The 70201-nt window shown below is 35.3% G+C and overlaps 7 protein-coding genes across 9 annotated transcripts; 2 read left to right on the top strand and 5 right to left on the bottom strand.

Moving 5' to 3' along the window:
- Positions 1–34035: 34035 nt before the first annotated feature.
- On the bottom strand, positions 34036–34827 carry LOC132293866 (chaperone protein dnaJ 11, chloroplastic-like). Its single transcript, XM_059791512.1, has one exon. It carries the CDS (start codon positions 34728–34730, stop codon positions 34227–34229), a length of 504 nt encoding a protein of 167 aa, XP_059647495.1. The 5' UTR covers positions 34731–34827; the 3' UTR covers positions 34036–34226.
- A 4616-nt stretch (positions 34828–39443) lies between these two features.
- Positions 39444–45306, top strand: LOC132293869 (uncharacterized). Of its 3 annotated transcripts, XM_059791514.1 has the most exons (8): positions 39446–39690; positions 40443–40645; positions 40757–41177; positions 41279–41486; positions 41563–41670; positions 41762–41911; positions 42045–42114; positions 44700–45306. In XM_059791514.1, exons 1-8 carry the CDS (start codon positions 39461–39463, stop codon positions 44768–44770), a joined length of 1461 nt encoding a protein of 486 aa, XP_059647497.1. In that variant the 5' UTR covers positions 39446–39460; the 3' UTR covers positions 44771–45306. The 3 variants fall into 3 exon arrangements, with proteins under 3 accessions (XP_059647498.1, XP_059647499.1, XP_059647497.1); XM_059791515.1 differs by lacking the exons at positions 42045–42114; positions 44700–45306 and having other exon boundaries at positions 39444–39690; positions 41563–41638; positions 41762–41907; XM_059791516.1 differs by lacking the exons at positions 42045–42114; positions 44700–45306 and having other exon boundaries at positions 39444–39690; positions 41563–41629; positions 41762–41907.
- A 736-nt stretch (positions 45307–46042) lies between these two features.
- LOC132293870 (uncharacterized) lies at positions 46043–47450 on the bottom strand. The gene has a single exon (XM_059791518.1). It carries the CDS (start codon positions 47308–47310, stop codon positions 46354–46356), a length of 957 nt encoding a protein of 318 aa, XP_059647501.1. The 5' UTR covers positions 47311–47450; the 3' UTR covers positions 46043–46353.
- Positions 47451–50200: 2750 nt separating this feature from the next.
- On the bottom strand, positions 50201–54358 carry LOC132293868 (pentatricopeptide repeat-containing protein At2g21090). The gene is made up of 2 exons (XM_059791513.1): positions 50692–54358; positions 50201–50583 (listed from the first exon to the last, which is right to left on the bottom strand). Exon 1 carries the CDS (start codon positions 54104–54106, stop codon positions 52265–52267), a length of 1842 nt encoding a protein of 613 aa, XP_059647496.1. The 5' UTR covers positions 54107–54358; the 3' UTR covers positions 50201–50583; positions 50692–52264.
- A 1922-nt stretch (positions 54359–56280) lies between these two features.
- Positions 56281–60726, top strand: LOC132293871 (translocase of chloroplast 120, chloroplastic-like). The gene is made up of 2 exons (XM_059791519.1): positions 56281–56439; positions 56771–60726. The coding sequence occupies exon 2, from the start codon at positions 56810–56812 to the stop codon at positions 60479–60481; it is 3672 nt and encodes a 1223-aa protein (XP_059647502.1). The 5' UTR covers positions 56281–56439; positions 56771–56809; the 3' UTR covers positions 60482–60726.
- Positions 60727–63787: 3061 nt separating this feature from the next.
- LOC132285710 (dirigent protein 21-like) lies at positions 63788–64527 on the bottom strand. The gene has a single exon (XM_059787905.1). The coding sequence runs from the start codon at positions 64524–64526 to the stop codon at positions 63963–63965; it is 564 nt and encodes a 187-aa protein (XP_059643888.1). The 5' UTR covers position 64527; the 3' UTR covers positions 63788–63962.
- Positions 64528–65529: 1002 nt separating this feature from the next.
- On the bottom strand, positions 65530–66343 carry LOC132285718 (dirigent protein 23-like). The gene has a single exon (XM_059787914.1). It carries the CDS (start codon positions 66320–66322, stop codon positions 65717–65719), a length of 606 nt encoding a protein of 201 aa, XP_059643897.1. The 5' UTR covers positions 66323–66343; the 3' UTR covers positions 65530–65716.
- Between the last annotated feature and the right edge of the window lie 3858 nt (positions 66344–70201).

The following is a 70201-nucleotide window of genomic DNA, read 5'->3' on the forward strand; positions in this document are numbered from 1 at the left end:
CCATGATCCAACAATGTATTAAAAATGAGAGGTTACACACATGTGCAGCATTCCAAAGATCCGATGAAATTGCTGGAAAGATATGGAAACATCCGGGAATGAAAACAAGGGTTGAGAAGGTCTAAGAAAACCAACCTGAATTGCGGGAACACAATTTAAAATAGTTCTAGATAAGGTTAAAGTTTTGGCTTTTCTTAACCATTTCCCAGAAAATTTCAAGGCTCAGGCAATTGGAAATGTAGAGAAGCCTGGAAATAGAAAGAATTGCTTCCCTTGCTCTGCTAAATTTAAAGTCAATAGCTAGACGAAGCTAGAGCAGGCATCAATCCTCGTAAATTGGGTCCGTCAAGAGGACTTTCTCAATTTTTCGGGTTGGGACTATGCCGTCAATGCAAGGCTTAAGTCGTTGGCCATTAACTTTAAAGAGTGATCATTTTGCCGGATCTTGGAGTTCGATTGCACCATGAGGGAAGACAGTAGTGACGATGTATGGACCATCCCATCTTGACCGGAGTTTACCGGGAAAGAGTTTCAAGCGGGAATTGAAAAGCCAAACCTTTTGTCCCGGGGCGAAAGACTTGCTAACAATGTGCTTGTCATGAAAAACTTTAGTCTTTGCCTTATAGATTTTGGCATTTTCATATGCATCATTTCGGATTTCCTCAAGTTCATTCAGTTGCAAAGCACGATTAAAGCCGGCCTGTTTGAGATCAAAATTTAGCCTTTTTATGGCCCAAAAAGCACGGTGCTCTAATTCTACTGGAAGATGACACGCTTTGCCAAAGATAAGTCGATATGGTGACATGCCAATGGGTGTCTTATAAGCCGTCCGGTAAGCCAAAAGTGCATCGTTTAGTCTTAGTGACCAATCTTTGCGGTCCGGTCGAACCGTTTTTTCCAAAATGTTCTTTATCTGCCGGTTAGAAACCTCTACTTGACCACTCGTTTGAGGATGGTAAGGTGTAGCAACCTTATGGATGACGGAATACTTAAAAAGGACGGATTTAAGATAGTGATTTCTGAAATGTGATCCGCCATCGCTGATGATTACTCGGGGCATACCAAAACGACTAAAGATGTTAGATTGAATGAACTTGATCACAACTTTATGATCACTGGTTCTGGTGGCCGCGGCTTCCACCCATTTGGAAACGTAGTCCACCGCTACAAGGATGTACTCGTAGCCATAAGAAGGTGGAAATGGTCCCATGAAGTCGATTCCCCATACATCAAAATTTTCAATTATTAATATGGAATTGAGGGGCATCATGTCTCTTTGGGACATGGATCCGAGCCTTTGGCATCTTTCACATAATTTACAGAAATTGTATGCATCTCGAAACAAGGAGGGCCAATAGAATCCGCTTTGAAGAACTTTGTGAGCGGTCTTTTTGGCACTGAAATGGCTCCATAAGCAAGAGTATGAGAGAAATTGAGGATGTTTGTGGTCTCAGTTTCGGGAATACATTGCCGGATGATTTGGTCCGGGCAGTATTTGAATAGCTCCGGATCTTCCCAAAAGAAATGCTTGACTTGGGAAAAGAATCGGTCCTTCTCTTGTTTGGACCAATGAGTTGGAATTTTACCTACCGTAAAGTAGTTAACAATATCCGCAAACCATGGAAGATTTGCATGGGAAATCTGGAAGAGTTGCTCATCCGGAAAAGAATCACGGACAACAGCGAAATCGGAAGATTTTTGAATGAGTAAGCGAGAGAGATGATCGGCGACAACATTGTCTGCCCCTTTTTTATCCCGGATTTCAATGTCGAACTCTTGAAGTAAGAGTATCCATCGAATCAAGCGGGGTTTGGTCTCTTTTTTTGATAGAAAATGCCGAAGGGCGGCATGATCCGAGAAAACTATGACCTTAGAACCTAGAAGATAGGAGCGGAATTTGTCCAAGGCATAAACTACAGCTAGCAACTCTTTTTCAGTAGTTGTGTAATTTAATTGAGCATCAGAAAGAGTTTGACTAGCGTAATAAATGACATGGGAGCTTGTCCACACGTTGGCCCAAAACCGCGCCTAATGCATAGTCGGATGCATCACACATGATCTCAAAAGGAAGAGACCAATTAGGCGGTTTCATTATTGGGACAGATGAGAGGAGAGTGCGAAGTTTAACGAAAGCTTCCATACAAGCTTCATCAAAATTGAATGGAACATCATTGGCTAAGAGATTACACAAGGGCCGTGAGACTTTGCTAAAGTCTTTGATGAAGCGACGATAGAATCCGGCATGGCCAAGAAAAGAACGGATTTGACGGACGGAATTCGGAGGAGGAAGATTAGAAATTAACTCAACTTTGGCCTTGTCTACCTCGATTCCCCGTTTAGAGATGATATGTCCTAGAACAATGCCTTCTTGGACTATGAAATGGCTTTTCTCCCAGCTTAGAATTAGATTTGTCTCCTTACATCTTTGGAATACAAGAGATAAATTGTTGAGACAAGAATCAAATGAGGAGCCAAAGACAGAAAAATCGTCCATGAAAACTTCCAAGAATTTTTCAACCATATCGGAAAATATGGACATCATACACCTTTGAAACATTGCAGGGGCATTGCATAGCCCAAAAGGCATGCGTCGATATGCAAAAGTTCCAAAGGGACATGTGAATGTTGTTTTCTCTTAATCTTAAGGGGTGATTGCCACTTGGTTATAGCCGGAATAACCGTCAAAAAAATAATAGTAACTTTGGCTGGCTAGCCTTTCTAGGATTTGATCAATAAATGGTAACGGAAAATGATCATTCCTAGTTGACGAATTGAGCTTCCGGTAATCAATACACACACGCCACCCGGTGGTGGTTCGTTGTGGCATGAGCTCACCCGCTGAATTTTCAACAACGGTGAGACCGGATTTCTTGGGAACAACTTGTGTAGGGCTTACCCACTTGCTATCAGAGATGGGGTAGATGATTCCCGCATCTAGCAATTTTATTACTTCCTTCATTACCACTTCCTTCATGTTAGGATTTAACCGGCGCTGAACCTCTCTAGTAGGCTTTGCGTCATCCTCCATACGAATGCGGTGCATACAAATGGAGGGGTCAATTCCCTTCAAGTCAGCCACTGCCCAACCAATAGCTTCTTTGTGCTCTTGTAGCACCGCTAAAAGGTTGGTTTCTTGGTCCTTTAGAAGATCCGATGCAATGATGACCGGGAGAGTTTGATTTGAACCAAGGAATACATACTTAAGATGGGCCGGGAGTGGCTTAAGCTCAAGTAGTGGTGGAGATTTTAGAGACGGAACCAGAGGAGTAGTGGAAAGCTGAGGAAGCGATTCTCTTAGAATTTTTCAAGGGGGAATATCCATGATAGCGTCGACATCAAGCAGAGAATTAACTTCTTGGATGGATTGGTCAATATCAAAGTTTAAGAAGTCGAAATGAGACATGCAAGTTTCAAGGGGGTCCTTGCTTAGAATGAAGGGGAGAGATTTTTCAACCATTTCATCAATGACATCAACAAGAAAACAATCATCCTCATTGGAAGGATGTTGAGTTGCATGAAAGATATGGAGTTTGACTTACATGTTTCCAAAAATAATGTCCATCACCCCGGTTCGGCAATTAATTGATGCATTAGCCGTAGCTAAGAATGGCCTACCAAGGATCACTGGAATATGCTTTTTTGGATCGTGGACTGGTTCCGTGTCAAGAACCACAAAGTCTACCGGGAAGTAGAATTTGTCCACTTGGATGATAACATCCTCAAGAATGCCTCGTGGATGCTTGACCGATCTATCGGCAAGTTGCAAAACCACGGAAGTCGGCTTCAAATCTCCCAGGCCAAGCTGTAAGTAAACTGAGTATGGAATTAAATTCACACTAGCTCCTAAGTCAAGGAGGGCCCTCTCGATTTTGTTGTCACCAATGACACAAGAGATTATGGGGGCACCCGGATCCTTATACTTTGGAGGAGTGCTGTGCTGAATAATAGCACTAACATTTTCAGTTAACCTCACTTTTTTTGGCAAATGACTTTTAGAAGTGCGCTTTTGAATGCACAAGTCTTTGAGAAATTTCGCATAGGGAGGGATTTGCTTGATAGCATCTAAGAGGGGCAAGTTGATCTCCACTTGCTTGAAAACTTCCCACATGTCTTGAATTTTACAATTCTTATTCCCAATATGTGTTGACTCTTGGAGACGTTGCGGAAACGGAGCTTTTAGCTCATAAGTAGTTTCTACATTTGGGTTAACATGTGTGGGATTTTCGTGAATGGTATTTGGATGAGAAGAGCTTGGAATTTGATTGGAAGAGCTTGAATTTGGATTTCTCAAAGGAGGTTCTTTTCCATTTTTGTCTCCATCAACCTTGTTGTCAACCACTCCGAAGGGTGGTGATTGCTTAAACATGCTCATGACTCGGCCCACTCGATGGAAGGGTTTCATCAATCGCATGCATCCCACTAGGATTTTCAAATGGTTGAGCGGGAAGCTTACCCTTGTCCTTTTGAAGCAATTGGTTCACAGAGTTAGCTATTTGGCCCACTTGATTTTCGAGCTTAGCTATGGATTGAGTATGAGAGTGAACCATTTGAAGAGTAGGCTACAAAGATGTCAAGAGTTGCTTGTTGGAGTCCATGATTTGCTTGTTTAATGACTCCATCATTTGCTTGTTTGCAGCCACAATTTCATCAGTTGGGTACACCAGAGGTTGATTAGAGACATTTGGATTATACGGAGGACGGTAGCTTGAGGAGGCTGGAAATTGCCTATTTTGAAATTGAGGAGGGGGCTGATTTTGATGCCCTTGATTTTGGAATTGGGAATTTTGTGGGGCTTGTTGCCGCCAAGAAAAATTAGGGTGATCTCGCCATCCCGGATTGTAGGTATTGGAATAGGGATTATTCCCGGATCTTGAGAACATGGCATTAGCTTGCTCTTCATTTGGATTGGAATATTGCTCCGGTGTGGGGCAATCTTCCGTGAGATGGAATGGACTAGTACATGATGAGTATACCGAACTTGCCGAATTTTGAGATAATGAAGGAGAGAGATATGGTGCCATCAATTGATAGAATTTATAAGCTATGGCATCCACTTGGGATGATTCCTCCCTTATTGATTTTGGTTGACACGGGTTGGTGTTCTTTGCATTGGTTGAGGTCGGAGCCCTACGAGAATTATGTTGAAGTGAATTTTTGCTTAAATTCTCTAGTAGGGTCCAAGCCTTATCTGCATTCTTGGACATGAACATCCCACCACAAGAAGAGTCAACCATGAATCTATGGGGTTCGGTTAAGCCGGCATAGAAAGCTTGCATTAATTGCCATTTTGGAATCAAATGATGCGGACATTTTCTAAGAAGGTCTTGTAGCCTTTCCCAAGTCGCGTAGAGTTGTTCTCCATCCGTTTGAGAAAAGCTAAGAATGGAACTCCTCATTTGGTTAGTTTTACTCACCGGATAATACTTCTTAAGGAATTCTTGTTGTAATTGAGCCCAAGAAGTGATGGAATTTGGAATGAGTGAGTTTAACCAATATTTTGCCATATCTTTTAAAGAAAATGGGAAAAGATGCAAATGGAGTGCATTCTCAGGAAAACCTCTCAACCGGATGGTCGAACAGATTTTAAGGAATTCATCAAGATGCTTATACAGATCTTCATTATCAAGGCCATGGAAAGATGGAAGCATTTGAATGGTACTTATTTGATCTCATATTGAGCCGCATCAATGTTTGGCATCACTATGCATGAAGGTGAAGCATATATAGTAGGGATGAAATGGTCCCTGAGAGTCATTGGCTCTTCATTTAGAATTTTGGCCCTAATTCCCTCATTTCTAACATCTCCTACATTTTCAGCCATTGTGTTAAATTCAGTTTCAAGCTCTCTTATGCTAGAAGATTCCCTAAGGTTTCGTCTAAGAGTTCTTTCAAGTGAATTTATGTCAACTGGCGAGTCAAGAGTTGGTAGGGAGAGCGATCTACGGCCAAACTTCAACAATACATAATGCTATCAATGCTACTATTCATCATTCACAACTCCACATACGATGTTCCAATTCTCCTCAATTATCAAGACAGAATTTAAATGGCCACGACAAGGACCGATGCTTGTACACGAAATTTAAACAAGATAATAGCCTCAACCAGGGCTTTAAAACTAAATTATCACTAAGGTTAACACATGCACAATATATTACAAATTCGAAACTAGAAGGTCAAGAAATTTACCTGGAGTCCCCTAGACTTACAAATTTGCTAGCGTTCCCTCAGTGAGCCCCGAGTTCCTAGAATCTCACACAACTTACAACAATAAAATTGTCAAAACCACACAAGAAATATTCACAAATCATAATATTAACAATCAAACCAAAGTTAACCCTAGAACTTTGATTGTTAAACCGTTTGTAGTCCCCGGCAACGGCGCCAAAAATTGATCGGTTGAGAATTCGATCTATAATAAATCAACCTTCGCAATAGCACGAATCATTGTAAAATAGGGCTATTGGTCGGGTAAGTCGAACCACTGGGACTGTGCTAATTTATGACAACCTAAGTGTCTAGAGTCTTATTAGAATGATAGGGGTGTTCATAGAGGATTTGTTGGTTGTCACTTAAGCTATGAAATTAAGGTGCATAAATTAAAAGTTTGCAAGAGTTTAAGGGAGATGAAATATAAGTAAAGAGGACTAGGGAAGTGAATCAGCCTCCATCCCTATACACATGCTAGATTAGAGCCAAATTGGGGGAAAACAATATATACTATGGTCATGATACATAGCAACACTTGGTTGCTATAATATCCTCAAGAAGTTCATTAAATCTGAAGCAAGCATAATCCATCAAAGGATAACATGTTTAGACTACCTAACTAAGGTGTAGCTTAACCACATCTACTTGAATGAAAGACTATCAAGCCCTGGATAAAATGATGAAGCACATAAAGGTAAGAAATAAGCATAAATCATCAAAGGTTTCACCTAAGCAATGATCTATCAAAGTCCTTATCAACATGCCATTAAAACTATTCCATGATCTCACTACCATTGTTACCATGAGAGTGCAAGTAACATGATTAAAAGAATAAACCATCAAAGATAGATAATTGACTCAACATTAATCATTTAAATACATGAAAATCCATTACAAAAGGCAAAATGCTCTAGACCATGAAAAGACCAAAGATTATACATTGTAATCCCCAAAATATAGCCTAAATTAGAACATGCTTACAAGGGAGGGGCCTCATCACCTCCCTAGATGGAGGTTTAGTTACCCATGGGAGCCTTAGAAGAAGGAAAAATCTTGGTTGCAACCTCCATTTTCGAGCTCCCTTTCCTTGGCTTCAAGAACTCTATCTTTTTCCTCCTCTTTCTCTCTCCACAAATCTTGCTAAGATCAGATATGATGTTATGTGTGGTCCTCTTCCTTTTGTAGACATTCCTCTCCACCAAACAAGGCTCAAAACCCCACCAAAAGACATCTCTAACCAACCCATAAAGATGGAAATCAGAGATGAGGGAAACAAGGTGCAAGTGGGCTGAAGTGATGGTTCCCAGAGAGTAGTCTACCCATAGTTCGAGCACTCGAACTAAGCACTTCGAGCGCTCGAAGTTAGACCAGTATACTTCTTCCTCTTGACCTGCTTTGCACTACTTTGGTAGAACAGCCATAACTTTCTGTACCAAACTTCAAATGACAAACCGTTTGAAGATTTGGAAATTTAATTCAAAGCTCTAAAAATGTCATGTTTTAATAGAAGTCCAATTCTCGAGTTTGATCGGTCAAAAATGGCGAGCAAAGTTAGATTCCACTGTTGCCAGAACTTAGCCTTGAGCACATTGTTATTCAAAGATTGAATAAAACACCATTTTTGCTCCTTTTTGGCCAATGAACCTGAAAATATATAAAAACGTGCAAATAAAGATAATTTATAAAGAATAATCAAATAATGGATTTAACTAATGCAGCTAAAGGCGCTTGAATATGCAATATTCCCGCTTATCACACCACAACTCTAAACTCAATATGTGTTTATGTGTATGTGTTCTAGAAAGATGACAGAAAAATCAACTCTGATTTTCTATAAAAAAAAATAATCTTCCTAAGGCTTTTAAGAATAATGAATTTGTAGAACAAAAGCCGTTATTAAACCAATGTATATGACATGGTTTATATAAAGGTTTACAAAGTCCTATTTCTTCTGAAAATAAAGGGAATTTCGTGCATAGGACTTGGAAGGAAAGTTGGATAAAAAAAGTATTAAATAGAATAAGGAAACTGTAAACCTTTTGCAATCAGGATTTCTGGAACCAGTTCCCAATCTTGGTACCGGTTCCCAAATGACAGAATAGAGTTTCTCGAATTGTAACTTCTGAAACCGGTTCCCAAATTTAGGTACCGGTTCCCACTTGACAGAATCCAACTGGAACTTGGATTTTCTGTATTTTGGTAACTCTGAACATATACCATGTAGGTAATTGTGTCCTAAGTGGGAAATGATGTCCTAATGTTGTTTTTTCCTTTTCGATGATCAACATTATTTTCTTCTTCTGAACAACCTTCTAATTCCGCAGTCGATGTCGAGTCTGATATGGAAACTAAAATTACAACTCGACTAGGACTTGTTTTGTTACCAAAATATGTCAATTACAAAAATATATCTCATATGTAGAACCTTGGAATACCATTTTATCATAGACAATGCCTAGTGCCTTCAATTTTTAGGTGCTTCATTGATTTTGAACTCTATGATACATTCTTACATCCGCTACATAATGGTGATTTTTCCTTGCTTCCAACTGTCAGTCATTCAGTATAGGAAAATCATGCTGGAGATCTACGTGCCTAGAGATAATGCATGTTCTAATTTACCGAAAACTCTGAATTAGAACAATCAGTTTGATTTGCTTAGATTCTCTGATTCTGTAAGAATAATTTTCTATACTCTCCCTTTCTTCTCAGTTCTTTTTTATTCAATGGTTAGGTGTACTAAGAGATCTTGCCTTGTAGTTTGATTGACTTCTGTTTTCCTATAAGAGTGTGTGTGGTGGAAAACGAATTCACATCTCGATGTGATACAGCCTTTTTTATTTTAGTTGGGAAAGAACTGTGAAGTCTATCTGAACTGTCCAATGAAGAATAAGAGGAGAGCAATGCACTAATGGCACGCAAAAGCGCATGTAGAACGGACCGCACAAGGAGAAAAATTAGTGTGGAGGAGAAACGACCAAGCTCATTCCCTTCACTTCCTGACTGTTGAGATTTATATGCCCTGGCATAGCAAATTCCCATTTGGATTATAATGACATATGTTCCTGACGTTTCTGAAATATTTATGCTTTATACAATTGGTGAATTCAATGTATTATGTTTCGATTCATTATAGAATTGATAGCGTCCACTTGATTATAAGAGATATTTATATATGTGTTTGATGGCGATCAATATATGAATATAAATAGTAATCATAAATTGTTCATAGTCGGTAATTATGGATGGACTCATAATTAATTAAGACTGGAACTGAATCCACGTTAGGTTGAGATATATTGCGAGAGCTGTCGTATGCAATTGCTCCCTATCACCGTCATGTTATTTGACTCTTAAGCATGAGAGAAGTATAGACTCTTTTATTAATTAGTAATTACTTTGATTTGTTGCGGAATCTTTAGACCGGCACTTTAGGTAATTATGTAATTAATAGTTAGAGTGTTATATTTTTAATATTTGCATCATTGCTACTTCTATTTATTTTGTATTGATTATGGTTGATCACAAAGTAAATTCGAAAGCCTTTGTGTGTTTTTAGACAAAATGATTTATTATATATTTATTTATTTAAATTATTATTTTTGTCAAACAAATATTTTATTGTGATCAAGGCAGAAATAATTACAAGTATCAAAATAAATATATTAATTAAGTAGTCGGATTGATGGCTTTATTTATCCGATAACTAATTATGCATAGAGGAGTCAAAGTGCAACATTGACTTAGAGGTTATTTATTATTTAATTGGAGTTCAGTTAATTTCTTTTAGTGGAGTAGAAATTAATTTATGAAATAATTGAATTGGGTCCATAGACCGGACTAATTATTAATTCATTATATCCAATAAAATAATAAGCCCAAAGGATTCTCACTCATAGCCCAACTTGATATTGAATCCTATTAGATTTGAGACATGTGAATTAGAGATTGAGAAGGATTTATTATTTTCTTTTCCTTATCTTTATGTTGCCTATATATATATATTGTCTATGTATATTTTGTGGGTGATTTTTGGAAGAAGGAAAAAGAAATATATTTTCTCTCTTTAGAAAATTAGGGTTAATGTTCTCATCTAATGGAGGCTCCTACAAGCCTAATTTTCCAAGGTCATTCATGGAGGCTTATGAGTGATTCATAAAGGCAAAACAATTACTAAGAAGATGGAGATTCAAAAGAGAAAGCATCTTGCTAAGGAATCTACAAAAAGTGAGAACATTCACTTTAGAGGAAAATTTTAAAGGTTTACTCAAACCTTTGATGTAAGTATTCAATCTGTTGATACATCATATTTTATTTTTACATAAAACTTGTCTCTATATGATGAATCAAGATCTGTGAATGAAAATCCCTCGAAAAGTTTTTAAAACTAGCATGTTTTCCAACAGTGATATCAGAGCATGGTTTAATTTATTACTAGAGATCATGTTTTTATCAAAATTCATCATTCATGGATCCAATTTTGATATGCATATATTTATTTATTAATGTATGTTGATGTATGAATTAATATATTGATATATATTGATGCATGATGATGTATGTATAATTGTGAATGGATGATGATGTGTGTTTGGGTCATGGATGAAGCTTATAGGTTTATTGAATGTAATTTTATCTTTGGATGAATGTAATTATGACTTTGATTTAGTCGTTCGAAAGTTCAATGATGTAATTTTTTTTTTTTCATTGTATTTCAAATTGTAAATATTTTTAAAGCCATATAATCTTTATCAAAGGATGCTATGAAGCTTCAAGAAGGGTCCGAAAGTTAAATTAGGCTTCAGGAATTTTCTGAAATTTTTTGGGCTTAATTTATATTTTCTGCAAGGCAATGCCGAAAGGTGGACATCTGATCAAGTGCATCGCAGTGCACCATAATATGGTGCAACCGGATCATAAGCCACTGGATCAATAAAGGTGGCTGGAAAATAATCCAGTGTGGCGCAGCATTGGTGCAACTGGCGCCATTAAAGCCAGTTGGTGCGTGGTCCACACGCGCCAGCATGTTTGACCTTTGACCGGCACGTGGAGCGCGTGAAGGCGCGTGCCACGCGCCACTTGATCACCCCAGCGCATGCAAGCACGTGGGGACGCGCTGCACGCTCCCTTAGCGCGTGCCAGTGCGTAGGGATGTGTTGCATCTCCTCCAGGAGTGTGCCAGTGCGAGCAGGGTCCTCCAGGTGCATCCCAAACGGTGTTTTGCTTCTCCTAGCGCGTATCAGCTTCCTATAGGTGTTTACAGACCGTTGGTGGATGCCTATACAACAAGAATAGTATTTAAATGTTAAAAGTTGATTCTATGGGCCATTTAAAGTGCTTCTGTCTGTGGTTTAATTATTTATGTGATGCATGGAACAATTTAATACTGATTATTATTCTTCATGCATTGGATCCATGATTTTTTTTTTTTATCTAAATGGCTTGATTTATATTAATTAAATTATGAAGATAAATTAGATTTGATTGCTAATTAATTTAAGGGCATTTTTTGGGAAACGAAAAATTATTTTTGTAAATTATTTTAAAAGAATGCCTCAAATTAAATATTAGTGAATCATTTAAAATCCATATATTTTCTAAATTTAATTGGATTAAAATTAAGGTGTTTTGCATGCATTAAATCATGAATAAATTGAAAACTCCAATTATGAATGATTAAAAATTGAGTGGGAACGGGGATTTTTATACATTACCACATGACCTTCGTTATTAAAATCATTGTAATTAGATCTTCAAAAATAAGGCCCCACGCATGATTTAAAGAGTCTTAATATTACAAGAATGGTTGTCTGATAAAAATAAAAATATTAAATGTTTATTGTAATTAGATTTTTAAAAATAAGGCCCTACGCATGATTTAAAGAATCTAGATTATAATGACAAGATATTTAATGTTTTATTTTTCATTCGAGCTTTAATAACGTTATACACTCAATCTAAAATCAATAGTGTTAACTCCTCAACGAAGTGGTCTACACTAAGTGATTTTAGAAAGGCTAAATAAAATCGGGAATCATTTCATATAATAGACAATGCATTGTTTTAAGATATATGGAAATGATGGGATTTGTCCGCCAATAGCAATAATAAATTTCACCAACCGAATAAGTTATTGGCATATTGGTTATCCGATTTTTCATGCAGTGGTTAAGGGACCCACATATTATTATTTTAATGGAAATGCTCACCTAATAGTAAATGAATCCCAACAATAGTAATAATGAATTCCTCCATTATGATAAGTTATTGACGTATTAATTGTATGATTTATTATGCTACGAATTGAGGGACCCGCATTAATTAAAAGGAATTGTTCACCAATAATGATAATGCTCTCTTATTCTATTTGAGATTTATTATATTATGTGGTTAACAAACTCATTTTAATTTTAAATATGCATGATAGTATTAATAATTCACCTTGCATATTGTATGAATGCATTTATATTCAGATTTATTATGTCTAATCCATTTTATCTGCTTGCTAACATTTTTAATGTATTTGGACCTCATTTATATTGACCGGAGAATGAACTTAGATATTTTATTCACAATGTAAGGGTACAAAATGTATTTTCTACTCCTAAACCTAATCCTTTTACTTTAAGATACCCAAGAGAACATTAATACTTTTAATAAGTGAAATATGACAAATGATATGAATTGGTGCAATATTCTAGAGTTTAACTTGAATACGTTCCAAAGCTAATATTTACATTATTTTATTTTCTTTAAGCATCATGTTAAATGTCATTGAGATGTTTTGGTGAGATTAGATAGAGTATATGCCTGAGTACTATGTCAAATTTAAATACCATCAAGATAGTCTAAGGATCTCTAGTAAAAGATCGAATTTTGGAAAATGATTGTTTATTATTTAAAAATTGAACTGGAGGTTAATAGGGCTAACTTGGGTGGTAAGTTTGAAAGTGACATGATTATTGCCTTGTTACCAAACTCGTTCGGCTTTTTCAGAGTGAACTAAATAAGGAATCAGTTGAGTTCACACTCGCTGATATTCTTATAGAATTGGTAACTTATGAAAGGATAATCAAAAGTATGGGCGTTCCTATCAATCTAATTTAGTCTATACCATCATCTTCTAGGCCCAAGTGGAAGGGCAAAGGAAAGAAGAAGGATGATAATAGGACTAGGCTAACACAAAGCATGGGTATCCAAAAGGTTAAAGGGAATAAGGCAGTGTATGTTAAGGGCGAAGGAAACTGTTTCTTTTGCCGCTAACTAAGACACTAAAGGACGAACTGTCTAAGTAATGATGTAGCATAGGAAAATGTATATTTAATCATTGAGCATTGTTATGTGGTTGTATCTATTTATTCCTGATGGATAGATTCTGGAGCCACTAATCATGTTTGCAATTCGTTGCAAGGATTTCAGGAATCCAGAAGCCTCGATGACATGGATATATATTTGTCTTTTAACCTGATGCCAAGGTTGTAGTTAAGTTAGTGGGAGTATTACATCTGAAATTAGAGAGTATGAGGATATTAGTATTAGAAAACTATCTTTATGCACAGATGTTAGACGCAATCTAATTCTTGTTTCATTTTTTGTTTATAAAAACTGTGTAATTGTTTTCTAAAACTGGTTTTATAAAATTGATTAGATGTGCGATTGCTTCTGGTACATTAAAAGATGGTCAATATACTATAATCACAAGCTTTTAATATTTGCAGAATGTAGAAACTAATGTTGCATCTTCTAGATTGAATGTTAAGAGAAAATTTGTTATTCCTGACTCATTGATTTTTAGTGTCTATTATTGGGTTATAATCATTCAAAATGAGATTCAAATATTGGTCACAGAAGGTCTATAACCTAGTGAGGCAGGGGAGCCTAAACCAACTTGTGAATCTTGTATTAAAGGATAGATAACCCTGAGGGCTTAATCAGCCAAATAAAATAGACATAAAGAATAATTAGAGTCGGTACACGCTGACACGTGTAGTCTTATGAACATCCAAGGAAGATTACTCACGTTTTAGATAAATTTACCTGTTGCGATACAAGTCTTAAAATTTTGGTATATTCCAAGAGTGTCAAGACTGATGTGGAACACAGATTACGTAAACTTATCAAAACACTTCAATCTGATCGTGGATATGAGTATTTCTTGGGATAGTGCAAAGACTATATGGTTAATGAGGGTGTTGTGTACCAGTTTTCCGCAATTGACGCTAAATAGATTTAGGTGTCAAATAGGAATAACAGAATTCCGCTAAACATAGTTAGATTTATGATCAGTTATATTACATTATCTCTTTCATTTAAGAGTTCAGCGTTAATAATATCGATGCACATTATGAACTGCATTCCATCTTAGTATGTTTCAAGGATATCTTTTGAGCTGTGTTTTTGACTAAATCTTAGTTTGAATCACATGCACATATAGGGTAATCTTGCACATGTGCGCTTGATATGGATAAGTAAGTTGGAAGCAGATCATATGCATGATTGATTTTATAGCTACTCTAAAGGCACTAGGATGGATTATTTTATAATCTCAATGATAAAAGTTGATTGTTTACACTCACTGTTTATCTATAGGTGGATCATATTATGAATCACATACCTGGTAGCATAATGTTAGAGAATATGGTATGAGTACCAGATATACCACATGTGAACACACTTATTATAGAGATTAAGAATAATATATGAATTCCTTATTGATGTGTCAGCATCATCTAGTACATAGATTCCTGCATCGGTACATTATTGTAGTGGGAGGATTATCATTCAATCTGACAGAATCATGTTTTTAGGTGAGACCTTTACGGATATCCCTGTTAAACATGAGTTGGACCTAGTAAGCTACACGAAAGCCTGAACCGATATGGAAATAGATCGTTTTGGCAAGTTGCTATAAAATCAGAGTTGGAATCTATGTATTCTAATAATATCTGGGATCTTGTAGGACTTTCTAATAGGGTGATACCTATGGAAGGCAAGTTAATCTACAAAAGGATACCAGAAGATTTCTTAGTAAATGAACCATATGTGTACATGGTAATGTCATTATTTTTCCTAATTCTATATATATTGATGACATCCTACTCATTTAGAATGATGTGGAAGTTTTGTCATCAGTAAAGAGGTAGTTGTTCAATTATTTTGAAATAGTGGATTTTCAAGGTGTAAGCTATATTCCTATGATCAAGCTTTTGTAAGATCAAGTTAAAAGGAAAATAGGTTTCTCTTAATAATCTTACATTGATAAAGTTTTGACTAGGTTTGGTATGCAAAACTCAAAGAATGAGTTCTTGCGTTATTGACATGGATTACTCTATCTAGTAAGTAGTTATCCAAGACTAGCTGAGGAGATTGAGCAAATGAGACTGGAACAATATGCTTCAGTATATGGGAGTCTCATATATGCCATGGTCTATACCAAACAGGGCATTCACTACATAGTAGGGATAATCAGTAAATATCAGTCCAATCCCAGACTTAATAACTGGTTTGTTGTGAAAAATATCATTAAATACCTTAGGAGAACCAATGATCTCATACTCATTTATGGATATGATGATATGGCCCTAGTCAGGTATGTTAGTTCTGATTTTTAATCAGAACTAGATACTATGAGGTTCATGACTAATTGTATGTTCACTCAATGGAAGGGAAATCAGTTAGTAGATTGTTAAGCAGATTTCAACTGCTGACTCAAAACTGAAGATGGAGTACATTGCAGCCTTAAAGGCGGCAAATGAAGCTTTTTGGTTTGATCTCACTGATTTAGAGGTTTTGGAGCATACTAGCCTGCCTATCGAGCTATATTGCGACAATAGTACAGAAGTAGTCCAAACCAATGACCCAAGGTTTTATAGAGGAACAAGGTACATTGAAAGGAAGTATCATACTTTACATGATATTGTCCGGCAATAAAATGTACTCGTGGCTAAAATATTGTATTGGAACACAACTTTGTTGATCCATTAACAAAGGTGTTATCGATCAATAGTTTTGATCGTCAACTGGATAACATTGGAGTTAGATGCAATTTGAATTGGCTATGAGGGCAAGTGGAAGCTGTTGGGATTTATATGCCCTGGCATAGCAAATTCCCATTTGGATTATAGTGACATATGTTCCTAACGTTTCTGAAATATTTATGCTTTATACAATTGGTGAATTCAATGTATTATGTTTTGATTCATTATAGAATTGATAGCGTTCACTTGATTACAAGAGATATTTATATATGTATTTGATGACGATCAATACATGAATATAAATAGTAATCATAAATTGTTCATAGTCGGTAATTATGGATGGACTCATAATTAATTAAGACTTGAACTGGATCCGCATTAAGTTAAGATATATTACGAGAGCCGTCGTATGCAATTGCTCCCTATCACCATCATGGCATTTGATTCTTAAGCATGAGAGAAGTATAGACTCTTTTATTAATTAGTAATTACTTTGATTTGTTCGGCGGAATCTTCGGAATCCTTAGACCGGCACTTTGGGTAATTATGTAATTAATAGTTAGAGGGTTATATTTTCAATATTTGTATCATTACTACTTGTATTTATTTTATATTGATTATGGTTGATCACAAAGTATATTCGAAGGCCTTCATGTGTTTTTAGACAAAATGATTTATTATATATTTATTTATTTAAATTATTATTTTTGTCAAACAAATGTTTTATTGTGATCAAGCCGGAAAAAATCAAAAGTACCAAAATAAATATATTAATTAAGTAGTCGGATTGATTGCTTTATTTATTCGATAACTAATTATGCATTAAAGGGTCAAAGTACAACATTGACTTAGAGGTTATTTATTATTTAATTGGAGTTCAGTTAATTTCTTTTAGTGGAGTAGAAATTAATTTATGAATTAATTGAATTGGGTCCATGGACCAGGCCAATTATTAATTCATTGTAGCCAATAAAATAATAAGCCTAAAGGATTCTCACTCATAGCCCAACTTGATATTGGAATCCTATTAGATTTGAGACATGTGAATTAGAGATTGAGAATGATTTATTGTTTCCTTTTCCTTATCTTTATGTTGCCTGTATATATAGATGGTTTATGTATATTTTGTTGGTGATTTTTAGAAGAAGGAAAAAGGAATATATTTTCTCTCCCTAGAAAATTAGGGTTAATGTTCTCATCTAATAGAGGCTCTTACAAGCCTAGTTTTCCAAGATCATTCATGGAGGCATATGAGTGATTCCTAAAGGCAAAACAATTACCAAGGAAATGGAGATCCAATGAGAAGGCATCCTGCTAAGGGATCTACAATTAGTGAGAACATTCACTTTAGAGGAAAAATTTAAAGGTTTACTCAGACCTTTGATGTAAGTATTCAATCTGTTGATTGAATGATACATCATATTTTATTTTTGCATAAAACTTATCTCTATGTGATGAATCAAGATCTGTGAATGAAAATCCCTTGAAATTTTTTTAAAACTAGCACGTTTCCCAACACCTGTACCCAAAGCAGTGCAATTTTTCCTAGCCAAATCAAGGGTTTGGGGCTTCTTGCTAAGATATTTAGCTACATAAATCCATTTTTTTAATACTCTGATGGAGATTTTGCAGGTTCTTGTCTGCAGGATGAACAAGAAAAGACACACCTATTGTTATGGCTTTGTCAAAACTGGCTGGTATCAGATCACATGGTGACGTGATGGATCGACTTGCCTGTTTTCCTGTCATTATGAGATCTGCCTATTTTTAAGATAACGGAATTCAGTTAAGCACAAACTAGGTTTTAGTTTTTGATATAGTGTTGTTCATAGGATTTTTTTTTTCCCTTCCCTTTCCAGGCTTCTTTTGCAGGATCTTTTAACACTACCACTTACAGCTAGCTGGGAACTCTGTTCTACCCTGTTTTAGGCAATTTGCTGTTCCTTCCGGTTTCTTAATTGCTTTCTGTGCGGACTACATAACAAATAAGATTATTCTTACCCACCGATAACGCTCCGTATCTATGCCCCTTTTTTAGGCTTGGTGAAGAATGAGCAGGAAGATACCATTTAAGCTAGACAAGCAGGTAGATATTTGTTTGAGAGTGTTATTTCTTTTTTATCTCTTTATGTTAAGAAAAACCAAGATTTAGTGCAACAGCAATATACTTAAATTAGAAATGAGAGATAAAGATAGCTTCTTGAGAAATGAGAGAGACATGAGACTTAGTGCAAGAGCTCCTTTTATTATAACAATTCTTTTTAAAGTTATGAGTCGTACGCAGCGGACAGGGACGGAGCCAGGATCTTGAGGTTGGGGGAGCCAAAATTATAAACAACATTACCTAACTAGAACTTTTGAAAAAAATATATATATATATTACGTAAGCAAAAATATTTTACTATTTATTATATTCATACAAAAATATATCTATCTAAACTTTTTTCAATTTATTTAAATAAAAAAACTAGTTATTTAAAAAAAAAATTATAAAACTTTCTGAACAAACACAAATAAGATTTATGCCAAAATTATAAAAAAAAAAAATTCAATTAAATAACTCTTTATTTACCGAAAAGAAGAAAAAAACAAAAATAACTTAAAAAAAAAAGTAACAATTGAAAATTTAACAAAACAATAATGATGATAAAAAATAAAAATAAAAAAACACAAACAAATTAATAAAATAAGAATTTAGATTCTTAAATTATCGATTTTTGTTGATATTCAAAAATTCAAATGAAATTTTTGTTCTTGATTTTGTAAAAATTAATTTCTTATAGAATTCCTATAAAAGCATTTCAATAAAAATGAATAAAAAAAAAAAAAGAAAAAAGAAAGTGATGGAAAGAATCATGTATGAGATGGAATTTTAGAATAATAAGGTTATGAAAAGAATCGTACCTGTAGTCACATTATGGAAAGAACGATGTTTGACTTGAAATTTTAAAATAGCCACATTAAATTTTTTTGTAAATCAATTTTTATCGAGATTCTATAGTAATTAATTAAATCACTTTCTTTTAGATTATATATAAACTATCTTTTGTTAAATTCTAATTAAAGAAATAATTTTTTTTTTTGTTAGGGGGGCCAAGTGTAGATTTTATACCATAGATGCTATACTATTTTATTTTTTTCTATACTAAAAAAAATTTCCAAAAAATTAGGGGGGCATAGCCCCTGCCAGCCCCCCTTCCCTCTGCCCCTGGCAGCGGAATGTATTTAAAGAAAGTTTTTCGGTTTTGTAAAGCAGATCTGTGTCATTACTAACTTTACTTATTTTAGCAGTTAAACAGTTAATCACATGCAGTAAAATAAAGCAAAGTATAAAGTTTCAGATGACACCAAGATTTTAGCGAGGAAACCCCAGTTGATAAAATATGTCAACTGTTATGGGAAAAATCTCGTGGACTTGTGCAGTCCAAAGTAAACCAACCATTATGCTTGAAACAAAGTATACCGAACTTTGACTTTGGCTCACACCCTATCATTCTACCCAACACCAACTGCTAATGATCCTTTGGCTTTGCGACTCCCCACCTAACAGCAATTTGATCTCAGGCTTACACTTGATATTCGTAGAAGAGTAGTAAGTAGATTAAACAGCACTCCACGAATGTTCCAACCCTTCCAAAGTGTGACTACGTTTACTTCTGTTCTTCAATCGTTTGAATGATGTAGAAGAAAATCTGCTTCGTCTGATCGATGTTAATACGACTGTATGATCATGATCAGGATTCGAATACCACAACTCTAAAGTATGTGTTTATATGTATGTGTTCTAGAAAGATATTAAAAAAATCAACTCTGATTTTCTGCAAAAATAATCTTTCTAAGGCTTTGAATAATGTCTGAATAATAATGTAAAAGCCGTGAATAAACTAATGTATATGACATGGTTTATATAGAGTTTAGAATGACCTAATCCTTCTGAAAATAAGGTAAAATTCGTGCATAGGATTTGGTACAATTCTAAACCGACTGGGAAACAATTCAAAATAAGGAAACTAAAGTTGTATAGCAAATAGGACATCTTGAACCGGTTCAGAGGGGCTGAATCGGTTCAAGTTTGGCAGAAAGGATTTCAAAGCCAAACATGAGCTCTTGAATCGGTTTAGAGAGGCTGAACCGGTTCAAGGTGTTTAGAACTTGATTTTGGTAAGTTTTCAGCCTAAGCACATTCTAGGGCACTTCTGACAAACACGGAGAGTATAGAATGTGTCCTCACCTGTTAAGAATCCTTCCTAAAGTGGTGTTCTTACCTATTTCTTCATAAATCTTCAAGTATGGTAAGTTCTAGCGCCTTCCCAGTTCTGTAGTCCCTGTTGAACTAGATAACTTGTAAAACAAGTAATTCAAATTACAACTAACTTGGACTTGTTATGTCTACGATTATTGCCAAAAAATAAATTAATATCTCACAAAAGTTTGTAATGAATTTTGTGGTTTGAACTTAATAGTGCTTTTCTTTTAAGTAAATTCATTATATTTGACTAAGTTATTTTAAGCTACGTTGAGTCTTGATTTTCAAAAACATTCTTTCTATTATTAGTTTGGCCATTGGAAAAGTGATATATGAAAGAGAGGAATCATGAAATTGTTTCTTAAGGGAATGGTTTATTTTTGGTTCAAATGTGTATCTCAATTGATGTATCTGATTTCGTTTGCCTAATTATTATTGTCATTTTCTTTTCCATACAGTGTTTTCAACTTTTTCTCAATGGGTATCGAGTGTATTCAATGTATCTCTGATTATCAAAGTCACTAGGTGAAATATTCAACACAACCTAAATATGTTTAGTATTGCAAGGTTCAGTGGATAGAAGGAAACAATGAATCGTGAGGAGATTGCTTGTATGGTTATGAAGTTAGATGTACAATATATTTTTTATCAACTTCCTCATTATATTACACAAAGTGTTAGCATCTAAAGCAATTTTTTAAAAAAATAAAAAAAATTGAACAATTATTTCTCATCACGTGCATTGATTTTACTATATTCAATCTGGATAATAACTATGATTAAAAAACTTATCATGGTATAAATTCTGGCCGTAGGCATATACTGTACCAGTTGTTGAGTTAGCTATTTGGCAAGCACGTTTATTTGGATTTTCATGGTTTTGGATCGGTATGTGGTTTATGTCTTGATCATGGGCGTTATTTTAGTATATAGAGTTTCATCAAGTGGCTGATGGTTCAGCTGCAGTAGTAGGTGACATTATCCATTTTTCTCACCTTACTTCCTCCTCCTTTTTCATTTGGTGAACTGATGGGTTGGATTTATTGTTAGAGCAATATTGAATAAAGGAAGCAGTGAGATTACCTTTCTTCTCCAACTTATTGATGTATATTCATTTGGTACATGTTCCAGCAATTATGTCCTCTTCTTGTGCTTCGATTTCTTGTTTGTGCAATGACTAAGTTTTTGATTGAGCTGTGTTTGGATTATTTTACATGTTTTTATGGCGGAGAAGTTGCTAGGCTAGCTGAAGGGGAGAGGGGAAGGGGGTAGAGGAATTCTTGAGGCATCTTTGTCGAGTTGTTATCCTTTAATTGGCTTTAAGATTCTTAGGTAAGCATTTGGCAAATTTTCTTATGTGGAAGTAGAAGCATTATTTTTATATATTTATTTAACAATACTAACCTCATTACCAGTGAGAAAGGAACTTCCTCCTTTACAGCTTATTAGATGCATGAGGAGGGAAGTATTTTTGAATAAGCTAGTTTGCTTAGATGATGATCGTGTGGATGATGATAAACAATTTGGGGTTGTCTTTAAAAAGGATTCGTGGTGGATTATGGTCTACTAACTCTTTGTTCGAATTATTAGGTTGGCACCTGATTAGATAATTAAAACGGACTTGTTATTTTTGTTGGCCACTTAGCACAACTCGCAAGAGATATGTTGCCGGTTCTTCAAAATTCTCAATTAGTTTTGGATTGTGAGTGAGTGACTACTTCAGAATTTTGGTACTAGGGTGATTGTGGTGACATAATCTGTGTTTGAAGGATGTTATGAAGGTTTTTAAGAAAATATTGTGCCAAATATGGAGCTAGTTTTAGTAAATAGCTGAAAGAGGGTTTGTTGTTAGTTTCACATGTTTTTGCATGATGTGCGCCAAATCTTTCCTCCATTTCCATCTTTTCTGTATATTTGATTTAACATGGTGTGATCTTTAATAAATTTTGACTTTTATTAAGCAACTAACTTGGAACTTCCAATGTAAGTAGCATTCTCTTTTATAAATTTTGACTTTTATTAGGCAACTAAGTTGGAACTTCCAATATGTAAGTAGCATTCTTTTAGATTCGGCATGTGGGAGTTGAAACGAGCCTTCTTTTGTATCAAGTTTGTCTTATAAAAGAACCGTTCATATAGCCTCTTCTCTTATATTTGAGAAATTTTAGGGCTTGTTTGGTTTGTAACTGTAATGACTCGAACCCGTGGATCCGAATCACTAACCGGGTCTTTACCGGAACCCGGAAACAACCGAGGGCAAAACGGTCAACTAGGGTGCGTAAATTAATTTTATAACTCTAAATGAGTCTAAATAGCTTAACATAAGTCATAAGGGTTATTTGAACCCATGACGCAAAGTCCTGGACCTAAGAATGAGGATTTCACACAATTGCACCCTTCGTTTTCAAGGAATTCCAAAGCAGTCCACACTAAAAAGATCATAACTCTCTCTACGATTTGAATTATTGAGTAAAATTAATTTCATTGGAAAGCTGACTGAAAATACTTGAAATTTGACTCAAGAATGAACCCATTTGGATTTGAAACGAGAAAGTTATACCTGTTCAAAGTCAGAATGAAGAAAAAGAGACAAGCAGCAAGGGCGTCGGCTCCCATTTTAATAGAGCCACCTCTTTTTTGCAAAAGGAACCGGCTCCACTCGAAAGGAGCAGGCTCCACTCACCTCAAAGGAGCATGCTCCACCTCAAAGGAGCAGGCTCCACTCCAAATTTTTGACAAAAAAAAGTTACTGGACTAAAAAAAGTCGACTCCCAAATGGGGAGAGCCGGCTCTCCACCTGGGAGGTCTGAAATTTGGTCACTACAAGTGCATAGGACCTTGGGGACCTCATTGGCATCTACCATGGCCAAAAATTAAGCTTTAAACTCATCCCAAAACATCCTATAAACCTGATATAAGGCTTGAACATGAAAAATCCCAATAATGCTTGTAAAGAAAAAGTATGAGCAATAATCAATTTGATTCAAAATGGCCTCATGACCTCTTTATTAATTCATCAATTACAATTTACACCATGAATCCTACATGGACAAATATACATTGATTTACATGTTTTGAGTACAAGTAAAATGTTACACATAGAATGTCCCAAAGCTTCTTTAGAAGTCGTCAAACACCCGTTAGAAACTTCAAGATAACCTCCATTTCCTGAAAAATGTTAATAATAATAAGATAAACTCAACAGCTCAGTAGAAAAAGCCTAAAGTACATTCCTAAAAATCCCGTGAGCCACAACCAAAGAAAAAGAGATCAAAGAAAGGGGATCATGGGAATATAAGCCATATCTTCATACATGAATTTCACAAATTCACAAATCATTCCATCACACATGAAATGCAAATGCCCCCTTCTTCCTTTCCAATCCAACCTCACAAAAACCTCCATAACCTTTACCATGACTTACAACACAACCCCTCATCTCACTTCCTAACCTATTCTCCCACATCAAACCTTCATCTTTTCAACTCACCCCATGCCAAGAATATGCATATCATACAACCATTTACCAATGTAGAAATCATGATATACATCATAATCATCTTATTAAAACATCCAAAACATGAAGTCAATCATACAAATCATATTTTCACATTTCATCATAGAAAAATAGCATGATTGGCACAAATAAAAGAAATCATCACATTCTCAACCCGAGTAATTAGATCAATACTATCTCATGCTTAATATCACAACCAAAAATTTACAAATTAAGCATGCTTCACAATATCAAGATTTTCATATAAGAAAGTACATAGAAACTCACTAAAACCATAAGATTCGTAATTTAGACTTTTCCTACCTCAATAGAGCAAGCTAAACAAGCCCTAAGCTTCCCAAGATTCGAAATCCTTCTAAACCCTAACAATATTGGCCTCAATTTGAAGCTCATGCCAAGCTCTCCAACTTCCCTTCTTGCTCATGCTCAAAATCCCACCTTAAACTCTCCAAATCAAAGTTTTAATCTATGGAGATATATATGTGTTTATAGATAGATATATAGAGAGATGGAGAATGGTTAAAGAGAAGGGTTATTTCGTGAATGAAGAGGAAAATGAGGGGGGCTTGGTCTTCAACTTGGATGAAAGGCTCTCATTGAGCCAAATGTCACTCACCCATGGATAACTAATTTTTGTAAAGTTACCAACATGCCCTCATTCATCCACCACAATGCCAATCTTGTCCCCAAAATATCTCTTCTAATATAAAGATACACATATATGTATATGCATGTGAAATGCCAATAATGCCCCTCACTTAAAATGAGAAAATCGAGAGAAGTTCCCGAACCCGGAAATCGTCCCGACTCCCAAAAATTCTAAAAATGATACCGTCACTTCTAATTGACTTAGAATGATTAAAAATAAATTTCCAAAACCCTTGGCCCAAGGAATTAACTAAAACGACCCTCGGGACTCGTGTGGCATGCAAAACGAGGCAATGATTAAAATAATCCAGAAAAATCAAATAAATTCCAGAAAAAAGAAAATAGGAAAAATCAGTAATATTACAATAACTATGGAAATAGTTTTCTATTCTCGAAAAACTAAAAACAATAGCAGCACTATAAATTCGTAGATACGACGAACCTCTTCTGTGTAATACTCTTTCTGACTCAAAAAAATGTATCTATATTATATAAATGTTGAATTTAGTGAAATCCGAACCAAATGGTTCAGACCAATTTTAATATGGCTCGGTGAAATTAGATTATGGTCTAAGTGGCTCGGACCATTTGACCTATGACTTGAACCCACTTGGGTTGGGTTGGGTTGGGTTGGGTTCGAGTCTAAAGAGGGATAAAGAGGAAAATGAATGAACCATTTTATAAATGACATCTTAGGGGTATTTATAAAGTTGCATGTGTCTTTTCATTACCAGACATGTTATCTCCAATGATTTGAATGAAGATGATTCATCCTCACGTCTTTTGAATGTACGCCTTTTGATTCTTCCAACAGTCATGACCTTAGTCGCACAATTCGTCCAAAGTGGGCCCGCAAGCGGATTTGCGATTTAGGAGCGAATTCAAACAAAATTCGCGAATTTAATTTTTTCAATTTGAGAATTTTTTTCCTAATTCGTGATTTCCATACAAACTCAGCTAAATTTGTTATAGTTCCATTGATTTGGAACAACTATATTACCATATATGTATTTATTACTTACATTATTACTCAATATATAGATTAATTAATTTAACGGCACGTGTGCCCAACTGTATAGCATTGTTATACTATATATATATATATAATACACGTTTGAAAATATACCACTAAAAAACTTTCCAATTAGAGAATATTACAAATAAATCACGCATCTATTAGTGAGAAGATTAGCTTATTTATTACATGTGATACCCCTCGGATCCGAGACACGGGTTGATCAGGCCCAGGCCCAAACCCGAGGGATATCAAACAATTAATATGTAACCGAACACAGAATACAAAACGGAATAAAAAATAAAATAATAAATTAAAGAAATGCTAATTGAAAACCCTTAAAATAAAATTATTCAAATCTGATACTCCAAAGCCCCAAAAGTTTAATAACTCGGGAATCCACCTAGTGGACCCCTAATAAAAATCCCAACTGTAAATGAAAAATACTGAAAATACGATCCACAGCTAATAAGGAAGCAGTCCTACGTAGTCGGTAGAATGGAAGTCTATATCTGCTCTGCACTATCGAACTCTAACCCTGAAACTGACGTGTACCTGAAAAATAAAAGAGTGGGTCAGGCCCACATGCAAGTCCTAATCTACTACAATCCAAACAGGAATTCGATATGTAGATACATCTTAGATAGACTCAACAATATCTAGAGTAGTCCATATATGGATATATTACACACTATAGGACGCTCACTAGTCCAATAGGTCTGTCTCAGCCTGAGTAGAGATACCATGCAAATCGCATATTACGTGGTCATGTGTACCTAGACCTACCAGGGAGCAACACCTCTGTCCAGCTATCCATCCTAGGCGATATACGCACCCTAACCGTGGTCATAAGAATCAAGCTCATACCATGGCATCATAACATAAATATATAAAATCCGTGTCCTCCTGAAACAGGATATCATCCATCTGATATAGTGGCTCAATATCTGTATAACAATTCATCCCAGAAATCCAAGTATGTCATTCAGTTATTTACTAACCTAACACTAACAGAAGTCGGACTTACTTTTATTGTTAATCCAAACCTCAATCCAGTTTAGGTAGGCTTAGTGTCTGAACCAAGTCCATACCTGGTATGCCACCGTCCCATACCGGTGCATGCTATCCTCCAGTTAACATAGTTGACAAAAATAGTAGAATTAACTATCAACCGCATTCCAAAACAAGCATAAGTATAGTTTAACATGTGTATAACTAAACCATACCTCCAATGAAAGATTCAGACTCCAGATTTCAGTTCATTAAATTGATAAAACAGGTTTATACATTTTGTCTCTCCAAACAGAACTTTAACTGGTGCATCTATGTACAGGTTTAAGCATCAATTTATTCCAACTAAGCATACACATTATTGAATAACAACATGCTTATAACAGAGCTGCAGAGCATGATTTAAATACCTAAGAACATGCAAAGAAACCAAGTTGCAAAACAATTTGCAATTATAAGTCAGTTGCTTAAAAATCCATATACAAACCCTTGTTCAGACTTATGTTAATTCTGCCCTTAATTCCTGAATGTAAGCATGCTTCTCAGTTATTTTATAAGTCTAACACAATATATTAACTCACCCAGTAGCCTTTAAAAAAATTATAGAACCCTCAGTCTCAGCCAAACAGACCCCTAAAACTCAATATACGCAGTATTTAGAGAAAGAGAAAGCTCTGAGTTTAACAGAGCCTTCTCCAAACTAGGAGAGCCTGCTCCCCTTCCTTGGGAGCCGGCTCTAGATGGGTGGGAGCCGGCTCTTACCCCTAGAGAGCCGGCTCTAGTGTTTTGGGAGCAGGCTCCCTCCATTTTTGGAGCCTGCTCTCACCCCTAAGAGCCCTGGCTTGATCTGCATCTGTTATCTTTAACTCTAGCGGTTTCAGTCTTTAAAAACAGTTTTATTACAGACTTTAAAGTCCTATCCTCATCCCAGATTAATCACAAGACAGAGTCATACCTCTTTTAGTTGATTAACAGATCAAAGTTTGAAACAACAGCAACCATATAAAAGACTGAACTTGTAATCGACTGAAAACCAGATTTAATTCAATGATGCTAAAAACTATTTAACATGTTTAATTTCAGGTTTTAAGACCCCCAGAGTAACCACAAGATAGAGTTATACAAACAAGAACGGAATTTAAACCTCAATTTGTAAAGCATCGACAATCAGATTTTAAGTTGAACATGTAAAACTATGAAAACAAATTATATTCAATGATGTTTAAAAACTGTTCCAACATGTAAAACGATGTCATTAAGTCTTACTTTAATTCCTGGAGTATAACTAAGCATGCACAGAACACAAACTCCTGGGAAAGAGAAAATTAGAAACTTGTCTTTTCATTTATTCCACGTCTCTAAATTTTCCCGTGCTCTGCTTTGCTACGCCCCCTCTCTCACTCTCTGTTTCTTAGCAGGCCCTGGTGATACAGATGTAACTTGTGTCTTGTTTTTCTAAAACCCTAACCCCAGTAAGCTTATGTATATATAGGCTTCAATTTACCAAACCCTACTCCAACTCTAACTATTAGTCAATCAACGTTAAATCCTAAAATCCTAAATTTAGATAAATAAAATAATTACACTGTGAATTAATTAAACATTTAAATTAAACCAATTAAGTTAAGTAAATTAAATTAAGTCAATTTAAAACAACCCATTAAAATAAAAATGAAAATACTCAATTAATCAATTTAAACAAAACCAAAACCAATTAAAATAACAATTAAATAAAATCACAATTAATTCAAACAATTTTACAAACAAATAATCAATTAAATAAAATAAAATGCAATTAAACAAATAAATAAATATCAGGACTATCCTTTAAAAATTAGGAGTATTACATTACATATATCATTAATGGAATAAAAAATAATAAACATATTTGCATATGGATTTAAATAAATAAAAAAATACAAAATATATATGTCATGATCTTATTTTATTTAAACCTAATATACAGACACTCCCGTTTTAAAAAAATTTAAATTTATATGCTTTCGCTCCCGCTTTATGTGACTTAGGTCATGACCCAATGTTAAATTCCAATCACTAAATACAATTTACATTAATTATATATATTGCAAGTCTCCGCATGAAACAACATACAACAAATATTCACATTGTAACCGTTGACATTCACGTTATAGTCTAATGTAATATACATAGATATCCAAATTTACACGTTGTTTTGAAATTGCCTGAAACATGGTGTATGTTCGTCACAAAGACACGACCCAGTACAATGATTTAAAGGGTTTTGATTGTGGTTGACAATGATTGCGCGACTGTTCCAACCATTCAACCGTGCAAATCATTCTAGTATTATACCAAAACGTAATTCACACTACTACACCATAACATGTACACCACGCGTGAATAATGTAATCTTTTATTATTATGGTGATGTGATACTTGTTCTTTAGCAATGCATTTGTATGAAAGGCAAAGTAATTTGTTACGATTTTCATTCAAAATACTAACAAAAATCAACAGAATATTTGGAAGTGGAACATAGAAGCAGCCAAATATGGGAATAAAAACCCACACTTCAAATATCAATTCTAATGGACTATTTTGTTCCTACCTCCCCATGAGTAGAAATGTGATTTCGAATTTATCCAAAATTTTGCCAAAAACTCTTTTTTAAATGGAAATTTTCTCTCTCTCTTTAAAGATAGAAATATATAGGAAATATTCTGGATGTTTTTCGAATTGATGAATGGATAGTTGTAAAGGAGGAGTAGTAGAAGAAATAATTTTTCTGGAGTATTTGCTTCAATTACAAGGCTTAAGTTGCTTTCCATAGGCAAACTTTTTATAACTCACTTTCACCTCATAGTTTTTTTACATTATTCTAGAATTATAATTTTTTAATATTTTCTTCTTTCTAGATATTTGTTTAACATGTCATTCATTCATCGAGTCCTTAGCTAAATATGTTAAAAGAATGTAAGAAAAAAAATGTAAGAATTTGTAGCATAGTGTATCAATTCTTAACACAATATATATACATTTATTACGGCTAGAGAGTTGGGAGTTAGTGGGGGTTAGGAAGAAGGGGATTTGACGGTGATCATAGAATGGAGCCACTTAAGGTACCTTTAAAATACAAGGAATCTTACCCAATAACCTTAAATACAAGAAAAGTATATAAATTTTATATTTTTAATGTTATACGTTGCTTATATTAAAAAAATAATTTAATATTTATGGTATGATATTCAACGGCACACTTATTTTTAAAATTTTAAGTAAAAACATTATAGTAATTGAATTTTAGTTAAGGAAACAAAATAATAAAAATTATAAGATTTCAATTATTTCCATATTAAAAAAAATTTTAAAAAAATAAATTGAATTTCATTTTGTTCCAGAAGTTTCCAAATTCTAATACCATAGTTTTGTTGATTTTTTGATTTTTTTTTTCATGGTTTTTGTATGTGTACCTAGTTATCTACTTTTTTTTATATATATACAAAAAAAAAAAAAAAAGGAGTAAAATTAATAGGATATTACAATTTGGTATAACATGTGTTAAAAATGTGATGTTCCTGAGGTGTTAAAATTTTGAATTTGGCTTGGGCTACGGCCCGCTTTTCTCGCACAAGTTCAAAAGTTCAAACTATGAATGTAAGACTCGTCAGGCACTATTGTAGTCCATCTAGATTGAGACCCAGTACAAACTTAATCACTTAGGGCATTCGAAAAAATTATTATACGATCTCGGATGAATTACAAGTTGACAAGAATGAGTTGACTTTGTGTTAATTTTATTTCACCTTTTACTGGATTGGTCCAGACCATTAATCTCGAATCATACAATAAATTTTAAGGCATCGGGTTATTGGAAATGCAGACCAAGTAGATTAATTCTTTCTTGTGATAGATCATGATTAGCAAGTACTCACATTTATGATATATAAAATGTATTTATCTAAAATGAGAAAATTATCGGATGTCATGCACCTAATAAACTACACGTTTCGATTACGCTTAAATTAACTTGAGTCACTTCATTTCGGATTTTGCATTACGATGTGTTTAAACATATTAATATGTTTCATGTGATTAAACATGTATATTTGTTTGTTAGTAGTATTTATTTGTTATGAGTTAGTTATTTTCATTAGTAAAAAATACTTTTAAAGTTTTAATTTGATGCAAATAGATCCATTTAATAAATTTAAACTCTAAGTTAACTAAAAACTATTTTATAAAGTATATAAAAATAAATAATTTTATAAAATGATCGAAAAGGACACTATTGTAGGACGCAGACAATCAAAAAGTAAAGAAAAAATAGAAAATAAAAATAAAAGTAAAGATAAAAATAGAAAATAAAAACAAAACTAAAGAAAATAAATTTGCTTCAAACTCCGAAAACCAGTGCACATTGATATTGGAATTTTTTTTTTTTTTTGCTTAACAATGTTGGTATATGAAAATAAAGAAAAAAAATATTTAGTAGAAAACAGTAAATTGAAATCTCAAAAAATGCAAATTCTTGTTCTACAAATTCTCAAAGTTTCAAAAAAAAAAAAAAAAAAGTTTAGAGATATATATAGAGAGAGAGAGAAAAAAGTTTTTTTAAAAAAAAATATTAGGTAATGTGCACATTGCATGTGTTTATTTATTTGTGATAGGGAAAAATATAAACCTGCCATACCCTCGATAAGATTGATTAGATTTCATTGTCAATGATAATGAAATCTGACGTGGTTCAACAGGTAAGAGTAATCCTATTATAACTGAAGGATGTCAAAAGAATTAAATCATATCCCCGACAAATTTGGTAACAAATCTCCTATGATCTTACACAAACGAAAGATGAGATCAACCATCGATATCGGTGGAACGATTTTAATTCCAATCGATAGCTATAAATAGGGCACCAAGCCATTAAAGAAGATACGACAAAAAAAACTATTATTAATCCCTGCCTTCTTTTTAGACCTCCGTGATTAATTTGATCGTCGGAGAGCTCTTGGCAGGCACCACACCGGTGCCCCTTAACAATTTGTATGTGCAATGGAAAATAATATCGGGACCCACACGGCATGTTAATAAATAAATAAAAATAAATACCGAAAATTTAGAAAAATTTGGGACATTACATTACTAGCTAGTTATTTTTTGGGTCTAAGTGCAAAAAAAAATCCATAAAGTATGCTTATAGTGCATATCACGCCTTTCACATGCAAAAAATACCCTTAAAGTTTCAATTTGATGCAAATATGTCACTATGATAAATTTAAACCCTAAATTGACTAAATTACCCTTACTGAACCATTTTATAAAATATATAAAATTAAATAATTTTTTAAAGTGATCGAAAAGGACACTATTTGAGGACGCCCTCACATGCAAAAAATACCTCTAAAATTTCAATTTGGTGCAAATAGATCCCTCTCACAAATTTAAACCCTAAGTTGACTAAATTATTTTTACTCAACAATTTTATTAAATATATAAAAATAAATAATTTTGTAAAATGACCAAAAAGAACACTATTAGAGGGTGCCGGCAATGGACAAGTAAAGATAAAAATAAAAATAAAAATAAAAATAAAAGTATAAAAGAAAAGTAAAGATAAAAAATGAAAATAAAGTGCAAACTAAAGAAAATAGATCTGTTACAAACTCCGAAAACCAGTGCACACTAATATTGGGATTTTTTTTTCTTTTTTTTATTTTTTTTTTAACAGTATTGGTACGAAAAAAAAAAAAAAAAAAAAACATTTAGTAGAAGACAATAAACTGAAATATAAAAAAAAAATGCAAATCTTTGTTATACAAATTCTCAAAGTTTCAAAAAAAAAAAATTTAGCTGATATATGTAAGGAAAAAAGTTTTTTTTTTAATATATATATATATATATATATATATATATATATATATATATATATATAAAAAGTAATGTACACATAACACTTCTATATTACGAGATTAATAGCATATATACCCCCTTGAAAATTTTCGGAAGAGTAAAAGGACAAAACGGATATTACAGTACTAATTTATGTCAGATTTCTGATTAAGGAGTATTTTTACACAATGTAAAAAGATTAGTGATATTTTTTACACACTTTTTTAAATAAAGAGTAAAAATGGTGGTTTCTACGCTTATCTTTTATTTTCATAATACTGTGTTTACCTTCAGTAAATAAAAGTTTATAAATCCACCACGTTCTTGAATAAGCGGATATTAATAAACATTGGTACCTAAACTGACTATTTTAGAAGCTCTAACATGTTATAAGGTAGATTATATGCAGATCTAACGCAATATAAATTGTAAAAGTACAAAAGCCTCTTCATTTTTTTTTTTTTTCTTTTTTTTTTTTTTGGTAATGAAAAAGGTACAAAAGTTCTATTTAGTTATGGACGAAATATACTGTGGATTGTCATTGTACAATATTGCAACAATCACAACTGCTCGTCGCATAGTTAACAAAAGACAATTTTTATTACCTGATGGACCCAAATGTTTACGAAGGCAGATAAAGTTTTTATTTTTTATTTTTTAAGATAAGGTTGAATATATGGTCATTTAATTTTTAAATAAAAAAATAATGTATTTAAAAACCAAAGCCACAAGTGGAAGTTAAGATAGCTATCAAAATGTTCCCTTGTGAGCTGTACATTCTGAGGAGCCACGCTAGGCACAACTATCAATTTCCTTTCTTTGTTTTTTTTCTTCTTTCAAGTGGATTTTTGGATGAGCCGTTTGTTGAACTCCAACTGCCACTAACTTTGTCTCACTATTAGACATTCGGAGTTTGAACAATCAAATTATTATTCGTTTTTGGATGGTGAAAATAAATAATATCAGTTATTCAAAATATAATGACGCCCGCATTTTTTGTGTTTAGATATTCAAAGTTTGACTATCAAATCATTATTTTTTTTTATAGTAAAAATATAAGATATTGACTATTCAAGATTGGTGAACTTACTAGTATTAAACACGAGACACACATGATATATATGAATATCAAATTTAAAAGAAATATTATGTAATATCAACACCGGACACATGCAACCTAATAATTGTTACATTTGAAACTTCTAATTTTGTACAAAGTGTAAAAAATATATATAAAATAAAACCAAAACATGTTTAGTACTATGGACAGACCAATGTTTTTTTTTTTTTTTTTTTTTTTTTTTGTTTCGAAAGATTATGGACCGACCAATGTTGGTAGCAAAGAACTAAGATATAGTACTAAACATGCGTCGGTTTTGTTTTATATATTTTTTGTGGTCCTAAACTCCCTAAACTCACATTTGATCTCAGTGATTGGATATGCGATTTGAAGTTTGACTATCAAATCATTATTGCTTTTTTTTTATTTTTTATAATAAGAATATAAGACATGGAACATTCAAGATATGTGAAGTTATGATTGTTGATAATGTCAAAACGCAATATATGAATGTCCTCAAATTTAAAAGAAATACAATGTAGTACCAAAATCAGGCACCTGCAACCGAATAATTATTACATTCAAAACTTCTAATTTTGTAAAAAGTGTAAAAAATATATGCTACATAAAACAAAACCAAAACATGGTTAGTACAATGTCTTAATTCTCTGCTACCAACATTGGTCAGTCTCCCAATTCCGGCGCGTGAAGCCTGAATATGCCGACTCCGACGACTTCCATGAAGCCGCCGGCATGGCTGAAAACGAGCCTAACCCCCGTCCCACCCTAAACAGATCCCGGTCATAATGAGCCCTTTTCTCAGGGTCCGACAGGGTGGAATAAGCAGCATGAATCTTCATAAATTCATTGGCCGACCATTCTTTCTGATTCATGCTCGCAACGTCTGGATGGCACGTTCGTGCCAGTCTCCGGTAGGCCGCCTTGATCTCGTGACCGGAAGCACTCACCGGAATTCCCAAAACATCATACAAAGATGAACATGAAGCCATATCAAAACAAACAGAGGTGGTAGCAGTTGCAGCTACAATTTTCACTGGGCGGAATCTGACACTAGACGGATTTGAAGACCGTCGGTCCAGGCTTATTTTAGTACCCCCTAGAGGAAGTGATGATACAAATAATGAATTTGAGGAGGACACAAACATTGAATTCATATGTGGAGATTGAGAGTGTGAGATGATGTCTAACGTGGCAGAGGAGGTGATATATATATGTATATGAATTGTGGATTGATGATGTTTGGAAATGCTTATCCAATTTGTACAGAATACTGAGTCAGCAACCTGTTCATATGGATAGGCTTACTTGATGATATTCATCTTGTTTAGGTCCCACCTCTTCTCAATCCATCAATTTGGGAATCTATGACTGTTAGGTATCCTATATTTGGACAAAGGTAGTTCTGACCGTTAATTTTGGATCTTATCTGACTGTTGGTTATATTATGTCTAGACAAAACTTGTTCCAAATCTGAGGTTACAGTAACCTTTTTTAAGATTGAAATGGAGTGGTGAGTCAGAAACACATCAGATTTTAAATCAAACGACAGAGTCTATGAAGAGATCTGCACAGGCCATTTAACTGCTTCCCTTTGTCATTCACTGCAAATTACTAAATTAACCTCTTTTTGTAATAAAACTATTTTCTAATTTTATTTTTATTTTTAGGGTTTAGGGTAAATGGTAATCGGGGAACGTTGACAATATTGTCCTGTTTACATGATAGTGATAAGTAAACGAATCTTTTGGTTTTCATAAAAACAACCAAGAATTTTTCTTGCTCTTCCTTGCAACATTTTTCCTAAAAGATAAAAGTAACCCTCTCTGGTCATTTGTTTTGTGACACTATGATGAGATTTATAGAAGTGGTGGGGTAGTCCAATTGCTTAGAGTTTCACCTGAAGAAAATAAAAAGGGGCAATGTGATCAAGTGGTTATATCAAGGTGGGAGAAAATAGATCGGGACAGTTATGTATAATATTTATATGAAGATGCCATATGAATTGATAAAGTGATGCTGTTGAAGGATCAAAGGCTAATTTTAGTCGATAAAGCAAAGAAAATAGATTAGATTCTTCAATTTTCTATTATACCATTAGAGTAGTACGGTTTGTCAAGTTTTCTATCAGATCTCGAATCTTGTCCAAAGAGTTTTTTTTTTTTTTTTTTAAAAAAAAAAAAAGGACAATAAGTGTTAAAAGTTAGATTAGTAGATACAGATAATCGAAACCTGCCACTCCAAAGTTTGTCAGAGGCAAACACAAATTCACTAGATTATTGAAACATCTGCAAAGAGCTAAAGTTGAGCAAAATGGTTGAAGGACAAAATTTTGGTCCTGCTTCCATTGGTCTGTAGAAAGATCAAGAAATAAAATTAGAGAAAATTTTGGCAATAAAATAAGTGAAGGGAAGGGAAGGGAAAATAGAAGAAAATCATAGGATAGATAAGGGAAGGAGGGGTAAAAATGGAAGGAGGGGGTAAAAGGAAGGATAAGAAAAAATAATGTATGTGACAAACAGGCTTATAAAATCAGTTCAAGTTCGGTCATTGAGTTAGGAGTTCATTCTTTTATTGTTAGGGCCCTAACCTTATCCATATGAAAGTTGGGCCACTAAAGTAGGAGTCCTACGTTAAGCCTTATCTTATCCATATTTAGTTGTACTTGTCCTGGGACGATGCTTAACTACTCACCGGTAAATAATCACACCATATTCACTTCTTATATGTTTTAATAAAAAAATAATACATCAACTTTAATAACAAAATCAGCAAATTAATAAAAAAAGAGAAGAAAGTCTGATCGACCCGTTTTAATTGGGTAAAACCTCTTTCTCTTCTCTCTTTCTTTCATCGATTTCCAAACCGACGCGCTCCTCTTTCCACTGTTCTTCTTCTTTTTCACCATTTCTCTTTTATTTCTCTTTTCATGGCTTCCCAAGCCCCTCAAAAATTTTGACTTTTAAAATTCATTGTTAGAATAAAGAAAGAAATTTGAGAACAATGAATTAAACAAAATTAACAAATTCTAGTTTGCAATCCTGGAAGAAAAAAAACTTTAAAACAAAATTCATTATGCAGGTCCCATGTAATCCTACCATCTATTGCTCCGCAGGAATTTATGGTAGGGGTGCAACTTGGATTGGGAAACCCGAACCCAACTCGATTTTTTGTAAGTTTAGGCAATTGTTTTTACAATTAAGGTTGGGCTTGAGTTAAAAAATCTCAATCCGAATTTAATTAGGGTTGGGCTTGGGTTGAAGTGCAAACAACCCGAGCTAACCCAAACCCGAATTATAATATTATTTTCATATATATTTTTACTTTACAATACATTATATATAATCAATCCGAATTTATGGTAGGGGTGCAACTTGGATTGGGAAACCCGAACCCAACTCGATTTTTTGTAAGTTTAGGCAATTGTTTTTACAATTAAGGTTGGGCTTGAGTTAAAAAATCTCAATCCGAATTTAATTAGGGTTGGGCTTGGGTTTAAGTGCAAACAACCCGAGCTAACCCAAACCCGAATTATAATATTATTTTCATATATATTTTTACTTTACAATACATTATATATAATATTTAAACTATGATTACCTTTTTTTTTCTTTTCAACTTCCTTATTAAATCTTAACTTATTGTATATTAACATTAAGGAAACTTAATTTTCTAAGAATTTGTTTGTAATTTATCAAAAATCTACAAAAATCTTTGAACTTTTTCTTATCTTAGAGTAATTTAATCTAAAACTAATTGAAAATCATATTAAATTTTCGGTGTGAAAATTAGCCATATGAGTAACCTGAATTAACCTGAAGTTTTAACACAAAATCTAAGCCCAAGTTGTAAGCCCTAATTTAAAAGTAGAAGGATGGGTTGGGCTTGAGTTAAGTAATTAGGGTTGAGGATAGGGTTAGGGTTGGGTTTGAGTTTAAATTTAGCATTTCATATAGTGGGTTGGGTTCAAGTTAAACCTCAAACTCGTCCAATCCGCCCGAATTACAGTCCTAATTTATGGGGGTAGATTGGGCTTTTGGGCGTGGCAGATTGCACCTAAGAAAGAATTTTAATCTTTTATAATGAGTGAGGAATAAGGCCTGTCACATGTCTAACAAATCAACACTTGCCCCAAATTTAGTTTGGTGGGAACGGGTAACATCTAAAATTTATTTTATTTTTGGGATTAAACAAAAACAAAATCTTTCCATTTTTTTATTTTTATTTATTTATTTATTTGTTGGTTTGTTTTGAAGTAACCACTAACTAGAACTAAAGAGCAAACATTCGTTTGAATTATTTTGGGAGGAAACTCAGTGTCATTCTTGCTGATTCAGTGAATAAAGCACAAGCTTTGTCCTAAAATTGTTTGCTGAGTTTATTATATATTTACTTTTAACACTTTTTGTTTTAAAGTTTTATTTCTTCTAGGATTACAGAGTAGAATTTGTTAATTTTGTTTAATTCATTATTCTCAAATTTCTTTCTTTATTCTAACAATGAATTTTAAAAGTCAAAATTTACTCTAAAATTTTAAAATTTAGGGCATTGGTTTGGGAAGTGATGAAAAGATAAATAAAAGAGAAAGGGTGAAACAGAAGAATAGTGGAGAGAGGAGGGCGTGGGTTTAGGAATTGATAAAAGAGACAGAGAAAAGAGAAATAGGTTTTACCAAATTAAAACGGGTCAATCCGACTTTTTATTTTTATTTTATTATTTTGCTGATTTTGTTATTAAAACTGATGTGTTATTTTTTTTATTGAAATACACAAGGGCGGAGTAGGGTAAAACTACCGATAAATAGCTAAGCAATGTCACTTGTCTTGCACCAATAATCACATGGCCCAAGAAAGTGATGCGTTTTGGGCGCACACTTCTCTTTGATGACCTTGACATGTAAGATTGGTTCCTCTCGAGCAACTTGATGGGAGTTTGAATGAATATATTGATAATAGTGGTTCGTTTTTTTTTAAAACAGTAGCAATTTTACAAAATTATTAAAATCTTTTTTCAGGGGATTTAAATTATTATTTTTATTATTTTTACCTTCAAATTATATTCTAATTGTTTGATATACGAGAACACTGTGAATTAATCCTAACATTGATAACGAGTTGCTTTACCTCTATGTTGCTTTACTTAAAGATCATCTGGCCTCGTGGAAACATTTTCTTTCTTTAGTGTAATTATTTGCTAAAACTTTAATACAAATGAACAATTATTCCTTTTTTTTTTTTTTTTTCTAGTTATAAGAGATTTTTACCCAACTGACCTTGAATATGGACAAGGTTAGGGCCCTTGAATATGGATAAGGTTAAGGACGAGTAATATTTTGCTAGCTAGAGCACCATAAATGATTATTTCTCTGTTGGACTCCTAAACCCTCTAACAAGGTTCTAGTAAATGAGGTGTTCATAAAGAAATCACTGATCTTCAGTAAAATGTATGACTCTCTTGGTTATAAAGTCATGGAGGATGATGTTTGTTTTCTTAGCTTTCTGTTTTCTTCAACCAAAAAAAAAAAAAAATGGCACTTGGCAGTATTTATATAATTGATAATAAAACAATATTAATAAACATGTTTTTCTTCAAAATTTATTTTTATAAATAATAAATTGTAAACATAAATATTTACTAAAAGGGCCTTACTATTGTGTCTTTTCATGAGATATCAATAGGTTACATCAACACCTAGCCCAGTAGGACTTGGTCTTAGATTCAGGACCAGAACCAACACCTGGCCCATCCTAAAAAGAATTTGGGCCCAATTAACCTAGACCGGAACCATCACCAGGCCCAACCTAAAAATTTGGGCTGAATAACCTATCTACGAGTGAGCATTGCTTTATATAAAGCCCGATTGGCTAAAGAAATTGCAGAATCAAGAATGGGGAGCAAGAAGAAGAGGAAGAGAGGGGAGGAGAGAGCAACAATTCACCCCCGAAACAAGTACGCCAATAATCCGCCGGACTTCAAACTCTTGGCCTCTCTTTACCCATCTTTCGAACCTTTCGTATTCTACTCTTCCAATGGTCGTCCCAAAATCGATTGGACCGACTTCAATGCCACCAGAGAGCTTACTAGGGTTTTACTTCTCCATGATCATAGCCTCAATTGGTAACAACCTATTTCTTACAATCTATATATATATATATATGTAAGGATTTTTGGGTTGGTTTGTTTCTTGTTCTTGATTTTCCAATTGGTGTCGTGAAAATGTAAGAAAAGAAAGCAAATTAGCAACAAATATGGGCCCATGTTTTGTGTTTCTCTGCTGTATGGATATTTTTTGGATAAAGCATTATCTTAAAGGCACGCAGTTGAATTGAGTAAAGGAAAATGGAGATTTTGGTTTGTTCGATCAGAAAGAAAATTCAAATATTCAGTCCTTTTTATTTTCTTGCACTTTCTCTGGAACTGAAAGCAGACTTATAGTGTTTAAAGTTTCGATTATGAGTGCATGCTTAGAACTAGGGCTCTGTCTTGACTGAGGTTTCAGGTTTAGGGATTAATTGTGTATTCAGCTCATAGAATTGAACAGTCTTGATTTAATTCTCTGTCTTTTGTTCTCTTTTGAACATTGGTTTGACTCATACATGAATTGCGTGACTTATGTCTTTCATTTCTTTGTTGCTTTAATTCTACCGATAGTTAAAACTTCCCTAAAAACATTCATGTTTTTATTTTGGTGGTGAAGATTCGTTTTCTTTTCCATACTTCTTCTAAGCAACCAAAACCGGGTTTATGGAATTCATTTGTGATTTTATGATGGTGGGTGTTGCATAATGTTTCCAAGCTTGGAAATTGCTGTTTCGCATCATGATGAGTTTTGGATCTGTGGTTTATAGAGAGTGAACTCAATATTGTAGGTGGATTCCTGATGGACAGCTCTGCCCAACAGTGCCCAACAGATCTAATTACATTCATTGGATTGAAGATCTTTTATCATCCAATTTCATTGCAGAAACTTGCGCTGGTGGTGTTGTGAGGGGTTTTGATATTGGAACTGGAGCCAACTGCATTTACCCACTTCTTGGTGCATCTCTTCTGGGTTGGAGCTTTGTTGGCTCAGGTAGTTGCAATGCCTTCAATTTTCATTTCTCAAATTTTTGTGGTCACAAAAAAACTTAAAATGCTAAATTAAAATGTAATGAGATTTCAATTTTCTCAATCTTTGTTGCAGATGTGACAAATGTAGCACTAGAGTGGGCAGAGAGAAATGTTAAAAATAATCCACACATATCTGAACTGATTGAAATTAGAAAGGTTGGAAATGCTGAGGAGAAACACGATTGCCAGTCAGTCAACGGGGAAAGTAGTATTGATGCTGACCCTGGGCCTTCCTCCTCATCTTCACTTGAATTGCTTTCAGGTGTGAATATGAGTTATAATGGACCACCAGTACTTCTTGGTGTTGTCAAGGACGGTGAGAAATTTGACTTCTGTATGTGTAATCCGCCATTCTTTGAGACAATGGAGGAAGCAGGATTGAATCCAAATACTTCTTGTGGTGGAACCCCTGAGGAGATGGTTTGTTTTGGTGGAGAACAGGCTTTTATCAGTCATATTATTGAAGATAGTGTTCAATTGAACCAATCTTTCCGGTATTATCATCCTTTAGATCCATTTAAATTCATCTTTGATACCTCGAGGTACTTTTCTGTGAAATTGTTCATATATGAATTATCATTTGTTTATGTTGTAGGTGGTACACTTCGATGGTTGGAAGGAAATCAAATCTGAAGCTTCTGGTGTCTAAACTTTGGAAGGTCGGAGTGACAGTAGTAAAGACAACTGAATTTGTCCAAGGCCAAACATGTCGATGGGGACTTGCTTGGTCTTTTGTGCCTCCCGCCAGGAGGATAATATCATCTCATGTGGCTGAGAAGAATGTCCTGTCTTTCATGCTTGAGGTTTGGATATCTTTTTCTTAGTTTGCATCGATCACCAAAATATATCATTTTTGTTATAATTTCTCTGGCTTTTCAGGGTCTTCATCGCCAATACAGTCCCATGCTGGTGTTGCAATCAGTGGAGTCTTTTTTCTGTACTAGTGGTGCCTCCTGTAAACTAAATGCCTCCTTATTTACAGTTGATGTAATCTATATCACTTTTGATATGAAGTTTTGATCTTTTGCGAATGCAATATTACTATGTGCTTATGTGTAGCACAATCTCATGTCAATAGGTTACTGCATCAAATAATCAGTGTGATGCTATCCTGAAGAACTTGGTTCAAAATACTGATGAAGCTGCAAGTTGTCAATCTGAATCGAAAACATCCGGTGGTTCAAATTGTCCACAAACTCCAACCAATGACCTTTGCTTCCGCATTTCGGTAATTTTTCCTCAATGATTGGCTTGCTTGTATGTAATGTCTTGTGTCGTTAGATATTATATCTGAGCGTTCTTTTACTTAAATGTATGTCTGTTCTTTTTATAATTGTGTACTTGTTTCTTCTTCTTTATAGGTCTTTCAGCAAATGCCTGGTACACTTTTGGTTAGAGGATCATTGTGCCTCAAAGAAAGGGCAGTTGCAGGTTCTCATCCACTTATCCTTTGTTTCTATATATATATATATTATGCTTTCTGTGGCATAATAGTTATAAAGCTGTTATAGCAGTGTTCCGTGACCTGCTATTGTTGTTGACTCTAATGCTCTGTTTGGTTGGGGGATGGAAAAATGGATGGGGAAGGGGGAGGGGGATGGGGAGGGACGGATGAGGCATCCCTAAGGAAGGGGAGATGTCTCCCTCGCTTTTTGTTTTGTACCTTATATTTGGTTGATGGGGGAAGTTTTGAGGAAAATATATGATACTAAGTATACTAAGTTCTGTATTTTATTTTATTTTATTTTTGTCTTGGTTTTTCCAGGAAAAATGGAAAACCTCGCTGAACTTGGCCAAATAGTTGTGTTGGGTTCAGTTGGATTCATGTCCTTTTTTTTTTTTTTTTTTTTCTGGTTCTAAATATTTAAAATTTTGCTATTGAAACCTTCACATCTTAACCGGTATGTCCAACCCACCCCCAAACAACCACCTCTTTTCTGTCCATCATTTCATTTTTTATTTTTAAAATTTGGGAATGCATGGGTGGCGTTTTTTGTGTGCTATAGAAAATGTTTCTTCGATTATGCAATTTCTCATTGGTTATTAGAAGTACTATTTTTTGGAGCCAAGCCATCAGATATTTCAGTAAAACTTCTGAAATCCATCCTCTCTGCTCTAACTCTATGGGTAAATACCGTAAATTCCCTTTGCAATTTCCCTTTATATGTGATTCATTCAAGATGATAAATTTGTGTGTTTGGGAATTGTGGCCTCCTGTCATTTTACAAGTTTATTAATATGTACTCTTTTTGTTCATTTGGATTTCTTTTTCCTTTTTTCTTTTTTGTTACTCAAGTCCTAGAGCTTGGCTTATGTTTTGACATCACTTTCTGTTATAGAAATTAAATAGAGATCAAGCCCATTTGCCTATTAAATGAAAATATGGGTTTGCTAGTAAATGGATAAAAGAACTTGAAAGAGATCCATTTGCCTATGTATATGGACTGATCTCTAATTATTTTAAAAACAAATTAGGGCCTGTTTGGTAACACTGCTGTTTTATTTATTTATTTTGCTGTGCTGTGATTTCTGTCTAAAGCAGAACACCTTGGGCATTTGCCGATGAAGCACCACCATCGCCACCAGAAGAAGAGAGAACTTTTTTTATCTCTCTCTCTATATATATTACTGTAGTTTTTGTCTCTTCATGTGTGCGGCCTCCGTCGTTTAAGACAGAGGCCCATTAAAATTTTTAAGTGGACACTGTAGCGGTGTCACTGTAGCCACTACAGTGCCCAAAACAGTCAACACAAAGCCACAACATCATTTAAATGCTTTCAAAATTGTAAAGAAAGTGGCTGCTTTTGGTAGCAGTGTTTAGGTTTTTTTTTTTTTTTTTTTTTTTTTAAGAATGCCTAAAGCAAAACATTGTTACCAAATAAGTTTTTGCTTCCGTTTTTCATTTTTGAAAATGGCATCGTTACCAAACAGGGCCTTAATTTCTGGGTTTTTATTTGATCTTTAATTTTTTGATTTGGAAAACCTCCATTTTCTGAAGTAGCTTTTCATCCTCAATTTTTTTGTTGGCTTACTATGAGAGCTTGATCTAAATTATTATTATTGTTATTTGTACATAGGAAAACAATTGTTTGTTATTTTGATCAATACTTTGTAGGGGTGCAACTTGGATGGGCAAACCCAAACCCAACTCAAAGCTCAATCTGATTTTTCGTGGGTTTAGACATCCATTTTTCTGATTGGGATTGGGATTGGGATTGGGATTGGGATTGGGCTTGGGCTTGGGCTTGGGCTCAGGCTTGAGGTGTTGGTAACCTGGACTCAATTTTCTAACTTTTTATATATTTATAAATTTAAATATATTAAACATATTTATAATTATGATCAATATTTTTTTCCCCAGTTTCTTTTCCCTTTAAATCTTGATTTAATGTACATTAATGCTTTGGAGAATTAATTTCTTGATAATTTGTTTTTAACTTTGTTAATATTTTACATTCAGTTTTTATAATTTTTTAAGCATACTAGTGACCCAACTTAAGGCTAACTCGAGTGCCACTCGAGTTCTAAGGTTTGAATGTGTATTGGGTTGGAGTTGAGCATATTCCCTGGGCAAACATAATAGTCTATTCTCATTGCAGTAGCTCTTGGCTGTATCATTCACATACGAGTATAGCAGATGATGTCTGAAAAGACAATCAGAAAAATGAAACGGAATTACAGATTCTTCTCTTTATTTTGGCATGAATTAGGGATCGGTCCCAGAGCATGGGCAGGGCAAGTTTGTCTTTTTGCTAGTGAAGCATCCTTCAGTTAAAAGAAGTCTTAACAAACCATTTATGTTAAAATTTGACTGATCTGTAGTTAATATTTAGTAAGGCACGGACATTAAAAAGCATGTGAAATTGTGGTTCTGAAGTGAATAACACTCTTTATGTTTACTCTTTATCAGATGATTGTCGAATTAATTACAGTACCTAGACACCATTCTGAAGTTCTTGCATAATCTTGAATTTCTTTTGATATTTTTGTATAATTACAATAAATTTTCTTTGCAGGGGCATTTTCACCGATTTTCCAACAATTAGAGGAATTTTTGAAAAATAAATTCTGTCAGAGAAAGCATTGATAGGTTGTTCCTCCTCAAACCCAGGAAGATATAAAATATTCATTAACACCTAGTTATAAACCAGGCACAGAAACAGCAGCGGAAGATGTTAGATTGCAACTTGTGGTATTAGAGCAAAAACTGTATATCATGCATCATTTGGCACGAGGCTCGTGCACTGGCTTTGCCCTTCTTATAGAAAACTCTTATTAAAATACTTTTTGGTTGTCTACTTGATTTCTTCCTTTTCGGGCCTGATCTTAAGTTTGATCGGTTTCTCTCACCAAGTGTGCAGTTGTTGAATGCTTCTAAAGTAAGGGATATGCTTGTAAAGGTTATGGCAAGAGAAATGTAATGCTCAAAACTTCCTTGTCATTTATTGCTGGTGTATGGGCTGAGGAAGGAAGTTACTCAAATAGAACTTCTGAATTTCTCGATTTGTTAGGATGAAGGGAATTTTTTATGTGCACCTGGTAATTGTTTTCTACGAGCAACTATACTTGTTTCTGTTGTATGATCATATGCAATTTTTGGTTAATACACCATGATTTTATATTTTCTCCGCTTCAAACTGCATTGGTTTTAGAAAGTCTTCCAGTTTTCAGATGTAACTTCTAGGGAACTAGTGGGTGATTGTGAATTTTTCTATTGTTCTTTTCGGGGTGTACAATTTTATTGATCTCCTCTTGTTCATAGACGGAACTTTATAGTGAAAGCAGGATTTGATCCTCCTAGCCTATGATTTCACTACCAGCAACGCTAGTTATTTCGTTTAGCAGCGTTTATGCGTTTGAACTTGTGCATAAAAATTCTATCTTCATGACAGGTTTTTAGATGACAATGTTATAGACTGAGATAATACAGGAAACAGTATAGGTAACTGGCCTTTCTGGAAAATTATGGAACAGACTGTCCCACCAAATTTTCATTTGGGAGATATATTGGGACTAATAGAAAGAGAATGGAAAAGGCCAAAAGGGAGAGAGAGTAAAGCAGGTAGAAAAGGCCAAAAAGGTGAAGAGAGAGTGAAGCAGTTTAATAATTTGTTTGTTTAGACGTTTTTGCTTAAAAAAATTTAAAAAAAAAAAAATACAAGAGAACACTGTTTTCTGAAAAAAAATTCCAGTTCTCACCATTTTTCAAATTATTTATAGATGAAGAAACAGCGATGGCATAATCTCCCTAACTTTAGAGCATGTTTTCTCAATTTAAAGATGGTATAGTGTTTTTCAAGCTTCCATTCAGCACATGCTCTTGCTCTTTCTGAGTTTGAAAGGCATGGAGACTCACAAATTAGAAATGCAAAATGGCAAATATAACTCCATTACATACCCACAAACATTATTCACACTCCAAATCATGATAAATATACAATGACAACTCTCTATACACAAGACAACTCTGTATACATCACTACATTACATTCTAATTGAAGCACAACAATAGCACACAAATCAACAAATCACAAGTAGTACTTTAAGAACTCTCAACAATAACGAAGAATATGATACAGATCGAACTCTCAACAATAACAAAGAATATGATACAGATCGAGATTGAGGATATCTATAATAGGAGAATAAGAAGCAGACATATAAAATAGATTAGGACTTTCCTTCAATCCTTCCCTGTGTAAGACCAACGCAGGCATCAACAAAGTCCCCATCTATAAAATCCGTCGAGAATATCTGCAACCGATCAGCACAACCACGAGAGCAGCATTGAGTTATGAAAGTCCTAGCATATCCATGGATCCGCCCGGTGACCGGTCTAACACATAAAACTGGATTATCAGCTTGAGGGGTAACTGTGTTCTCAACCCTGTAAAAGAATTTCCTGGAGGTAACCGGTGGCTGCTCGCTCAGATGCTTCATATTGCTCTCAAACTTGGTCGAGGGCAAGTCCGTGTCAATCCAATTATCCTTCAGATACCCAGCACTCCACAAGGAGCCTCCTTTCTTGGGCTGAGGAGTCTTCCTTGGCTTCCATACACAAATGACTCTCCTTGGCAACAATTCTGCAATTGTCTTCTCAAAGACATGATCATCCTGGTGGATCAGAAACTCGCCAAGCTGTTCCTCCAGGTACTTGTCAAAATCAGGAGGATCCTCGTGCCCGAACTCGGTACGGATTTCGAGTATTATGATCTCTGATTGGGTCTCAGACAAGAACTTCTTGATGTCTTTGATGACAACATCAATGCTATATGTAAGCAGAACTCCATGACAGACCCGGCGGTTCTCCTGAACTCGGACATCAAGAACGCGGGTGCCTATTACCAGCTGATCGTAAATAGACAAAGATTGGCATTGTGCAAAAGGCCGAGTAATGCATGGAATTCCAATCTTGTTGGTTGCAGAATCATGGGTCCCAGGCCATACAATCTTGTTTATGTGAATCTTCTCAGGGTTGAGATCAGACATCCAGTTTTTCCTATCAGGAGGATGGTAGTCACAACAAGGGAACTCATGACCACAGCTCTCGCGAAGATCACAGAGAGTTTTCTTCTCGGTTGAGATCGCTTTTCGCCGCGTTACCTGTTTGGAGACCTGGGCACCCATTATGAGACTCAGAGAACCAGAAGAAGAAGAACCTCTTCTTCTTTGCTCGGTCTTCTTTTTTCTCTTCTCCTCCTAACTGAACTGTGCAAAACAGACATTAGGTTACTGGGTCTTGATATATGCATTATAATATTAGTTTTACTCTGGGATTAGAATGCAATTATTGACAAAAAGATAATTTCTATCCCTCTTTATTTTTCTTTAGATTTTATTTTGGATTAGAACTTCCTATCTGTCTTTTTGAATGTGGGCCGGCTTGATTGAATTATTGGTGGAGAGATATAATCGATGGTGCCATCGGTTGGTCCACTTGGTTGGCTGTTTAAAGTAAAATGCATTTGTCGGTTTTGGTAACATATCTTCTCCTTCTGTCTTTGGTGATGAGAAAATCTAAAGTCACCAGCCTATAAATGATTTTAGATATGTAAGGACCCCAATCAGCTACCACATGGCAGCATAGACATGATGCTACCCTACCTGTTACCTGTAATACTCTATATCCACATCTTCAAGTGTGGCCAACACTTGGGGAAAAAAAAAAAAACGTGTGGCCAACACCCATTATGTCATTTTCATGGTGGTTCAACCACTCGTGTCAAAGCTCAAATCATGCTCACAATTGAAGGATATTCCATCCACTACAGCTTTGAAAAGTCAAGACCTACCAGATCAAATAGACTAATTGTATCAAACGATGAGCTAAGTTGATTAAACCATAGCAATCGCTAAACATCCAGAAAGTATTTCTTTTGGAGAGTGGTAACAGGTGGGACTCGCCTCAATGCATCCAAAGGCAATTAGATCACTCGAACCACCTTTTGGTTGCAACCCTTTCCATTCAGAAAATATTATTCTTTTCTAAATTGATAGCTACCCACATACAACTCTTAATCCGCCAGACAAAGCGCGTTACGTGACATTCAGATTATTCAATGAATGAGAATGAGAAGTTGTGGTCACTAAAGCCATGATTACGGTGTCATTTTTCTTTTTTCAATTGCAAGAAACTTACCAATGATGCTTCAGTGTATAACATTTCCGCAGTTGTAGAGGACTTTTCAATTTATGATAACAGCTTCCATAGTCAATATTTTCTACCCAACCTGGTAAATAATCAAATCGTTAGATGAAAAAACTATTTTTAATAATATGGTTTCAAAAGGTCCATCATGATAATAAATCCTCATTCAGCACTATCTTATGCTAGAAGATTTTGGGACAGCTGCGTAATGAAAGTGGAATGGAGCCTACCATGTGATCGACTATTGTAGAATAAGGCCCAATGATTCTCAAAGATGATAGCTTACCATTCCATCTGCAAAACAGTGTGTAGAACTAAAAGAATAGTAAGCTGAAACAAACCGGCTAAAACCCAAAATGGAACTGCTGGTCGGATATATGAACTATTAATATGAAGCATATGAAACACACTATTAGAAACCATAAATTTCCAGCAGAAGCTGATGTGTGGGCGGTGCTTGAGGGAGAGAGGCACCCCACAATATTGTTGAAACTGTAATATAATGAAAAATTAAGTTCCTTGTCGCCTACACATGAAATTTGAATAATAAAAAACTGACATAAGACATGAAAGAGCTAGGTATTCAAAACTCAAAAGCACTGAAACAATGAGACTACCAATCCTCTGAGAAGCCAAGACAGATTATTGGCCACCATTTGAAGCTCCTTTTACTGATAGCAACAATGAATTGGTAGCTATTGAAACTAGGAAACAAAAAAAAATGGTATCTATTGAAGGATTTAAATATTATAGTTACACCCTCTCTAAAAGCTTAAGCAGTAGATGGTAGTTAATATGGTATCAAAACAGATTTATCATAACCTTCATACTCTACTTGTCTCGGATCTTCGGATCAACTCGTCTCGGACTCTCGACAACTTTGTATTTAGTTTCAAGTTGGACACTTGAGTTAAAATTTTTGTGTACCAACTTGAGAGAGGGTGTTAGAGAATATCACTATAGGAGTTATTAAAGCTCTTAATTTACTCCTTAAATATATTGATATGAGCGAATCATGGGAATAATTTTAAGAATCTTTCCTATATCATATTTATCACATGTTTGTATTCTTTCACCTATAAATAAAGGCAATCATTATATTCAAAAATTAAGAGAGAGAATATAATGAAAGTGATATAGCCCTTTGGGCTTTGTGTACCATGAATGTAGGCCCGTAGTGACCGAACCACTTGTATCCTTGTGTTCTTCATGTTCTATTTCTCTTTTCAATTTTAACTTGGTATAAGAGAAAACAAGATCATGTATTCAAACCTCACCGTTACCCTGATAATTAAAAATTGAAACACATGTTGGACCAAAAGAGGGTCACACATGAGGAGGCATGATGAAGGATTTAAATATTAAAGTTACACCCTCTCTTAAAGCTTAAGCTTTTAGAGTAGATAGTAGTTAAAAGTAGCGCTTGTACTCAAAATTTTTAAACTTTGTAATTTGTTGAATATCTCTTATCCTTTGTCTTATGCTTCTTTAGCTCATTTCTTTGCATAGATATGCCTAAAAAATTTCACAAATTATTATATATCCTCCTGAATCCATTCAATACAATTTTTTCTTTTATTTATTTATTTTTTGCTTTGATTGGGAAACAAAAAGAAACTCATGAAAGGAGAAAAAACACCACCAAGTAATAGAAAGCTAAGCATACTACACCCACCTAGATGAATTACAATAATGCAAATGCCTAGAAATAGCAGATGCAACAACTCAAACTCCATCAAACTTCACAAAGTTGTAAAATAAAATAAAACTCTTGAATAACACGTCCAAACTTAATTGATAAGAACAAGTATCCGCATTCTGCATATGGAAGTCGGTTGTACACCTATCACCAAAGAAGTGTTCAATGGGTTTTTAATTTTTTTTTTTTTTTTTGTTTATTTCCCCAATAAGTGTTATGGTCTTTTCATGTTGGCTCAACCACCTCAGTGTCAAAGCTCAGAGCATGCCCACAATTGGAAGGATATTCCATCAATCATAGCCTTACAACTTTTATAAGCCAATAACAGATATGGGGATAGTCTAATGGTTTGGTAGCATGGATCAAGGCCTACCAGATCAAATCAATTGTTGAAGGAATAGACAAGCTAAATTGATTATAGCACAACTTAAAGTAATTATTTTCCAACTGTAAGAACCTTACCAGTGATGCCTTAGTTTAAAACATTTCCCTAGTTGTAGAGGACTTCGCAATTGATGAAGACAACATCCATCATCCGCAAGTACTACCCTTCCTGGTAAGTAATTGAGCAGTTAGACGATTAGAACTAAATTTCTATCAGATGCTTTCAAACAGATGAAGGCATTAACAATTAGCCAAGTGTGTGGAAGGGACCACGAACCAGAAGGTAAATACCCAAGCTGTAGCCCAGGTAAGTACAGTGGAAGGCCACATGAACAGCAAAAGGCCCCAGCAAAGATAATGAGAAATTCTCATTAAATGACCATTTATGCTAGAAAAAATTGAGCACCCTTTTACCATGTTGTTGATGACCTGTCGAATTAAGTTCAGCAATTCTCAAAGATGCTACTTTAGCTGCTCCATCTGAAAAAGACTATAGAACTAGAGAATAGTAAGGTTAAACAGAAACATTGTTACAGGTTGTCAATTCATATTTTTGCCCAGGTTTAACAAAAGAATAAATAGATATGAACAATGAAATTGAGGCACATGACACATGATATTAGCTGTAAATTTTCCAGCATAAAAATTATGAGCGGTGGAGAGAGAGAGAGAGAGAGAGAGATTCCATCTTTTTGTTCAAATTGTAATTCACTGAATAAATGAGCTCTCTATTTCTTATCATGAAAACTGAACATTGAAATACAGACACTGAATCTGCTACACATGACAGCTGAAAAACTGGCGTATAATCTGCTAGACATGACTGCTCCAAGTATTCGAAACCACTGAGAAAAATAAGAATACCAAGCCTCTGAGAAACCATGACAGAACCCTCATGTTGGCAGTGCTTGTACTGTAAATTTTAAACAATATAATTTGCTCAATATTCTTCTCATTCGACTTGTTTTTCTTAGCCCATTTCATTGCATAGATATCCCTACAAGTTTCACAAATGATCATATTGGCTTCAAAATCCAATGAATGAATATTAAAAAATTTACTACTGTTGTAGGAAACATAAGGTATAACCAATCTTATGTAAAGTGCAAAAGCAGCACTAACTTATAGGGAGGCCCAGTTTACTACATTTATCTAGATGAATTATGATAATACAAACACCTAAAAGAACCAGATGCAACTGTTCACACTCAACAAAATATCAGCAATTTGTAAAATAAAAATAAAGCACTTTAATAAGGTTTTCAGAATTCAGACTTCATCAATTAGAATAATTAACAGAACAAGTAAGTCAACTGCATACATATTATCAAGTAATTGTGCATTGTGCTAAGGAGATGACAATTTCTTCCTCTAGGAGTTTTGTGTTTGATATTATTATTGTTCTTTAACAACTTGCGGATTATTTGCAAATCCATTTCAAAGAGAGAACTATTCCTATATCTACAAACAGATGCATTTCATAAGATGATATTCAAATGTAATCGATTTGATGACAAAGTGAAATAGATAACCTCTTTTCCAATTTTATTGAAAAAAAGAAGAAGAAGAAAGAAACAGAACTATGACACAGAAGGAACAAAACATTCTCAGGGGCCTCCTTCCTAGATATTTCGCCCGCTCAACTGGAGGGTGGGGGGGTGTGACTCAAGTATATCGTTGTGAAGATTCAATTCTATTCTATAGAATCAACACACAACGATCTTTAGCGTCCAAAGGCCTGCCCTCTTTGACAACTAAAGGTACATGTTACAAGTTATGGAAAATAATAGAGGTTTGACTATTTCAGGTCCTTTTTAACACCCACCATGCAAAGATAAAACGGCAAAGTCTTACCCACCAGCATCAAGTAATGAGGAATCATCTTCCATCTGGCCAGCTAACTGTTCCAAAACTGAGAAAATTTCTTCTTTTAAAGGGTGCAACCTATCTGATACAGTAAAAGCATGCAACTTATTTTCAATTTCTACCCAACTAATTGCTCGTTCTTTTCTCACATTTCTCTCGTTCATAAGTTGTCTCACCTTCTCTACGGACTCCCACCTCCCAAGCACGGCATATATAGTTGAAAGTAATACATAGGCTGCAGAGGATTGAGGCTCCAATTCAATAAGGTGTTCAGCTGCTTTTCTTCCCAACTCCATTTTCCCGTGAATCCTACAAACACCAAGCAAGGCATTCCAAACCTGACCATTGGGTTTACAAGGCATCTTCTCGAGCTGGTTCATCACTTCGTCAAAACGTCCAGCTCGACCCAAAAGATCAATCAAGCATGCATAATGTTCTTGGTCAGGAAGAATGCCATGATCAGAAGTCATGGACTCAAAAGAATGAATCCCCTCCTGTACAAGGCCTGAATGACTACATGCACTGAGAATGACAACAAAGGTGATCCTATCTGGCTTCACACCTAATCTCACCATGTCTTCAAACAACCGTACTGCCTCTTCACCACAACCATGCTGTGCTAAGGCAGACAACATTGTGTTCCACAACACATAATCTTGCTTATTACCCATTATTTCAAAAACCTGCCGCCCAACTCCCAGACATCCACACTTTGAGTACATGTCAATAAGAGAGCTAACAACTATTGTATTTGGTTTGGAACCAGTTCGAATGAGACAGGCATGAATTTGCTTGCCATGTTTGAGTGATGCCATACTAGCACAAGCACAAAGGCAGCTACTAAATGTGAATTGATCTGGTCTTATGCGACAAAACATCATCTCCATGAACAATTCAAGTGCCTTGTGTCCCATGCCATTTTGAGCATACCCCGCAATCAAAGCAGTCCACGAGACGGAATTCTTCTCTGGCATCACATCAAACAATTCACTGGCAGATTTCATATCCCCCCACTTGGCATACCCTGAAACCAAGGTGGTCCAAGCAAGGACATCCCTTGTGGGCATCTCATTGAACAATCTCCTTGCATCACCCATCTCCCCGCATTTAGCATAAGCATCAATGACAGAACTTGAAAGAACCACATTCGACAAAAACCCAGCAACCAAAACCTGACAATGCACCTGCCTGTTAAGTCCCAATTCCCTCAATTTCACACAAACTGTCAAAATCCCAGCAAAACTGAACTCGTTAAACACAATTGAAGATTTCCGAAGGTCAGTAAAAAATCTCAAAGCCTCGTCACAGTGCCCACTCCGCGCATATGCAATTATCATGGTATTCCATGACACAACGTCCTTTTCAAGCATTTCATCAAACAACCTCCGAGCTGGTTTTAGCATTCCTAACTTAGCATACCCAGAAAGCATATTGTTCCAAGAATACAAATTTCTTACAGACATATTATCGAACACTCTACGTGCTTCTACGTGATCACCACATTTGCCATACATATTTATCAAGTAGTTCGACAACAAGGTGTTGGGGTGTTTGCGACCCGTGAGCTTCAAATGAAGGTGAACCCATTTGCCTTCTTTAAGCGACTTAGAGTCTGCACACTGTTGCAATAGGAATGCGAGAGTTTGAGAGTCTAAGCGTATGCCTTTGCGTGCTAACAAGTCAAGAGATTCTATGGCTTGAGCAAGATGGCCTTGGGAGCAGAGATTGAAGAATGATTGAACAACACAGGGACGATTGGACTTGTTAATGGGTTTGGTCCGGAATGGTCTCGTGAGGATGCGAGTTGGTGAAGAGATAGAGGGCATTGCATAAGGACAGCATGTGAGGATGTCTATTCATTTACATTGCTTTTGTGTAGCCAAGTGTTGGGCGGTTCGCTCCGGCGAGCCTCGGCAGCTGCGGTGGAAGGCGATGTGAATCTACCGTTAGTTTGGTAGACCGGTTCATATCCTAAAACAGGATCACAACATATTGTTTATGCTCCACCAAAATGAAGGAAAAAAAAAAAATTCGTTCTAAACACCTTTCTTGCGTTTGGGAACCGGAATACGCAGAAAGAAGGGTAAATAATGGAACATCAGAATGTTTTCGCAAGTACCAGTAAAAAGGATACCAGCAGTGAGAGTTACTGTAAAATTGTATAAAGTTGACCATATTATCATGTCAATATATTAATCACACACGTCACATAAAATCAGTTTTTTTTTTACCCGATCACATAAATTAATTGCACTTGTCAAATTATTATTCAATTTAAAGTAGGCACTTTTAATTTTATACGTTACAACACTAGGGTGAAATGTGGTGAAAGGAGAAGCCAAACAAATACTTTCTAGTTCATTTTAGGATTGTTGGCACCCTAAGTACACTTGGAATTGAGGAGGGCAAGAATGACTTCGTCTAAATTCATTCTTACAAAATGACTATTAATCATGAGTTGGATGAGAGTTATGGATACAAATCACAAACAAAGAGCAATACAACTTGTTAAGAAGAATGCAGCATCCTCTTTATTAACTCGAAGCACTACAATGAGAACCTGTTACAAACTCTTGGATAGTACAATGTATGGAAACCTAGTTACAAGCTTTAAAGTATAAACATGAGTGAATAAGTTACACTTTGAAAACATGTAAAAGCTGAGAAATATAATTCCAAGGTTACAAGTTACACTATGAAAACAAGCATATGAGTGCATTGAAGTGCAAGCCTATATTTCACTCAAATTGATAGTATAGATAGTGCAAGGATGGATAAACTTTTGAAAAACAGGTGTGTTGACATAAGATCTTGATCTACTCGTAAAGAGTTTTATTTTTAGTGTTTAAAAAATTAAGTTCGCAGTTGAATGTGCGTCGCGCAAATGACACGATAAGATATTATACGTGTAGAAGTTATTGTTGCATGTAATGTGCTATTCTTTTGACCTTCTAAGTTTACCCATACTTGATGTGACCTTCTAAGTTTACCCATACTTGATGTGACCGATATGAGACGCTTATTCGTTACAACACTCGAGTGTTCTTTACCTTACTCACTTCGTTCAAACCTACATGTATTGATGTGGCAAAAATAGTTGGCTTCAATCGTGGTTTAGGATACACTCCGTTTAGTCTTAGTTATTTGTAAATGTTATGTATATGTAAAGTAGTCATTGTCGTACTTGTTTATTGAGGGATTCTGTTAATTGGAATCGTAAAACTTGGTATGATTGTGGAGATTGCTTATGTGATTAAGAATAAGATTCGGTCTCGTCTCTTTCACCTTTCTTTTGACCTAATTTGAATGCAAATACAAATGCTTGATGAGGAGTTACAAACGCTTATTCCTATTTCTAAACTTAATCAAATCAATTCCACACATCCTTGTTAACTTTAGCCAATTGGTTTATTTCATTAGAATGGCTTATCCTTGAATCTTTATTCTATAATGTTTTTGCAATACGTCTCAAATTAACATGTACTAACATTTGGTAAAGAATTAGGCATTAATTTTGAGTTAAATATGTTCAGTTCTTCCAACTTATTACCTATAACAGTTTACACTAAACTTTTTGTCCTTTCCACAATATTTTCTGCACTCAATCAATATAAATACATAGGCTATCTGGTGGGAAAAAAAGAGACAATGTGCTTGGACTTAACCATCCAACGCGATCCTCGTCCCTTGACCCACCTGGGCCTCACTGTGGGCCAACCTAATCGATAGCCCATTTAATAATCACAACTTGATAATCAACAATTAAACGGTTCAGAATTGTCCAACAATACTTACACGTGACGCCCTATGAATATCCACCTGTTACATTTAAACAGGCAACTTTTTCCATTTTCCTTTTTACATCGACGTCACATGATTGGCGTTTTTCACGATGAAACTGGTGCACCCTCCCACACCCTACAATCCCAACTCCACATGCCTTTCTCAGCCGTCGGATCAATCTCTTATCCGCAATTCATCTACTGGGTTAGCTGGTAAATTACATACCTATAGAACCAAAAGCATATACAGAGATTAGATTGAGAAGATCCTTTTCCTCCTCCTACTGCGAACAAGTAATCTCTTTATCTCTCTCACACTCTCTCACTATATCTCATATGACAAGATAAGCTTTCTCTCACCTACCCCAAGAAAAAAGGTAAGCTTTCTCTTCTGTTATTTACAGTTATTTATTTCTTTCATATTTATCACATCACTTTAGTTTCTGCAAAACCCTAATTCGAAATCCTAACACAATCTAGATCTGATTTCTTTGTACTGGTATTATTTAGCTTGTTGATGTATGTGCATGACGATCTGCCGATTTTATTGTACATGATTGTATCGATAAATGCATGTATATTTTGATATTAGGGTTTTTGTTTTGATCTGTTTTTTTGAGTATTCTATTGCGTGTTTCTAATGGGCATGGTGATTCTTTATTGACAATCAATTTGGGAATGATTAGAGTTTTTTTTTTTGAGTTTCAGTGAAGCGTTAGGGTTTTGAAGATCTGTTTGGGGATTTTGATGGAAAACGGGGTTGGAAATGTTGATGGGTCTTATTTGGGGGAGAAGAGAGATGTGATAGACGAGGTTTTGGAGTCGAGAGTAGAGGAAAGGACTGCATGTGCGTCCGATGATATGAAGGATTCAGAAGGGGAAGAAGTTTTTGCGATGGCAATGGAGACAGAGATGCCAAGAGTTGATTCGAAGGATGTTATTTTAAATGAAGATGGGAATGGTGAGAAGGTTGAGAATCCGGCTAGCTCTTTGGGGGTTGACGAGAGGTCAAATGAGGTTGAAGTTGAGAATTTTGAAGAGGCAATAGGGATTCCCAGTGAGACTGCAACGGTGAAGGTGATTGATGAGCAAATTGCCATAGAGAAAGTTGTAAGGGATGAATTGAATGGTTTAAGGAATGATGAATTGGTGGGTAATGAAGAAAACGGGGGGAATGATGTAGCTGATGTTGGTGGTATCGATGATACAGAAATTTCACAAGATGGTGATTTGGTAGATGAAAGTTCTGGTGAAGTTCTTGAGAAATCTGAAAAGGGTATTTCAGTTAATGAGAATTTGAAGAGAGGATTGGTTCATGACAACTCAGAAAGCAGAGATACAAATGATGAGGTAGCATATGTTCATGCAGTACCAGAGAATGGAGATGCCAACGAGGTGGGTGCAGTTAACTGTAATTCTCATCAAAAGGTTGAATCCAATGGTGAGCTTTTGCATCAATCTGAGGAAGTGAAAGAAACTTTGAGTAACTTGGATATTGTGCATCAAGATGACAAGAGTGAGGAACTGGAAGACACTTCTGCTGGCCTTTATTCTAAGCAGCAGGGTGATAAGGTTGAGGAGCCAAAAGATAATTTAATTCACTTCGATATGGTTTTGAAGGATGACAGCTATGAGGAACCAAAAGAAGGAGCTTCAGCTAGCCTTGGTCAAGGGCATCTGGATCTTACTTTTGAAGAACTGAAGGACACTTCATCCAATTTGGATATGGAAAGTCAAGATGACGCCATTAGCAAAAAGAAAGATAATTCAGCCTCTATTAATTCAGTGCATCATGTAGAAAGTCATAAACCAGAAGATAACCTATGTGCTTCTGTGGAGGAAAGGACAATAACTGTGGATACTAAGAGCTTGCCTTCTTTAGAAGATTCTGTGGCTGATAACAGTGTGAAGATTCAGCCTAGCGTATCTGATTCAGGAGCAGAAAATTGTGAGGGTTCTCAATCTCAGCATGCTGATGAAACAGTTGAAGTTTCCAATGCTGTGTCCAAGGATTCTGAACAGAAAAGACAAAAAGATGAGGAGGTGAAGCAAAGTATTCAGGGTAACAGAGACCAGGAGATCAAGTCTGCAGCAGACATATCTTCATCGTCTGGGAAGTCTACAAATCCTGCTCCTGTTCCTGCTCGTCCTGCTGGCCTTGGGCGTGCTGCTCCGCTGTTGGAACCTGCTCCTCGAGTAGTGCAGCAGAATCGGGTGAATGGAACAGCAACCCAGATGCAAAACCAACTCATTGAAGACCCTACGAATGGTGAGACCGAGGAAAATGATGAAACCCGTGAGAAACTCCAGATGATCCGTGTGAAATTTTTGCGTCTTGCTCATAGGCTTGGGCAAACTCCCCATAATGTTGTTGTAGCTCAAGTCTTGTACAGACTAGGATTAGCTGAACAGCTGCGAGGGAGAACTGGTGGTCGTGTTGCTGCCTTTAGCTTTGACCGTGCAAGTGCGATGGCAGAGCAGCTGGAGGCTGCTGGACAGGAACCTCTTGATTTCTCTTGCACAATCATGGTTCTTGGAAAAACAGGAGTTGGTAAAAGTGCAACTATCAACTCAATATTTGATGAAGTTAAGTTTGGAACCGATGCTTTTCAGTCAGGTACGAAGAAGGTTCAGGATGTTGTGGGAACTGTGCAGGGAATTAAGGTACGGGTCATTGACACACCAGGCCTTCTACCTTCTTGGTCAGACCAGCGTCAGAATGAGAAAATCCTCCACTCAGTTAAGCGGTTTATCAAGAAAACACCCCCGGATATTGTCTTGTATCTTGATAGGTTGGACATGCAGAGCAGGGATTTTTGTGACATGCCTCTATTGCGTACAATCACCGATATATTTGGACCGTCAATATGGTTTAATGCCATTGTGGTTCTGACTCATGCTGCATCTGCTCCACCCGAAGGCCCAAATGGTACTGCTACTAGTTATGATATGTTTGTCACTCAACGGTCTCATGTCGTCCAGCAAGCAATTCGTCAGGCAGCTGGGGATATGCGGCTCATGAATCCCGTTTCTTTAGTGGAGAACCACTCAGCATGCAGGACAAACAGGGCTGGACAGAGAGTGTTGCCCAATGGTCAGGTTTGGAAGCCTCACTTGTTATTGTTATCCTTTGCATCAAAGATTTTGGCTGAAGCAAATACCCTTCTAAAGTTGCAAGATAGTCCACCTGGAAAGCCTTTTGCCACTCGAACTAGAGCACCGCCTTTACCTTTCCTCCTTTCCTCCCTTCTCCAATCAAGACCACAGCTGAAACTGCCAGAGGAGCAGTTTGCTGATGATGACAATTTAGATGATGATTTGGATGAGTCATCAGATTCAGATACTGAATCTGAATATGATGAACTGCCACCATTTAAACGGTTGACCAAGGCCCAGCTAGCAAAGCTCAATAAAGCGCAGAGGAAGGCATATTATGATGAACTGGAATATAGGGAAAAACTTTTTATGAAGAAGCAGTTGAAAGAAGAGAAAAAGCGGAGGAAGATGATGAAGGAAATGGCGGCTGCAGTTAAGGATTTGCCAAGTGACTACAGAGAGAATGTAGAAGAAGAAAGCGGAGCTGCATCATCTGTGCCAGTTCCCATGCCAGATTTGCCCCTACCTGCTTCTTTTGATTCTGAGAATCCTACTCACAGGTATCGGTATCTTGATTCTTCCAACCAGTGGCTTGTGAGGCCTGATCTAGAACCTCATGGCTGGGATCATGACGTTGGTTATGACGGCATAAGTGTGGAAAGATTGTTTGTGGTTAAAGACAAGATACCTGTATCTTTTTCTGGCCAGGTTACAAAGGATAAGAAGGACGCCAATCTCCATATGGAATTAGCCAGTTCAGTGAAGCACGGGAAAGGGAAAGCAACTTCTTTAGGTATTGATATGCAGACTGTTGGGAAAGACATTGCTTACACTGTACGCAGCGAGACAAGGTTTAGTAATTATAGGCAAAATAAGGCTACAGCTGGTATTTCAGCAACTGTCTTGGGTGATGCCCTAACGGCTGGGGTGAAAGTTGAGGACAAATTAATTGTTAAGAAACGACTCCATGTGGTTATGTCTGGGGGTGCTGTTGCTGGTCGCGGTGACGTTGCTTATGGTGGCAGTTTGGAGGCCACTTTGAGAGACAGAGACCATCCTCTGGGCCGTTCACTGTCGACTTTTGGGCTCTCTATCATGGATTGGCATGGGGATCTTGCTATTGGATGGAATATTCAGTCTCAGATTCCTGTTGGACGCTTTACAAATTTGATTGGCCGAATCAATGTTAATAACAGGGGTACAGGACAAGTCAGTATTCGCTTGAATAGCTCAGAACAACTTCAAATAGCTTTAATAGGCCTCATTCCTCTACTCAGAAAGGTACTTGGTTATCCTCAAGAGTTGCAGTTTGGACAACGATGAAATTTAGGTTATACATGCTGCACCAGCCATGCGGTAGTAGGAAACCACTTTTTAGACTTCTAAAATGTGGCCATCTCTTTATTGTCTGCGTCAAATGTGAGTCAACGATGCTGCTGATTTCTTTACAAAGCCGTCTACGCCTTTCTTTGATTATAGTGATTGTAGTATCCTTGCTAGATATTTGCATTTGGTGACTTTTGTTCCCTTCAAGCTTAATATGGACCAAGTTTTGCTTCTTGTTTAAATTATTAATTTGTCCAAGTTACTTATTATCCATGGGTGCGGAAATTTGTTTATAAGTCGAGAGTGTTAACTTGTCCTGTTTTCTGACACCCTTTTCTGGTTTTATGATCACCTTGTTGCTCAGTAGGCTCTGATCTGTCCTTGATTACATTTGCTTAGCACATGATTGAGCGCCTTAAAAAACATTCTGTTGAAATCTCTTTTTGTATGCAATTATAAGAATTAGTTATGTTGAAACCACTTTTTGAATGCAATTATAAGAATTAAAAGATCAAATTTTTATGCATATATTTGAAAATTATATGCTATTTTAAGATGACGATGTTTCTCTTTAGCTTATGATGTAATTCATTTACATAAAAATCTAAGGGGTGTTCTATAGAAGATATTATTTTGATTTCAAGTGAGAGCTCATCTTGTTGATTTTTTAGGTTACTGCCATCATTTGAATTGCTACCATCTTTTCATTCTCTGTTTTTAACTCTTCATTGGACATTTCAACCGCACGGTCATTGAAGTTCAAGCTTAATTTTTATTTGATTTCATGTGGGTCTTCACACTAGTCTAGCTAGCACCTTCTCCCTTGTTATATGCTTTTGTTTTTGAGGAGAAGAAAAAAAGACATCGAACAGAAACATGTACATGTTAGAAATGATACACCTTTTGCATCCTCTGCAATGATTAATGCATTTACTACAGTGGAGATACCTTGACCATTGTCCATGATTATGAACTCATGAAATGTTCTAATTCAAGAGATGCGGTTTAAACCTCTCAGTGATAAGCATTAATGTCTTGAAATTTACAAAAGATCATGGCAGCCAATGGCATTTTGATTTTGCCATTGAGTGCTTTGATGATAACCTTTAAATTCCTTCCACCTGAATGTTGCATTACACCTCCATGAATAATGCCTCATAAATGATCTCTTAGTACAGTTCATTGCATTTACTGTATATTGATAATTGCAGCCTGTGAGCTGTGGCCCAAATTTTTTATTAATTTTTTGGCCTGGGTCAATTTTTTTTTTTACCCGTTTTGTCGTAGGACAGGTTTTGATCAGATTCTTAGTCTCTATTGTAACTTGGTGTATGTAAGGGTTCTAGGGTTTGTGTTATTCAGGCTTAACTTCTACGCCCCCTAGCTAGAGAGACTTGTACACCTCCTTTCTTCTTCGCATAATGAAACTTCTTTGCTGTTTTCACCAGTAGATGTAGGTTACAAGTTAAACCATGTTAAATTCAGTGTAGTTTGTGATTTTCGTTTGCATTATTTCTTGATTGTTTTTGTGCATTGCCGTGGTTTGTCACAAGACTCAAAACAGTGTCCCCATTAAGTATATTGAATTTGAGTTTGATTGACATGGAAAATTTGTCGCCTTTGCTTTCTTAACATTGTTTCAATCAGAATATCTTGCTAGATTTTGGGAAAACTTGTTTTGAGGTCAATAATGTTCTCTAGTTTCATGTATATTCATCAAACCAAGGGAGAATGGCGTCCTAGCAATGTAGAAGAATTTGACATGGTTGAGTACATATCAAATTCATACGTGTTTGTCAACTTGTAGGATGACACAGATTGAGCATGTATGTTGAAATCACTGCAAAAGCCACCCCAATTCTATCTATTGTTCAGTTTTATAGTTTGAGAAGTAGACGGAATCTCAGGATGCATTTTCTGAACTGATTATGAAAATTGCAAAGGGGAACTTGTGGTGTCAAGTCTTTTTATCGTTTGTTGATGTTAAGGCATGGTCAGTTTGCTGTTATATTGAAGAAAAAATGTTTCAAGTTTGCTGCTGTGAAAGCTGTGAAACTCTCAGTCAATTATTTCTAAGAAAGAAGCCTCCATGGTAAATGTGGGCATGTTTACATGGTTACAGTTTGATGGTAACTTATAGTGGTAACATAGTCCTATATATCTGCTGTGGCATGCATATCATAAACTTTGAAATCTGAAAGCTTTGTTTGGTATATCTGATGGTGTTGAAAGCATTTCTTGGTCTGACAAGTGGTTTTGAGGTTAAAGCAACCATTTTGTGCAAAATAATTTTGAAGGTTAAGTTAAACTTTTAGGATTCTTTGGTGTTACCAGATAAGCATTTTGGTGGATACCGAGAGCAGATAGCAAGTATTGGAGTTTAGTTGTCACAAATGACCACAATCCAAAAAAAATTAGTTCTTCATAAGAACCTGAATTTGTTTCACTTTATATATAATTCTGTCGAGGATTGAAGAAAAGTTATTATATAGTTGAAGGAGAGAATATAAAGTGAAAACACTTTTGTGGGTGAATTACTTTTGTGGTATTTGGAGGGAGAAATTATTACCCATGGTCTTGCTCTCGGCCAGAGGATGGCATGCAACTAAACGTGTCAGCTTTATTAGTTTTTGATTTGCATATGATACATATATGTTTTTTGATAAGTTTGATTTGCATATGATATCATAAACCATGTTTATTCAGTTTTTGGGTTGCCTATCATCCTGTAATTGGCTTACATCCAATCCAATGCACCTAAAGCTAATTCCAACTTCTTCTTCTGCTAAGAAAAAGACAATCATAACCCATTGGAATGAAAAATGTGGGACAACCCGAGATTGAAGATTCAAATTGAGGTATTAACAAAAATAAATAAATAAAAATATAAGGACAACTAATGGGACATGTTAAAACATTGGTTGTCTTGCTAAATAACTGACAAACAATATAATATGAAATTTTCGTATAAATCTTCTTTTTGTGTGGGCTACCACAGCAAATATAATACAGTGAAACAATGTGATTTGATCAATAATTCTAATTGGAACAATGTGATTTGATCAATAGTTTGCTGCTAGCAAGATGGTGAAAGCACCCTTGGAGTTATATGATATGGACTAAGCCACATTGCCATTCAAATTATTCAATGAAGAGACCCATCACCAAAATTTAGTGAGTTGTTAACTTGTTAGCAACCTTCTAGTGGTATCTCCATTATTTATATTAAAATTAAAATTGAGTGATCTATTTAATTTATTTCATCTGTTTAAGAAGTTTTAAATTAGGAATTACATTCAACCATTTAAGGGTACAAACAATCATTTTATTTTCAACCTTCTTAATTCTAAATAAAAATTGAAAATACAGAGATAAAATTCCAACAAACAACGTCATGCCTCATTACCACAAAGCAGACAATGCCAACAAAACCAACAAAGAACGGTATGCCTCATTATCCCACCATGACTTGAGTAAATTAATAATGAGCGACTATGACATGATACTCAACAATGGCATTTTCAGAAGTAACATTGAAAGTAAATGTCTTTGCCGTTGCGATTCCACGTGCCAGTCGAAAAACATCAGATCCACCAATGATAGGCATCTCCCGGTACCGATCAAGTATCGGATTTCGTCCCAGAAGACTGAGAGTGCTACCATTGTACGTTCCATCCGTGAACACAAAGTTCATGGTCAAAAGCAAACCAATTCCCTCCAAATCGGCTGAACCATAAATCCCCTGGGCTCTACCCACTATCTTAGAAGTGGGTTTGGGCCCGGCCGTCAATGCGTTATCCATCATCCTAACTAGCCCGAAACCGGTGGGGGATATGTCAGTTATGTTGGACTTGGCCACAGTGTAAGCAGTTGGGTTCTTCCCACTCACTACATCATGAAAGTAGAAGTGAAGCTTGGTTACCTTTTCCTTGGCGTGGCCCAATTCATTGAACCACACTTCCACTGTTTTGGGCCCCTTTTCAACCACTGGAATGGCTATGACAGCTGAGCACAGCATTAGAACTATAGACAGCCTCCCCATCTCTCTGTGTAACAATAAGAGCAGATTGCACAGGCTTATATACACACGTATATCATCTTCAGCACCAAATGTTAATTAACCTACTTGTTGGGATTCGATATTAGTGTAGGCATATATCGTACGGCTCACATCGCATGTACGTACACTGTATTCGTTGCAGAGAATCTAAACTTTTTATTGCAGAGAATTCGGGACTCCCACCCCACCCACCACAACTCTCTGTTTTTTTGTTTATGTACGAGTCACAGGACAAGTTCTGGCCGGCCCTCGAGAGTCGAGATGGACTGACTTCCCTTTTACAACAATACCCCCTTGAGTCTATACAACATTCCTACCATATCCCCTTTGAGCCTACAATATTCCTAACATTTTTGTTAAGGATATAAGAAGAATTTCATGGCCCCTCGCTCACCCCTAATTCCGCCCCAGCTAACGAGTAGAAGTGAAAAGCATCACTGCTTAAGGCCCTCGGTGGCGAGCATCTCTGCTTATTGTTTTCTTCTTGACGCCTTGGTGGCGAACATGAGTCCATGACCATACAGGGACTTAAACTTAATTATCTCTTAACTTTTAATTTCTATAATTATTTCACAACTTTTTCTCTCTTTTCTCTTTCATTTTTCAAAATTTTTAATTTCCTTTTTTTTAAAAAAGGTAAAATTTTCTTCTTCAATTAAACTCTATCTTAAATATTTGTTCCCTTCTTTTTTTTTTTTCCTTCCTATTACTTAATTTGCACTTACGCATGATGATTGATGTCATGTAAACTTTTTTTTTTTTTTTTCTCTCTCTTCTCTTTTTTAAATTTATTGCTATAATTTTATACACTCAATTATTGTAATATTGTGAATCCCTTTCAAATATATATTTTGGTTAATATTACAATAATTTTGATATCAGAAAGATTCCTTCACATTCACATGCAATAATCCAAAACCTCTTCTCAGCAATAGGATTATTGAATAGGATTAGACAAAAAAAATTGCTGAGAAGAGGATTTGGATTATTGCATGTGAATGTGAAGGAATCTTTCTGATATCAATGAGAATTGAAAATAAAAAATTAGGTAACCAAACTCCAAAAGAAAATTGACAAAGTCTAACAGTGACAATATAGCATTTCATAGCAGTACAAACTAGACTTGCCAAATTCCAAAGAAAAGAAATACGTAGCAACTATTTGACAAAAACTCAATAATGCATGACCATGACATTGTACTCAACAATTGCATTTCCGGTCGTAAAATCCATAGAATATGTGGTTGCCGTAGCGATTCCACGCGCCAGTCGGAAAACACCGGACCCACCAACGACGGGCATCTCACGGTGCGGATTCAATGCGGGGTTCCGGGCCAGAAAACTCAGGGTGCTGCCATTGTAATTTCCCTGCGTGAACACCAAGTTCATGGTCATGAGCATACTCAATTCCTCCAATCCGGCTGAACCATAGAACCCCTGGGCTCGACCCACCGTCTGGGAAGTGGGTTCGGGTCCTTCCGTCAATATATTGTCAAACATCCGAACTAGGCCGAATAAAGTGGGTGACTTAGCAGTTAGGTTGGATTGGGCCACCTGAATAGCAGTTGGGTTCTTGCCTGTGACTATGTCATGAAAATAGAAGTGAAGCTTTGTGACATTTTCCTTGGCTTGGCCTAGTTTTTCGAACCACGCTTCCACTGCTTCAGGGTCTTCAGCAATGCCCTGAGCTACCGGCAATATGGCTATCACCACTGAGAACACCATCAAAATCATAGGTAGCTTCCCCATCTCTCTCTTAGTGCGTGTACGTGTGTACATGTGAGTGAAGACTGTTTTACATAGGTACGTGTATATATATATACATACAGAGCCACCTACCACCATTTTGAATAACTGTACAGTATTAACTTTAGGCAAACAAAAATTACACGTGGCAGCTCCGGAAGATATATTATACATGTTTATATATTGACACCTGGTACCATATGTCAACTTAGTCTAGGGTATTATATAATTATATTTTTCTTTTTTCTTTTCAAATGTGATTGGTGTTGGTCCCAAAACTGCATTGTACTCCTTTTGTCTTAAATAGGAAATTTAATTTGAGACGGAACCAATACCTCTTTTAATACATCAAAGGACTTGGGTGTAATAATTAATAGTTCAAAGTTACATTTTACAAGAAGTCAATTATAAAAGTTGGAGGGCATAATCGTAATAATTAATAGTTAAAGGATGCTTTAATTTACAACAAGTCAATTATGGGGCGGGACTTATATAAGTTCGTTAATTTCGGGATCAACTTAGTCACCATCTACCTCACCAAGAAACATTAAAAAAAAAAACTCAAATCACCATCTTGAGCTTTGGGGAATTTTTCACTCACTGGAACCCTCCTTGAGGTTTGGAAAAGGAGTTTTGCTTGACCTAGGAGAATGAGTTTTAGAGCTTTATTGGCAAAATGTTCAAAATACCCGTAGTGACCGGAAAATGTGCAAAATGTCTAATTAAACCCTAATTATAAGCAAAAATAATGATGCAGAAGAAACTGATGATGGATACCTGGATGGGTTGAAGCTAGATGATGTTATTTGGCAGTGGCTTTAATATGTGTTATATAGCTCGTTATTGTTCAGATCTAACTACCACACAACATGTCCACCATCACGAGAATTTAAAATAATAATGTCAATAATTGCCGCCATAAAAATGAACTGACCATCAAGAATTAAGACCACCATAATATTCACTAGCAGTTTATGTACAATAAATTCATATTATCAGTGCCTTCTTTTTAATTTTCTAAAAAGAGATGGTGAGGGTTATCAATAAATAGTGGTAGGCCAGTAAAGTTTTTACTTTTGCATGTGACATGTCCAACCAACCATAAATAGTTATTTTTCTCAAGAAAGATAGCTTTTGAATTTTTTTTAATACTTTGTCAGGAAATAAAAAAATAAAAAAAAAAGGGGAAAAAACAGAGAGAATATTTCCTTTTACAATTATTAGAATAAATTTCTAGAAATGCCCTCGACTTCGAACTCGTTTTCGGAGTCTACTAATTATTTTTAGAGTTAAAACAAAAAAAATTAGAAATTCAGAGATAAAGTCCAACAAATCCAACAAAGAACCACATACGTCATCACCACAAAGCAAAAGGTGAAATAATAAAATAAAATAAAAAAGGGATTATTACATATAAATGGACTTAGGGTACCATATTTACTAAGAGACTGAGTAAAAGTCCCATAGTTTCTTTAAAATGGGTTTGACCCAAAAGCTGAGGTGGCACATGAAAAAATACTGTTTGATATTTCTGTTGCCTAAGATACCCTTCTTCCTATTTTATGTGTTGCCTAAAATGCCCTTTTCTACACTTGCCTAATTTCAAGCCCTAATGCCTTTCATAATCCATTCAGTGTAGCCCTCTCTCACGACTCTTTCTCCCTCACTTGTTTCCTGCGATACAGATACAATCTGCCATGGCACGAACAATCTTCGATTTGCTGAAGGGAAATCAAATACCCAGGCTCAATGGTTCCTCTTTCCCTCTTTGATGAAATCCTAACCTTTCTCTTCCTAATTTCTGGTGTAGCGGCAATAACTGGACGGTTGGAAACAATTGGGGTTTTTTACCGTCATCTCAGCCTCCGGTCACGTTCTAACTCTTGAAATAGGTACTGTTTGTGTTGATGAATCTGAAATATATGCATATTTATATTTGTGGTATTGTTCATTAAAGACTGATACACTTTCGATCAAACCTCCTCCAGTTCGCCATCAATCAAAGCAAGTCTTAAGCCCTAAATGATAACACACGGCTCAGATTCCTTTGTCTGATCAGTAAGCAAACCGTAACTTTTTCTGTTTAATTCCTTCCTCTTGATTCCTTTTTCACACACACTCGCTAACACACACATATGTATATGTATCTGTGTGTATATATTGAACATATTGCAATGGATTTTATTTCTTTTCGTCATTAATCTATGCTTCTCTGCTTTTGAAAAAAAGAAAAAAACATATATAAGTATTTGATGGCGGACTTGTTGGATTAGTTTACGAGCCTTTTAGGATTAGTCTCAATATGGAAATCCAAAAAATTTGATATCAAATGCTTATAAAAAATTTGAGATCAAGTTTGGATTTTGGTGGATTAGGACCTTTAGATTTTATTTATTTAAGGTCGCAAAATCATTTACAATTAGATAACCAATACTATACTAAAATTTCTTCAAATTTTAGCAATTTAAAAAAAATTAAATTAGATGGAGACCTCTTAGCCTGCCCTGGACCCCAAAGTAGGCAATAGTTCAATCATTTCCTGCTGGACTGAGTGTGTAGCATATAAGTTTCATCATCCCATTTATCTTAATTTGCTGCTCATCATTGTGGAATGTGGGCCTCAGTTTTAAAGCAGATTAAATAAACAGTGCTCCATTGATGTGGATTATTATTCTCTTAATGGATTTGTCAAAATGACTCAAAAACATGTAATCTTGGAGGCATACTTTGTTCAGCAGAAGAAAACAAAGTGTATAAGAAAAAGAAAAGTTGGAAAGGATAATCTTAAAAAGCTTTCTTTTATCTCCTAGACTCCAAGTATAACAATGAGCAGCAAGTGTTCATTTAAATACGTTTATATATCATAATCCAACGTAATAGATGGGTGTTTTACATTAATTAATATTTCTTTGTCATAATGGGTGATGTGTGAAAATCATTTGTTGGTCAGTTATTCAAATTCCAACCTTTGTTAACGATAGCATTCTCTATATATTTAAATTACTTCTTCTAAGTTTGATCTAGTATTATGTGTGTAAATCTTTAACTAGGAATTTTATACACATTACGTATATATATATATACACACACATATTCTATTTCTTCATTCCATAGTCTTAAATCTTTAACTAGGAATTTAGGAGTTAAAATTCAAAGCCACCAACACATAGGTAGTCCAATTAGTTTTTACTTATAATTAATTATTATAAGTCAATTTGGATCAAGAATAATTCAAGATTATTGCCTCTTTCTCAAATGGCATGTAGAGTATACCTTTGTGTAATGCATCTTTAGGCATCTACGCACATGATAGGGTTGACGCAAAAGCTAGCAAACTCTATAAATGAGGCTTTTTTAAAATATATATTTAGTATTAATTTATCAAAAAAAAAAATGTATTAAGTCTTAATTTAGTATTCCAACATTCCCTTGTACTTCTCTCCCCCATTTTCAAGACTTACACATATAAATTATGTGTGTGAAAAATATTCAACACTCTGCTCTCTCTCTATTTAACTCTCAATTTTTTATTTTCAATTTATATTGTCCTATTTAACTCTCAATTCATCTCATAATCTCCCTCATCTTGTAAATATGTTTGTTGTACACATAGTGATACAATTATCTAGTAATCAATGACATTGATTTTGTGGTTGTATTTTGATTTGAAAAAGGTCTGTAGTGTGTGTTTAGGAAAAGTTTAATCTTGACACCGCCTATCCCTATTGAGGAATTGGTAGTGTTTCGCTGTAAATAGAGGTAGCCCTTCACCTGATGAAAACACAACGAATCCTTGGAAGCAAAAGGGGAGGGGGCAAGGCAAATTTAAATTTATTTATTTATTTTGATTTGAAAAGGTCTGTAGTGTGTGTTTAGGAAAAATTTAATCTTGACACTGCCTATCCCTATTGA

Source organism: Cornus florida, unplaced genomic scaffold (assembly GCF_030987335.1).
Source record: "Cornus florida cultivar Cherokee Brave unplaced genomic scaffold, ASM3098733v1 CherokeeBrave_3.0.0_Hap2_Chr02, whole genome shotgun sequence".
NCBI classification, from domain to species: domain Eukaryota; kingdom Viridiplantae; phylum Streptophyta; class Magnoliopsida; order Cornales; family Cornaceae; genus Cornus; species Cornus florida.

Excerpts from the sequence above, each read along its gene's own strand:
- LOC132293866 (XM_059791512.1), bottom strand. The coding sequence starts at position 34,730 with ATGAATTCAATGTTTGTGTCCTCCTCAAATTCATTATTTGTATCATCA.
- LOC132293869 (XM_059791514.1), top strand. The coding sequence starts at position 39,461 with ATGGGGAGCAAGAAGAAGAGGAAGAGAGGGGAGGAGAGAGCAACAATT. Across the intron at positions 41,178-41,278 it reads CAATTGAACCAATCTTTCCG|GTGGTACACTTCGATGGTTG; the intron begins GTATTATCATCC and ends TTTATGTTGTAG. Across the intron at positions 41,912-42,044 it reads ACCTTTGCTTCCGCATTTCG|GTCTTTCAGCAAATGCCTGG; the intron begins GTAATTTTTCCT and ends TCTTCTTTATAG.
- LOC132293870 (XM_059791518.1), bottom strand. The coding sequence starts at position 47,310 with ATGGGTGCCCAGGTCTCCAAACAGGTAACGCGGCGAAAAGCGATCTCA.
- LOC132293868 (XM_059791513.1), bottom strand. The coding sequence starts at position 54,106 with ATGCCCTCTATCTCTTCACCAACTCGCATCCTCACGAGACCATTCCGG.
- LOC132293871 (XM_059791519.1), top strand. The coding sequence starts at position 56,810 with ATGGAAAACGGGGTTGGAAATGTTGATGGGTCTTATTTGGGGGAGAAG.
- LOC132285710 (XM_059787905.1), bottom strand. The coding sequence starts at position 64,526 with ATGGGGAGGCTGTCTATAGTTCTAATGCTGTGCTCAGCTGTCATAGCC.
- LOC132285718 (XM_059787914.1), bottom strand. The coding sequence starts at position 66,322 with ATGTACACACGTACACGCACTAAGAGAGAGATGGGGAAGCTACCTATG.